The sequence below is a fragment of the Triticum aestivum genome, chromosome 7A (assembly GCF_018294505.1).
Source record: "Triticum aestivum cultivar Chinese Spring chromosome 7A, IWGSC CS RefSeq v2.1, whole genome shotgun sequence".
NCBI classification, from domain to species: Eukaryota; Viridiplantae; Streptophyta; class Magnoliopsida; order Poales; family Poaceae; genus Triticum; species Triticum aestivum.
Window position 1 is genome coordinate 60,871,954 of NC_057812.1, and position 72,089 is coordinate 60,944,042.

The 72,089-nt window shown below is 42.5% G+C and overlaps 2 protein-coding genes and 1 long non-coding RNA gene across 14 annotated transcripts; all 3 read left to right on the forward strand.

Moving 5' to 3' along the window:
• Positions 1-12,433: 12,433 nt before the first annotated feature.
• On the forward strand, positions 12,434-19,295 carry LOC123150827 (uncharacterized). Of its 3 annotated transcripts, XR_006475368.1 has the most exons (8): positions 12,434-13,119; positions 13,192-13,371; positions 13,815-14,715; positions 14,984-15,061; positions 16,267-16,402; positions 16,800-17,104; positions 18,614-18,682; positions 18,888-19,295. It is a non-coding gene; the product is annotated as an uncharacterized lncRNA (long non-coding RNA). The 3 variants fall into 3 exon arrangements; XR_006475367.1 differs by having other exon boundaries at positions 12,434-13,371; XR_006475369.1 differs by having other exon boundaries at positions 12,434-13,371; positions 16,953-17,104.
• A 12,430-nt stretch (positions 19,296-31,725) lies between these two features.
• Positions 31,726-37,816, forward strand: LOC123149383 (uncharacterized RNA-binding protein C17H9.04c). 10 transcript variants are annotated; one of them, XM_044569037.1, is made up of 8 exons: positions 31,726-32,102; positions 32,183-32,215; positions 34,405-34,518; positions 34,793-34,890; positions 35,630-35,818; positions 36,575-36,918; positions 37,132-37,202; positions 37,485-37,816. In XM_044569037.1, exons 6-8 carry the CDS (start codon positions 36,587-36,589, stop codon positions 37,496-37,498), a joined length of 417 nt encoding a protein of 138 aa, XP_044424972.1. In that variant the 5' UTR covers positions 31,726-32,102; positions 32,183-32,215; positions 34,405-34,518; positions 34,793-34,890; positions 35,630-35,818; positions 36,575-36,586; the 3' UTR covers positions 37,499-37,816. The 10 variants fall into 10 exon arrangements, with proteins under 10 accessions (XP_044424972.1, XP_044424967.1, XP_044424968.1 ...); XM_044569032.1 differs by having other exon boundaries at positions 34,793-35,818; XM_044569033.1 differs by lacking the exon at positions 32,183-32,215 and having other exon boundaries at positions 35,625-35,818.
• A 2,750-nt stretch (positions 37,817-40,566) lies between these two features.
• Positions 40,567-43,978, forward strand: LOC123151405 (nudix hydrolase 19, chloroplastic). The gene is made up of 6 exons (XM_044571128.1): positions 40,567-41,360; positions 41,497-41,637; positions 41,748-41,852; positions 42,704-42,803; positions 43,010-43,102; positions 43,401-43,978. The coding sequence occupies exons 1-6, from the start codon at positions 40,677-40,679 to the stop codon at positions 43,664-43,666; spliced, it is 1,389 nt and encodes a 462-aa protein (XP_044427063.1). The 5' UTR covers positions 40,567-40,676; the 3' UTR covers positions 43,667-43,978.
• Positions 43,979-72,089: the final 28,111 nt, after the last annotated feature.

The window sequence follows — 72,089 nt, forward strand, 5'->3', positions numbered from 1 at the left end:
CTAGATTTTACTTGTGGCATATAAGTAGACAAGAGTAAATGCTTGGCAATGTATGAAGAACTTTTCTTACAAAGATCATCATTGATTGCTTTTAAGAACCCATGCTCTTGCTCTAGATTGAGCTTTTCAAAGCATAGCCTCTCATGAGTCTTTAAAAGCTCTCGATGATCTCCAAGGTAGTTTCATGAGCTAACTTAAGAGTGTTTAGTTCTTTAGTTAGACGCTCAATCTCCTTCTTATCATTGTCATTCACTTTATCTTGATTAGCATGATTAATAGCAAGTTCATTATAGTTTTCATCGATAGAGTTGTCAACAAGTAAATCATCATCACCTAGCAAATCATCTTCATCACTATTGAAGTCAACATACTTGGGGTGTGATACCTTTGGTCCGTTTGCCATGAAGCATCTTCCAATTCCTTCATTTGGTGAGTCAAATATGTCATAGGAGTTGGTTGACACAAGTGCTAGACCGGCAACACCTTCATCTTGAGTATATTCTGAGTCAGAGTGATAACTTCTCTCGAAGTGATGGTTGGAGTCGGAGCCGGATACCCATTCACCAATGTGAGCTTGATGTCTTATTTTTGTGTAGCCCCTTTATGACTTGTCCTTCCTTTCCGAATCCTTGCTTCTGCGAGAGGTTCTTCGTTCATAACGATCATCTCTACTCCTTCTCTCTCTTGGAGGTGATTCTTCTCTTCTACTTCTCCTTTTAGGTGAATCTTCTCTTCTTTTGTAGTTAGCTGTACACTCACTGGAGTAGTGTCCGGTTCTTCCACAATTGTAGCAATTACGCTCACGACTAGAAGATCTTTTATCATTGTAGGACCTTGACTTGGAACTTCTTTCCTTGCTTCTACTCTTGTAGAACTTGTTGAAGTTATTCACCATTAGGCTCAATTCTTCATTGAAGGCTTGTTCTCACTTTATGATGTAGGAGCATCACATGAGGCTTTGTAAGCACCACTAGACTTGTTGTGAAGCTCTTATTTATCCTTGAGTGACATCTCATGAGCAAAAATTCTACCAATGACTTCCGTTGGCTTGAGATCTTTGTAGTTGGGCATCATTCGGATCAATGTGCACACGGTATCATATTTTCCATCCAAGGCTTTTAGGGTCTTCTTGATGATGAATCTGTCGGTCATCTCTTCACTTGCTAAGCCGGCAATCTCATTTGTGATGAGAGAAAGCCTAGAGTACATTTCAGCTACACCTTCACCATCCTTCATTTTGAACTTGTCAAGCTGACTTTGCAGCACATCCAATTTTGATTCCTTGATGGAGTCGGTACCTTTGTGCATATCAATCAAAGTATCCCAAATTTCCTTTGCATTCTCAAGACGGCTGATTTTGTTGAATTCTTCTGGGCACAATCCGTTGAAGAGGATATCGCAAGCTTGAGCATTTATTGCAGCATCTTCAATTCTTCCGCGGTAGCTTCACGATTCGGTTCTCTACCATCAAAGAATTCATCTTGCAAGCCAATACACACAATAGCCCAAATGGCGGGGTTATGTCCAAGAATATGCATTTTCATCTTATGCTTCCAACTAGCAAAATTAGTACCATCAAAGTAAGGACCTCTACGGTGGTAATTTCCCTCGCTAGATGCCATACTCTCCTAGGTTGTGAAACCAAGGCTATGATCATGAAAGCTATGGAAATCAAGGCAAATGGAGACCAAAGCTCTGATACCACTTGTAGGATCGAAAGCATGTCTAGAGGGGGTGATTAGAATACTTGACCAAATAAAAATCTAGCCTTTTCCCAATTTTAAGTTTTGGCAGATTTTAGCAACTTAGCACAAGTAAAGCAATCAACCTACACATGCAAATATAAGAGTATAGCAGCGGAATGTAAATCATTGCATATGAAGGTAAAGGGGAGGAGTTTGGAGGGAGCAAACGCAATGTAGACACGGAGATTTTTGGCGTGGTTCTGATAGGTGGTGCTATCGTACATCCACGTTGATGGAGACTTAAACCCATGAAGGGTAACGGTTGCTCGAGTCCACGGAGGGCTCCACCCATGAAGGATCCACGAAGAAGCAACCTTGTCTATCCCACCATGGCCAATGCCCACGAAGGACTTGCCTCACTTGGGTAGATCTTCACGAAGTAGGCGATCTCCTTGCCCTTACAAACTCCTTGGTTCAACTCCACAATCTTGACGTAGGCTCCCAAGTGACACCTAACCAATCTAGGAGACACCACTCTCCAAAAGGTAATAGATGGTGTGTTGATGATGAACTCCTTGCTCTTGTGCTTCAAATGATAGTCCCCCCAACACTCAACTCTCTCTCACAGATTTGGATTTGGTGGAAAGATGATTTGAGTGGAAAGAAACTTGGGGAAGGCTAGAGATCAAGATTCTTGTGGTTGGATTGGAATATCTTGGTCTCAACACATGAGTAGGTGGTTTTCCCTCAGAAAATGAATGTTGGAAGTGTAGGCACGTTCTGATGGCTCTCTCCATAAATGGAGGAAAGGTGGAGGGGTATATATAGCCTCCACACAAAATCTAACTGTTACACACAATTTACCAAACTCGATGGGACCGAATACTCAAACTCGGTCAGACCAATTTAGTTCAAAATATGAACGTTAGGATTTCCGGTTGGACCGACATGTCAACTTGGTGGGACTGATTTCATTATGGTTCGGGCATAACGTAATCTCGGTGAGACCGATTTCTGTAATAGGCAAACACAGAGTTGGTCAGGCTAACTCGGTGGGACCGATCACTCATTTCGGTGAGACCAAAACATTACGAAAAGGAAACAGAGAGTTTGCATTGCGAACTCGGTGGGACCGATCGCTCATCTCAGTTAGACCGGAATGTTACGAAGGGAAACAGAGAGTTTGCAATCCCATCTCGGTGAGACCGAGATCCCTATTGGTGAGACCGAACTGATTAGGGTTTCTGGCTATGGCTATGTCAAAAGAACTCGATGGTGCCGGATAGATCAAATTGGTGGGGCCGAGTTTGACTTTTGGTTTGGGACATATGTGGATATGAGAAAGTGATTGAGGGCTTTTGGAGCATATCACTAAGCATTTTGAGCAAGCAAGCCATTAAGCAACACCTCATCCCCTGTTAATAGTATTAGCTTTTCCTATGGACTCAATGTGATCTTGGATCACTAAAATGAAAATGTAGAGTCTTGGGCTTGAGCCAATATGTGTGTCCTTACCATTTTGAGGGGTCCACATCTCTAGTCCATGCCATGCCAATCATTGAACTTTCTGAAATGATCATCTTGAAAGTGTATTAGTTCAATGAGCTATATGTTGTTAAGAATTACCAAAACCACCCAGGGATTAGTTGCACTTTCAGAACAACGTATAAAAATCCTATGAGTATGTCTCCTTATAAAATGGTTTATGGAAAAGCTTGTCACTTGCCTCTTGATTTAGAACATAAATCTTATTAGGCAATTAAAGCACTCAACTATGATTTCAAACTTGCTGGTGAGAAGAGGTTATTTGATATTAGCTCACTAGATGAATGGAGAACCCAAGCTTATGAAAATGTCAAGTTATTTAAAGAAAAATTTAAAAGATGGCATGATAAAAGAATCCAAAAGCATGAGTTCGAGGTTGGAGAATATGTTCTTTTGTACAACTCTCGTTTCAGATTCATTGCAGGAAAACTCCTCTCCAAATGGGAAGGACCCTATGTTATCGAGGAGGTTTATCGATCTGGAGCCATCAAAATAAATAATGCTGAAGGTACTAACCCGAAGGTTGTTAATGGGCAACGAATAAAACATTATATCTCAGGTACGCCCATTAATGTTGAAAGCAATATTATCCAAAATATGACACCGGAAGAACACATAAAATAAACCTTCTGGAACACTCCAGAATCGTAAAAAATAGGAGGTACATGATACGTAAGTAAACGGACTCCCCAAAATCTGCAAAAATATTTTCTGTCCGTTTTGGAATATAACAAAAATTAAGAAAATAAGAAACAACCAGGAAGGCACCCTTGGTGGGCACAAGACACCAGGGCGCGCTTGGCAGGCGCGCCTAGGTGGGTTCTGCCCACCTCGGGCACCTTCCGGACTCTGTTTTTCTTCCGTTTGCTTGTTTCCCAAGATAAAAAAATCTTATATACCCCCCGAACCTATTGACCTCCGTATCATGGAGAAATCTCAAGTTTTCTTTTTCTTGCTATTTTCGGTCAGATTTTTTAAGCTAGGCATCATGTATTCTCCCTCCTCCAACAACGTAGAAGAGGATGCTTGGTTGATGAAGATCGAGCTGAAGAGAGAGGAGCGCGAAGAACCTCTCAAAGGGGGTAAGAGCAAGGAGGCCATCAGAGATCAAACGCCGGTGGTAGAGAAAGCCCTGCCTGCCGAGGAGGAAGAAGAAGATATCCTTAAACCTTACTATGATCATCTTATCCACACTGAGATTGAAGCCTTTCGGATCTTTGAAACAGTTTGTGTGCAAAATAAATATCTCACTCGTGAAAATATTTTGTTGCAAGAGCACATCACCTTCCTCTGGATCGTCATCCATAGACTGGAAAATCTTTTGATCATGAAGGACAAACCCTCTACATCATCACCACCACCTCCTTCTTCATCACCAAAAGAAAATTGAGTATCAGGTATGGGCACTCCCCTTGGCTTGCGCCAAGCTTGGGGGAGGTGCCCCGGTATTGTATCACCTCCACTATCTTTTGCCTTTATTTACCTTAGTTCGATCCATAGTTATCTTTTGCTTTAGATGAATAAAAGTTTAGTTCGATCCTTTCTTTTCGAGAGTTTTCTTAGTGATCTATCTTTGTAATTGTATGTGAGATATATAATAAAGTTTAGTTGGAGTTTTTTTTCTTTACTTTCATGTTCAAAAAAAAGAAAGGAAATAAATGAAAAAGATCATATGCTAATCTTATGGTAAGTAATGACATCACATAAGGAAAGGTATAAGTAGAAAATTTTATTGGAGATTGACAAACATAGCATTGGTCAATGATGCAATTCATGAAAGAGTTAATAAGGGAAGAGAAGATATACATGCAAATACACTATCTTGGAAATCTTTTGTGATTGTGAGCCACCATCAAAATATTATATGCCAAAATTGTTGACATTGGACAAGGAAGACAACGTAATAATTTATGTTTGTTCATATTCACATAGAAGTTATATTGTCATAGATCCTTCAACATGTGGTGCTTGCCCCTCATCTTTGCTAGCCAAAAATTCCGCACCAAGTAGAGATACTACTTGTGCATCCAAAAACCCTTAAACCCAAATCTTATTTTCAAGAGTCCACCATACCTACCTAAGGATTGAGTAAGATCCTTCAAGTAAGTTGTCATCGGTGCAATAAGGCAATAAAAATTGCTTCTAAAGGTGTTAGATCATTTAGTGTAGGAGAAAATTGAGCGTTGTACGAACTTGTGATGGCAAAGAATAAAAGCGATAGACTACATTATAAAGGTTGCTATTATAAGGGGCAATATAACGTGATGTTCTCTTGCACTAAGGGATTGAGCATAAAAACAAAAAGCGCATGGCGACCTCTGCTTCCCTCTGTGAAGGGCCTATCTTATACTTTTATGTATTTACTTTCATGCAAGAGTCAAAGTTTTTTTCTCTATTCCTTTTTATTTTTCTCTTGTCGCAAGCATCATGCGGTGAGGAAAGATCTAGGCACATATATCCAGTTGGATATGGGTAGCATGACTTATTATTGTTGACATCACCCTTGAGGTGAGTATTTGGGAGGCGAAATCTATAAGCCCCTATCTTTCTATGTGTCCGGTTGAAACGTTTTGCTCATGTGTATGCGGTGAGTGTTAGCAATCATACAAGACTATATGATATGGTTGAGTATGTGGACTTTCCTAAAGGCTCCGATACGTGACCCTTCCTGAAAACATGATGAATTGTAGTTGCAAAGTTGAGTTAGAACATAGTTTGTTGTTTTCCAATAGAGTTTATGCTTTATACTTCGATGTTGTGATGAATTGTTACTTATGCATGAGAAGTCTATGTTAAAAGTTCTATGATAAAAGTTTTGTGTTTAAGTTTTTTGTTGTTATAATAATCTACATGATGCTTCTATGTCTGTATTTTGTTTTTATCAACACCTCTCTCTTTCTAAGCATGTGGACATGTTTTTCGATTTCGGTTTTCGCTTGAGGACAAGCAAGGTCTAAGCTTGGGGGAGTTGATACATCAATTTTGCATCATGCTTACCTAATATTATTTATAATATTTTTATGCATAATAATGCTTTTTGGAGTAATTCTAATGCATTTTCTCTCATAATATGCAAGGTTCACACAAGGAGGGAGAATTCCGGCAGCTGGAAATCTGGACCTGAAAAAGCAACGCCGGGCTACCTATTCTGCACAACTCCAAATGAGCTGAACTTCACGAGGAGTTTTTATGGGATATATAAGAAATACTGGAGAAAATAACTATTGTAAGGGGCCACGTGGTGAGCACAAGACACCAGGGCGCGCCCTGGTGGGTTGTGCTCAGCCCAGCCCACCTCCGGTGCCCATCTTCTGGTATATAAGTCATTTTGACCTATAAAAACTAAGGAGAGGACTTTCGAGACGAAGCGTCGCCGTCTCGAGGTGGGACTTGTGTAACACCCTTGATGCGGCTATATCTCCCATGTGTCGGAGCACGACTTAGAGGCATAACCGCATTGAAGGCAATGTCGCAAGAGGGGTAATCTTTACACATTCCATGTACTGAATAAGAAAAGAGGTACAGAGTTGACTTACAATCGCCACTTCACACAATACATAAAAATAGCATTACATCAACCAGATACAATCGAGGTCCGACTTCAGAACCAAAATAAAGAAGACTACCCCTAATGCTACAGATCCCCGATCGCCCAACTGGGCTCCACTACTGATCAACTAAAATGAAACAACACAATGAACGAGATCTTCATCGAGCTCCTCCTTGAGCTCGGTTGCGTCACCTGCATGGTCTCATCGGCACCTGCAAGCTGGTTTTGGAGGTAATCTGTGAGTCACGGGGACTCAGCAATCTCACACCCTCGCGATCAAAACTATTTAAGCTTATGGGTAGGGAAAAAGGTATGAGGTGGAGTTGCAGCAAGCACTAGCGTATATGGTGGCTAACATACGCAAATGAGAGCGAGAAGAGAAGGCAAGGCACGGTCATGAACTAGAAGTGATCAAGAAGTGATCCTGAAACTACTTACATTCAAGCATAACTCCAACACTATATTCACTTCCCGGACTCCGCCGGAAAGAGACCATCACGGCTACACACGCGGTTGATGCATTTTAATTAAGTTAAGTGTCAAGTTCTCTACAACCGGACATTAACAAATTGAAGGAAATATGCCCTAGAGGCAATAATAAAGTTATTATTTATTTCCTTATATCATGATAAATGTTTATTATTCATGCTAGAATTGTATTAACCGGAAACATAATACATGTGTGAATACATAGACAAACAGAGTGTCACTAGTATGCCTCTACTTGGCTATCTCGTTGATCAAAGATGGTTATGTTTCCTAACCATAGACATGAGTTGTCATTTGATTAACGGGATCACATCATTAGGAGAATGATGTGATTGACTTGACCCATTCCGTTAGCTTAGCACTTGATCGTTTAGTTTGTTGCTATTGCTTTCTTCATGACTTATACATGTTCCTATCACTATGAGATTATGCAACTCCCGTTTACCGGAGGAACACTTTGTGTGCCACCAAATGTCACAACGTAACTGGGTGATTATAAAGGTGCTCTACAGGTGTCTCCAAAGGTACTTGTTGGGTTGGCATATTTCGAGATTAGGATTTGTCACTCCGATTGTCGGAGAGGTATCTCTGGGCCCACTCGGTAATACACATCACTTAAGCCTTGCAAGCATTGCAACTAATGAGTTATTTGCGGGATGATGTGTTACGGAACGAGTAAAGAGACTTGCCGGTAACGAGATTGAACTAGGTATTGAGATACCGACGATCGAATCTCAGGCAAGTAACATACCGATGACAAAGGGAACAACGTATGTTGTTATGCGGTCTGACCGATAAAGATCTTCGTAGAATATGTAGGAGCCAAAATGAGCATCCAGGTTCCGCTATTGGTTATTGACCGGAGACGTGTCTCGGTCATGTCTACATAGTTCTCGAACCCGTAGGGTCCGCACGCTTAAAGTTCGGTGATGATCATAATTAGGGTTTTTGTGTTTTGATGTACCGAAGGTTGTTCGGAGTCCCGGATGTGATCACGGACATGACGAGGACTCTCGAAATGGTCGATACATAAAGATTGACATATTGGAAGCCTATATTTGGATATCAGAAATGTTCCGGGTGAAATCGGGATTTTACCGGAGTACCGGGGGGTTACCGGAACCCCCCGGGGGGTTATTGGGCCTACATGGGCCATAAGGGAGAAGAGGAGGGCCGGCTAGGGCAGGCCGCGCGCCCCCTCCCCCCCTAGTCCGAATAGGACAAGGAAGGGGGGCGGCGCCCCCCTTTCCTCTTTCTCCCTTCCCCTTCCTTTTCCAACAAGGCAAGAGGGGGAGTCCTACTCCCGGTGGGAGTAGGACTCCTCCAGGCGCACCCCTAGGGCCGGCCGCACCTCCCCCTCTTCCTCCTTTATATACGGGGGCAAGGAGGCACCCCATGACACACAAGTTGATCTTCGTGATCGTTCCTTAGCCGTGTGCGGTGCCCCCTTCCACCATATTCCACCTCGGTCATATTGTAGCGGTGCTTAGGAGAAGCCCTGCGTCAGTAGAACATCATCACCGTCATCACGCCGTCGTGCTGACGAAATTCTCCCTCAACGTTTTGCTGGATCGGAGCTCGAGGGGCGTCACCGAGTTGAACGTGTGCAGAACTCGGAGGTGTCGTACGTTCTGTACTTGGATCGGTCGAATCGGGAAGACGTACGACTACTTCCTCTACGTTGTGTCAACGCTTCCGTTGCCGGTCTACGAGGGTACCTAGACAACACTCTCCCCTCTCGTTGCTATGCATCACCATGATCTTGCGTGTGCGTAGGAAATTTTTTGAAATTACTGCGTTCTCCAACACAAATTCCCATCTGCCCATAACCGCGGGCACGGCTTTCAAAAGTTCAAATCCCTGCAGGGGTGTCCCAACTTAGCCCATCACAAGCTCTCACGGTCAACGAAGGATATTCCTTCTCCCAGGACGGCCCAATCAGACTCGGAATCCCGGTTACAAGACATTTCGACAATGGTAAAACAAGGCCAGCAAAGCCACCCAGATGTGCCGACAAATCCCAATAGGAGTTGCACATATCTCGTTCTCAGGGCACACCGGATGAGCAATCCGTACAACTAAAACCAACCCTCAAGTTTCCCCGAGGTGGCGCTGCAAGGGGCTCTAGTTTGGACCAACACTCAGAGGAGCACTGGCCCGGGGGGGTTAAAATAAAGATGACCCTTGGGTTGGCCGACCCAAGGGAAAAATGGCTAGGTGGCAAATGGTAAAACCAAGGTTGGGCCTTGTTGGAGGAGTTTTATTCAAGGCAAACTGTCAATGGGTTCCCATTATAACCCAACCGCGTAAGAAACGCAAAATCAAGGAACATAACACCGGTATGACGGAAACTAGGGCGACAAGAGTGGAACAAAACACCAGGCATAAGGCCGAGCCTTCCACCCTTTACCAAGAATATAGATGCATTAATTAAATAAGAGATATTGTGATATCCCAACAAATATCCATGTTCCAACAAGGAACAAACTCCAATCTTCACCTGGAACTAACAACGCTATAAGAGGGGCTGAGCAAAGCGGTAACATAGCCAAACAACGGTTTGCTAGGACAAGGTGGTTAGAGGCTTGGCTTAGCAATATGGGAGGCATGATATAGCAAGTGGTAGGTATCGCAGCATAAGCATAGCAATAGAGCGAGCAACTAGCAAGCAAAGATAGAAGTGATTTCGAGGGTATGGTCATCTTGCCTGAGATCCCGCAAAGAAGAAGAACGAGTCCAAGAAGAAGACAAACGGACGAAGACGAACGGATCCTCACAAATGCGACGTTATCGGAACTAACCCGAAGAAGCAACACCGGAAAGGAACAAACAACATAGTAAACAACCACCACATAAGCATGGCATGATGCACAACCAAGTATGATGCATGTCCGGTTTAATGATACATGGCATGGCAAAGTGCACAAACAATCCTACAAATTAAGTGGAGCTCAATATGCAACTAGTTGCATATTGACGGAACACCACATTCAAGTTGTTTAGTTCGATCTCGTTTATGTACCCAACAATATTAAATGTTGATTAACATGGCAAGAGGTGAAGAAAATGAAAACTACACATTTAGGCAAGTTTAAATGAGGCCGGAACAACAAAACAGCAAGTCCGGAAACTCCTCATGTGCATATTTTAGGTTTGGTACTGTTCTGCCCTAAACACAATTTTAGAGTTTTTAAACATGCAAAGTAGAGCCACCATGTTAAACTAGGCATATTTATACCCCAAATACATATAAAGTTTGTTAAGTTTGGAGCTACGGTTAATTTGTTATGAATTAAAGCATTTTGGCATGTCCATAGAGCAAATTTAATGCAAACAGCAAAGTTAAACATCCCAAACATGCATGAAAGTTGGATGTTATGAAATTAGATGAAATTCTAGTCAAGTTACATATATAAATCATTTTAAACCGATGCACGGTTATTGAGTTATGATATGCATGAACAACAAGGGGTTTTCTATAAAACTGTTTTACACTGGATAATAGACAAATTTGTTCGGGGAAAAAACAACATGGGCTGAAACTGACTGGGCCCATAGTGCACAAGAGAGGGCTGGGGCTGCTCACCCATCGGCACCTGCAAGCTGGTTTTGGAGGTAATCTGTGAGTCACGGGGACTCAGCAATCTCACACCCTCGCGATCAAGACTATTTAAGCTTATGGGTAGGGAAAAAGGTATGAGGTGAAGTTGCAGCAAGCACTAGCATATATGGTGCCTAACATACGCAAATGAGAGCGAGAAGAGAAGGCAAGGCACGGTCGTGAACTAGAAGTGATCAAGAAGTGATCCTGAAACTACTTACGTTCAAGCATAACTCCAACACCATGTTCACTTTCCGGACTCTGCCGGAAAGAGACCATCACGGCTACACACGCGGTTGATGCATCTATCTATTATATATATAAGATAGAAGTCAAATAAGCCATGACCTTCATCCACATAGATTAAATTATCTTGACCGTAAAATAGAAGTCAAATAAGCCATGACCACATAGATTAAATTATCTTGGCCGTAAAATATAAATATTAACGGCCAAGATTAAAAGATATTGCGTTACATATAAATATTATCGCATAGATACGGTTTGACATGTCACGTTCGTTCAACTCATATAAGCCCTTCTATTAAAAAATTCAGTCTAATACAATAGCTTACGTTGGTGTTACAATCGGCAAGCAAAAAAAAGGCCGGCAGCCAAGTAAGAAAGGTCTAATTCAGGAAAACAAAACAGTCCAGGGAAGGTCAACCTTTTCTAAAAAGGTCACGGACACACCAATTGGGCACAAACAGAGACAATATAGCTCATCGGATACATGTACGTAATTGTATTGGAAACCTCTCTCTCCATTAGGACACACACCTCCATTAGGACACACACGTGAACTACAAGAAATTCCCAAAAGAAAGAAAGGACTACATAAACCGTGTACAACAAGGACACATACAATTATTTTCTTGATTGGTTCACCTTTTGAGGCACCTTAGGAGCTCTAACGTTAATTCTAGGAATAGGATAAACCAATCTAGCGTCAGTCAGATAAAGATCAAGAGAACAATTTGAAAAGTAAAATATCTACAGAAGCTAAAGGCTTTTAGATTCCTGAATTCATACTGTCCTTATCAATCACGTAACAAGGCATCTCCGACCGGCCCATGCATAACTCAAACTTCCACCCTATGATACATTTTCTCCTAGGAAAGCACAACAACTTCTTTTCACCTCAGCGCCGTCAATCGAGACCTCAACCTACACCATGGTCGACCACGACTGTCACCAGCGACGCCATGGAATTCTCCTTCGCATGTTAATAGGCACATCCTGGCTCGAGCACGAGTGTTAATTACCAGCGCCGCTGTGGTCGGGGCGGAGCTAGGCTAATTCAAGGGTATGCAATGCATACCCAATGATTTTTGCAGAAACATTTCAGTATATAACCTTCTATATGCATGTATATACCGGATGGCTGTCTAGTTACGAGTACACAGGCCTGCGAGTACAGGATAGAGAAATGAAGAAGAGAACGATTCAGCGTCCTTTGGGCCTTTATTGGGCTCCTACGTTGCTAGTAGTGCTACCAGGCCTTGTCCTTTAGGCTTGACGCTGGGTTTTGATCGAAGTCCAGGAACCAGCCCTCCCAGTCAACGTGTGACTACGATTCCGTGGATTGAACTGCCGCATCGTAAAACTAGGGCATCACGCATGACCGCATCTGCCATCGGAAGCAACCGCCGCGTCTGTCCACCGTGGATGATCTCTGCCTGCGGCCTGCCGCCGATCGACTGCCTACACACGTTCTCTGCGGTACGCGATCGGCAACGATACATTGCGCACAGCCCATCTAGCAGGCAAGTCACCAACGGCTGCGTTGTGCGTGCGCAATACCCATCATCTCATCTCATTGTGATTTGTCATATATTTTTTTAATCTTTTCTCCAAATTGTTTAACCATAAATAGATGATTGTTTTTATTTCTTAATTTTGTTTTAATTAAATTATTGGAAACCAATACTAATATGATTGCCTGGTCAGTTTCTTTTCACGTAAATTCTTGATGCAAATAAAGAAATATGTCATCATTTCTCGCTTCCAAAAAGGCGATCGTAGGGACATATCCTAATTCTTCTTATACTTGAAATATAGGTAAATATGTCACTACAAAGAATAATTTACAGTTTTGTGATGAACTTTTATGTCTTATTATATCGTTGTGTAGAAAAAAAACTTCGCATACCCATGTCGAAAATCCTGGCTCCGCCACTGTCATCTGTCCAAAAGATGATGCAGCTCAGCAGCGTTTTTACACTGAATGAGACGTGCAGGCATCTCAGGTAATTCCCTTGGTATTGTTTCAATTAGCTTTCGTAATTAGATTTGGTTCTTAGATTATCCAATGACCATAGACTATACATCAAATTTGTACCAATGACGAGAAGGATAAGAATTTCTGCAAAATCCTATATTCCTTGACATTACCTGCTGGCTCGAGCGCGAGCATCACCTGCGCCGCCGTGGTCATCAATCCAAAAGCTGATGCAGCTCAGATGCGTTTTTACACCGAAGGAGACGTGCAGGCTGCTCAGGTACCGTTGGTATTGTTCCAATTAGCTTTTCTAATTAGATTCGGTTCTTAGATTATCCAATGATCATAGCGTGTACATTAGATTTGTGGCAGGGACGCAGCATTCTATCTACTGGATTTTTAATTACATGCTTGCATACCCTATGCTATATTTTGTACGAACAACGAGAAGGATGAGAATTTCTACACAAGCCTCTATTCCTTGAAATTGCCTTCATAGAATGAGTGCTGTGAAAGATACTAAGTATTTCCTCCAAAAAGGAAAATACAGCAAGTGTTCTGCACGACCCTCAATTCTTGACATTGCTTTCATAGAATAAGCACATGTACCATTACTTGCGCCCATAAATATATTGATTATTCATGTTGCTTCGATTGGTTTGTTATGAGAACACGAAAAACACTTGAGGATGATTCTAATTTGTATGTGCATGTTGATTTCAGAGGCTGTTGTTGTCATCGACATTGAAATTGTTCTTCTGCTACTGGAGTTATTGGAGGTTATGTTTTTTCATCTCAGTTTTCAATAGGGCCTTTATATATGTAACCCTGTGTTTTCTGTAGTATGTCAACACGTTCAAAGCAGTGTTCAAACTATCGATAAGCTCAAGAGAAAGGTACGACTGACCAATGTAACAGACCTATGGAGTTTTATGATTGCAGTATCAATCCATAATAAAATGAAGAGGAAAAAGACTAAAGGAGTTTCTGTTCAGACATATAAAGTAGTATCAATCCATAATAAAAGGAAGTTTTAACATAGTGGAACTTTGATCTGATCTTGAGTCATTGTTATGATCAACATTACATGCTAGAGGACCAAACTAACCAGTACGCTCTTAAATTAATGATATTTCAAATCTCTTCTTCGTTGGACTATAGACCACAGCCCTTTCGAACAATCATATAACTACAAAAAAAGTTGATGCTTTCATATTTGTGTTATTATAATTTCATTATTTATAAGTTTTCAACCGAGTACAATGCTTTCAGGACCTCCGACTATTACCTTATCCTGTAGTCATTTAGTTCACCCATTAGTCCATCCATGCTTTAGCTATATTAACGATTTTTTAATGGTCTAGAAACAATTGTTGCAAGTTTTAGGGTATCTATAACCCACGTGTTATATCGATAAATTTTGCAACTACTAATTGTGGGTTTCTACTAATTATCTTTACTACTTTCAGTGATATATCTACATGGAGTTTATGATTTCCTTTGGAGTTGTTACTCTTTTTTGAATCAATATATTTGTTAGATTAGTAACATTTATGCAAGTTTACAAATTACAACCACAAGAGAGCAGAGCAGACATCTCGATCGCAAGAGGATTCATGTCATAGTAAGTGTTACAATACAACACCAACACATTTATTTGCCAATTATTTGCATATTACCAATTTATATATTTTTACCATGATACATCCTCTTAGTTCCTATTATTACTTGAAATGCTATTTAAAACATTTTACATTCTGCAACAAATTTCATTTGAAAAAGATGTACTTTACAACTACCTTCTGTATGTTAGATACGCATGCCTAGAAGATATTTATATGGTCTGAGTTTATATCTTATTCCGTAAGTGCATATCTGACAGATGTTTATAGCTTCAGGTTATTTAGTATGCCCTTTGAACTAGGCAGTACGGTGAACAAGGAAAATCATGGTTTTCCCACCCACAGAAGGTGAACAATTATTATTTCTATTTATATCAAATCATTAGGATGTTTCAAATTCATTCATGTCAATTTCATAATAGGTCTTATTAGGGCAGAGCGTGTTGGAATAAGGCTTTTCTTATAATTATCTTAACCTCCCATCCGAACCCTTGGGTACATTTACTCCCCATGTGATTCCTTCAAAGCTGAAAATTGTAATATTTGCATATTGCAACCGAATATAAAAATCATGTTGTGCCCGTTGTTGTTTTTAGAACAAAATCTAAATCTAGATATTACTTTCCATTCTAAATGTAAATGGTCTTTGAAACATTTTGTATCACATTGCGACCTTTACCAATGTAAGGATGGCTTCTTTTTGTCTATGGTTTAGAGACCCAAGAAAAATGCTTGGAGGGCTGTAAGGACAAAAGATTTTTTTGGGGGCAGATAAAACAGTATATATCTATGGAGATATAAGTTTTCTTATACATATAAAATGGGTTGGTTCAGTCATGGACCACTAAAATGGGATTCGTTTTAAAAAAATTGCGAGAAAATATAATGTATAATTACAATTTTAGTTGCAATCAACAATGCTTGATGTGTTCTTTTAATTTTTTTTGTGATGGATGTGTTCTATTAAATTTTGTCAGGTAGTGGAATAAAGATATGTCATACACTTAGATAGGCAAATGTCTAACACATAATAATTAAATATGTACAATAAATAATTTTCAGAAAGTAATCTAGCCATTGAAAAATGTTGAGAGCACTAGAATATGGTACTCATAAGTCCCAAAAACGTAATTTTTTGAGAAGCATTATGATGAAAAATTGAATAACTAACGAAAAAGTCAAATTAGATTCTGGTTGTCAATTAAATAAATGTGCTACACCATATAGATAAACAAATGACCATCAAGTAATGATTTAATATGAATAGTACAGAGAAATTTATCAAAAATAGTCTAGCAACCAAATATGCATGATAGCTACCGATATAGTAGTTATAAGTCGAAAAACCTTTTGTTTTGAGAAAAAGAGTATTATATACTTTAGATTAAAGAATGAAGGAAATTGGTGGTTTAAATCTTATGTTAAATATGTAGAGGCATATTACTGTATCAATTATAATATTATATATATATATATAATATAACGTGAATCAAGAAAAAAACATAACACATCTAGCCGCGCAAATGCGCGGGTCACCCTGCTACATTATACAGATTCATCATGGCATAGCACAATGCTGCAAGGGGAAACATCAGTATGACCTGCAACGACAAGATGGCCAGCATGCATTTGTCGGCAGCAACCTGACTTTGTTGTCAACAAGTTGACAAAGACCAAATCAACTTTCAGGTGCATTCTTTAATCCTTCTAGCTCAACAGAATAAGTATTTGCAACATGGCCCTTTCCTCTACCCAATCATGCCTCCTCCATCTAACTGCTAGAACTTGGACATTGTCGCCATGGTTTGAGATAATATTTTGAAAAATACTTATGCAATGGCTATATCTTTTCATATCATCGTGGGATTTATAGCTGAAAACCAATTAATTTATATATAGAGGATATCAGCTTATTGTTCCGAGCAATGCGGAAGGTGGTGAATTTAGTAAACAATATATTACATGTTATACACTCTCAGTACCATTAGCTGCTGTTTTGTGCAGTTTTTTTCCCTATAGAATAAGATGTTATATGCAAGTAATTCCTATAGATTAAGTAACTGTAGCGTTGTTGTGTTGTATGCAGATTATTTCTAGAAGATGCTATATACAAATCCTTTATGTGCAATTTTCGGCCTCGCACATCTTTCACCGTTTTCAAGCCAACGTCGTAGTCCAGTACAACCACTTCCTCCTTCATTTATCTCTCTCTTGCTGACTCCCTTCCTGCTTCCTTCAGGCAGTTTCGTACTGCAAACATGAGCAAAGTCCAATTTATCCGCACCCAGAAGATGGCGGAAAGCACATTTTGCTGCCGGGACAAGAAATAGTTTTTCTGTCACCTGCAATGGCATTATCCACGTCTGTTGATGTGATTGATACTTACAGCAGGTACTCGCTCATCCTCTCACTGAATGTGTAGTTTTTATCTTTGTAGCAGTTTACGGCTGAAACTGGGGATTACGTATTACAAGCGTGCCTCACAGTTATGTACTGCTGGAGAAGGAATAATTAGCCAGTGGCTGCTGTTGGCGCTCATGCCCTTTTGCCGGAAACAGTAACAACATCAGCAGTCACCTTGGTTAATTCCTCTTACCCAATATATTTATAGCTGTCTCTCTGAAGCTATTTATGGGTCAAATTCAGGACGAGGTGAGGCAGACCTTAGAACTATGTATGATTTTTCTGTACTAATGGTGTGTTGGAATCTTATTTATGAATGAACTAGATTTGTATGCAGCAATAACTATAATATACAGAATCCACCCACGAGAATAACTGCAGCGCGTGTGACTGGACTTCCCCTATAAGGAAATCTGTTTGCATTATAATTTATAGACTGGACTTGCTGTTGTGAGTAGTTGACACGTCCATTGGAATAGTTTTTTCGCTAGAGGAGTCGGTGCCAATTCTACATCCGAAGATTGGATGTGTGTGTTTTCTGCCATGCCTATTTTCTTTATAGTTGATGTCCATATATTAGAAAAAACAGTTTTAATTTAATCATAGATTCATATATCTTATTGATTAGCACCAAATAATTACACTACCAAGTAACTTTTGAAATAGATTTATGAAAAATTGTACTGCAAGAATTTCGTTTTGCAAGATATATGTACACATTTGAATTTCAGATGGCTATTAAGATTGACATTTGAGCCATAAAGTGCAGAAGGAAGTTTCCAGATACTCGCAAATCAAGAATATTGAGAGCATCTTATTCCTAATACATATGAAGTTATTTTAAGATCGACAGTTCATGTTGTCTCTTAAAAAAGAAAGGATTTATAGTTGATGCCAGTGAGCTGAATTATCTAGCACACTATGTAGTGATATTTTCTTCAATACCGAATCATATATTTTTGTAATTGTTAACCACACGCCACTGCACGGAGTGCCTGCGTATACATGCTGCAGCAAAATTGTTCTGCTACAGTTGTGTATACTTTCGGTGAAACGCGGTCCGTCCCATTGGAAGACTCCGGATTACATAAAGATGTTATTTTGCCTAATAATTGGAATTTCTAGATTTATTTGACAATGTATTGCTTAATCAACTTATATCACATTTTTTAAATGAACTAAAATTTTAGCTATATTAATAAATTTAGTTATCTCCTAGAAATTTTTAATAGCAAGGGGCATCTTAATATTTTCACGTACGGCTACTCTACTGGGTTCCTTTTTCACGTGAGTTAGAAATGTTAGACCCATTCATATTTTCGTACCACTAATTTTTGGTGACTACCCCATAATCCGTACAATATCCAGTTATATATATATACATGGCATGATGGGATTATATGTTCCCTATTTGAGAAGTAACTATGATGATAATAAATAGTCAGATTAGTAAAATTTATGCAATAACATAGCTGATGGAAGATGTTTCACTTCCAGAGTGGAGACCTAACTGGAAATAGCAGGCAGGTTTGACAGTAACAGAACTACTCCATGACACATCCAATGGTAAGATACGAAGCTCAATCACAATATCAAAATAGTTAACTAGAATCATATTGTCATTTTATTCTTTATGCAAACAACTTATTGTTTTTATTGTTACTCGGAATGTCCGACCGTTCTGAAGTCATGTGGTTAGGTTCGTATGAAAAGATGTACCTTGGCTCGCTATATTTAGCAATTGTAACCTTATTCCCATCAATTTTTCCAGGTAGAAAAAGGATATCCAAGTGCAAATTAGAATTACCAGATCATGAATTATACCTTCAGTGCATATTTTTTGCCCAATGGCCGGGATGGGTGGTATAGTCGATGGGAAATTTAATGGGCCCTTTCTTCCACACATAATGAAAATTACTATCTATACACACACAATGAGATTGTGAATATATCTTGAACCAGTGCCTTCATCATACAAGAGTTACTTTCAGTTCTTTTCTAATTTCCTTCTATTGTCTTCATCACAGCCATATGATTTCAAGCCTGGGTATGTGCTTCGCATATGTAGTTCCTTTCAAGTGGTGTAAAATGATTCTAAATTATTATTTTTAGCAATGTTGTCTCTATTAGCTTCACTTCATTTGCAAACAAAATCTGAAGCGATTTTGTTAGGGGTGGAAACGGATCGGATGCGGATCGGATAGTGCTCTTGCCACTTCCATTTTCATATTTTCAAAACGAATATGAATCCGAATACGGATGTTATCGGATACGGATGCGGCTCGGATATTATTCGAATATGGATACGTATCGGATATTTTCTTGATTCGGAACGGATACGAATAATATCAATATATTGCTTAAGTAAATCAGTCGATAGCTATGTGACCTGAAATAATCAACTTGTGACATACAATAAATCAATGATAAATAGGTTTATGAATAAATACTATTGTAATGCATAATAATTTATAAGTTTAATAATATAAAGAGTAAAATTTGACCACTTATTTGGCTTTTATGTTGGATAATTGGAATATTGAGTCTAGAAATTTGAAAATTACCTCCCATAATCTTATTCGGATACGGATATATCCACTTCCATATCCATATTTGTCTCAAAATCTCCTACCATATTTTATTTTTTATTTGTTTAATAAATTCGGATACGGATAATTTTCATTTCCATTTTGGTTCGGATGCGGATGTTTCGGATACGAATAGGCATTTTCTCGAATATGAATATCGGATATTTCGGATTATCCGCTACTAATTTCCACCCCTAGATTTTGCATCCATACGTAACAAAATGTGCATAACCAACTTTAGCATGCTCTATATCCTTGCTATACATCTTTCCTACAAAATGTATTTTGTATTGTTGATTATGACATTGTACTAATAAACAAACACAAGCACAATATGGCTGGTAGTGAGGCAATGAGGTGGATAATGGAAAAGATAACACCGTATCACTGCAAGTCATCAATTTTTAAATTTTCTTGACAAAAAATCCTAAAGGCATATTGGTGTGAAGATTGATGAAATGAAGAAAGGTGACATAGTGAAAGCTAGAGATTTGTACCAAACCCTATGGTTAGGCATGGCGAGACACACGGCATGGTTATTTTTATCTTCCATTGTCACACAACCAAATCTTTGCGAACAATTGTATAAAACTACAGAACTGTAACGAGGCTTAATTATGTTTTCTGCAGACATGCGTTGTAGACATGCTTTTATATAAATTTTGATTAGTAATAGATCAAGTAAACAGAGATAGGTAGAGATAACTATCCCAAAAATATAGGAAGTCTAGCCGCACAAATGTGCGGGTCACCCCGCTAGTTCTCTCTTATTTTACAAGGTTTACATGAAGAGGGAAAATGTCGGCAACTGGGATTTTGGGCTGGAAAAGGAGAAAATATTAGAGACCTATTCTGCACAGCTCCAAAAGTCCTGAAACTTCACGAAAGTTATTTCCAGAATATATAAAAAATATTGAGCGCAAGAAGTACCAGAGGAGGGCCACCCACCAGCCACAAGGGTGGGGGGCGCGCCCTACCCCCCTGGACGCGCCCCCTACCTTGTGGGCCCCCTGGTGGCCCTCCGATGCCCGTCTTCTGCTATATGAGGTATTTCGTCCGAGAAAAATCATAAGGAAGCTTTCGGGACGAGACTCCGCCGCCACGAGGCGAAACGTTGGCGGAACCAATCTAGGGCTCCGGCAGAGCTGTTCTGCCGGGGACACTTCCCTCCGGGAGGGGGAAATCATCACCAACGATCCTCTCATCAGGAGGGGGTCAATATCCATCAACATCTTCACCAGCACCATCTCATCTCAAACCCTAGTTTTAATTAAGTTAAGTGTCAAGTTCTCTACAACCGGACATTAACAAATTCTCATCTGCCCATAACCGCGGGCACGGCTTTCGAAAGTTCAAATCCCTGCAGGGGTGTCCCAACTTAGCCCATCACAAGCTCTCACGGTCAACGAAGGATATTCCTTCTCCGAGGACGGCCCAATCAGACTCGGAATCCCGGTTACAAGACATTTCGACAATGGTAAAACAAGGTCAGCAAAGCCACACAGATGTGCCGACAAAATCCCGATAGGAGTTGCACATATCTCGTTCTCAGGGCACACCGGATGAGCAATCCGTACAACTAAAACTAACCCTCAAGTTTCCCCGAGGTGGCGCTGCAAGGGGCTCTAGTTTGGACCAACACTCAGAGGAGCACTGGCCCGGGGGGGTTAAAATAAAGATGACCCTTGGGTTGGCCGACCCAAGAGAAAAAGGGCTAGGTGGCAAATGGTAAAACCAAGGTTGGGCCTTGCTGGAGGAGTTTTATTCAAGGCGAACTGTCAAGGGGTTCCCATTATAACCCAGCCGCGTAAAGAACGCAAAATCAAGGAACATAACACCGGTATGACGGAAACTAGGGCGGCAAGAGTGGAACAAAACACCAGGTATAAGGCCGAGCCTTCCACCCTTTACCAAGAATATAGATGCATTAATTAAATAAGAGATATTGTGATATCCCAACAAATATCCATGTTCCAACAAGGAACAAACTCCAATCTTCACCTGCAACTAACAACGCTATAAGAGGGGCTGAGCAAAGCGGTAACATAGCCAAACAACGGTTTGCTAGGACAAGGTGGTTAGAGGCTTGGCTTAGCAATATGGGAGGCATGATATAGCAAGTGGTAGGTATCATAGCATAGGTATCATAGCAATAAGCATGGCATGATGCACAACCAAGTATGATGCATGTCCGGTTTAATGATACATGGCATGGCAAAGTGCACAAACAATCCTACAAATTAAGTGGAGCTCAATATGCAACGAGTTGCATATTGACGGAACACCACATTCAAGTTGTTTAGTTCGATCTCGTTTATGTATCCAACAATATGAAATGTTGATTAACATGGCAAGAGGTGAAGCAAATGAAAACTACATATTTAGGCAAGTTTAAATGAGGTCGGAACAACAAAACAACAAGTCCGGAAACTCCTCATGTGCATATTTTAGGTTTGGTACTGTCCTGCCCTAAACACAATTTTAGAGTTTTTAAACATGCAAAGTAAAGCCACCATGTTAAACTAGGCATTTTTCTACCCCAAATACATATAAAGTTTGTTAAGTTTGGAGCTACGGTTAATTTGTTATGAATTAAAGCGTTTTGGCATGTCCATAGAGCAAATTTAATGCAAACAGCAAGTTAAACATCTCAAACATGCATGAAAGTTGGATATTATGAAACTAGATGAAATTCTAGTCAAGTTACATATATAAATCATTTTAAACCGATGCACGGTTATTGAGTTATGATATGCATGAACAACAAGGGGTTTTCTGTAAAACTGTTTTACACTGGATAATAGACAAATTTGTTCAGGGAAAAAACAACATGGGCTGAAACTGACTGGGCCCATAGTGCACAGGAGAGGGCTGGGGCTGCTCACCCATGGGCTTGGCCCGTTCGGTGCTGCGGTTAGGATCTAGCAGTGGCTGGGCTAGGCCTTGCTCACGCGGCCCACGATGACGCTGAAGGCGGGCCTTGAGCGCGGGGTCAACGCGCGCGGTCTCCTCGCTCGCTCGATCTGGAGTAGGGAACTGAAGCTGACGACGCCGGCGAACTCCGGCGACGTGGGAGGGCGCTGGGAGGGCTGGGGCTGCTCACCCACTTGAGATACCCATTCAAAAAGATGGGAAAGTCGTGAGCGATGAACGTGCTTTGTCCGAGGATGATCGATCCCCTAGAAGTGCAAGCCAGTGAACCACAAAACCTTCACCATAATGGCATGAAAAGGTTCCAACTCCACACACAAAATCAAGCCAACAAAAGCAATATGACCAATAACATGAACTCATCGGATCTGAATAATCGGTTTGCGGAACATAGAACTCTCTGTCCCTATGCCACCATGACAAATAAACTAGAGTAATTTATTCACGAAAAGACGACGATGATTATTCAATGTTAACGAAGATCTAAAATTCTTGAAGATCTGAGGTCCCCTCACCTTATCTCTAACACCAAGATGCATCTGGAGGTGAGGGGGATAAAAAAATTCTTTGGCGCGTGGCTGCTAGGGTTCCTTCCCATATAGTGCCGACATTGATGGTGGTGGGTGGTTACTTACAGTTTATGGCCAGTCAGTAATTTAATCAAAGTATGAATGGATCCGGCTGGCCCATATCTTAACCCGATACGTTGCCCTAACTCTACTTTTGGGAGCAAGTAATTAGCAGCTACCCCTTTGGGAAGAAACCCAGTGGGCGCTCACGGTAGCCACTCTATAGACATTGTGTGGGGCTCCTAGCGGCCGCCATGTGTCGCGCGTTGGGTGCACTCACAGGGAAAATTTTAAAAATTGCACGCTTTTGGGGTTTTTTGGACTTTTTATTTTATTTTATTTGGGTTTTGGGATTTTACTTTTTTTTAGGTTTTCTGGTATTTGTTTTTATTTTTTTCGCATGAACCAAACCTTGTGAGAAGCACAAAGTTGTGCTTCGCGATGAAGCACAATGGCGTTCACCATGAAGCGCGACGGTGTTTCCTCAAAGTGAAAAGCATGATGCGCCTCACGGTGAAGCATAGATGTGCTTCTGCGTGAAGTGCAAATGTGCTTCCCATGAAACCCACTATTGTGCTTCACAAAAAATGAAAAGGCATAGCCATGCTACTAAAAGAGTGAAAAGCACAGTTGTGCTTTTGGTTCCCTATATTTTTTTTCATTTATTTCCTTTTTTGGATTTTGTTTTCTTTGTTTTTATTTTTCATTTTCAATTTTTCTTTGCTTTTTTGGAACAAATCGCCCAAACCAATTATCATGGGATCTAGTTTCGAATATCTCAACGTGACAAATCTAATGGTGAAACTGGTTCATAATTTGGACATGCGATCCAAGAGAAAAAATATTTTAAAAAATGAATCTACGAAAAAAACACAAAACTCTTAGGTTGTGACAAGTGTCGCAAATGCAGTGGGCCTCTTGTCACCACCAAAGAAATGAAACTCATTTTTGCAAGGGATGCCTTCTAACTAGTGATTTCGTACTTTTCAGCGGGACCTCCATGATGCACAGGACACATGCAATTTATTAAATTATGAAAACCTTTTTTAAGAATTTGATTTTGAAACTCCGATCATTTTTTTAAATGTGAACAAATTTTGGTATTCCAATAGTTTTTTTTCAAAACGGAGGCAAAAGTTTTGCCTTATTGATTAACTAAGAATAAGGGAATTGCCCAGTTAATATTCCAAATAGTTTTTGAAAAACACGAAGAAAATTTAAAAATATGAACAATTTTTGAAGTCCCAAAAAAGTTTTTCAAGTGCGAATTTTTTTGAAAAACATGAACAATTTATTGTAAACATGATTTTTTTTAACATGAACATTTTCTGAAATTGGGAACTGAATTTGAAGATGTAAGCATTTTTTGAAATTATGATCATTTTAAAAAAATCGGAAATTTTGATAAAATTTAAATTTCTGAAAAACTTTTTGGTGGTGATGTGAAAATTTTCAAACATTGAAAGAAATTTTGAAAACTGAAGCAATTTTAAAATTCCACACAATGTTTGGAATTTCAATCAAAATTTGAAATTCTGAACTTTTTTATGTTTTAGAGATTTATAAAAAAACAGAAAAGGAAATAGAAAAAACAAACAAAAAAAGAGAAGAAAACAAAAAAAGAAACAGCAAAGGTTAGGGAAAATAACAAAAGGAAAACAAACATAATCTCTTGAATAGTTCGTCCAAATCTTGAACGTTTTCATCGTTGAATTTATCGCATCGAGATGTTCATGACGATGTTTTTCATGAAAAAATAGGAAGAAAAAACCTAGCCGGAAGCACAATTTTTTATTTTTCACCTTTTTTCCTTCTCGTGAAAGCAAATCAGTGCCTCCGTGAGAAGCAAATCTATGCTTTTCACGGAAGCAAAAAAATATTTTTTTTTCTTTTCGAGAAGCACAGCTCATGGAAGTAACAAAACAATTTTTTTTTCTGAAAAGCACAACTGTACTACTCCGGAAGCAAATATGTGCCTCGACGAGAAGCAATTTACTCATCGTGAAAGAAAAAAGTCATATTTTTTTTATTTCCAATAAGCACAGTTGTGCTTATTGCAGAAGCAAATCTATGCCTTCGCGAAAAGTGAAATGTGCTTTTTGTGGAAGCACAAAAAAATGCAAAAACAATGTCATAAAAACCTAGGAAAAACCTGACGAAAAGCAGATAAAAACCCCCAAAAACCATCTAAAACCAAAAACGCCTACATAAAATAAAAATAAATCCTAACAGACCGCCTAGGCCGGGAAACATGGCGGCGGCTGCACACCACTTGGCGCGCTCTCAGCCCACCAAAAGTGACCCCAGCTGGAGCCCGTGCAAAGGGTACCCTTCACTAGTTGCTCTCGTATTAGTAGCATATAATGACTTTTTTTACAAAAGGGTATGTAGATTTTATTTGTAAGTCAAGGTACTTAGAGTTCTGGCCCAAACTATATTGGATCTGGCCCAAATAGATTTACTCTGATGTTGCCCATTAAAGGACCAAAGTGTCGTCCTACTGTGGGTGCCCCTATATCTCGCATTCAGCGAGTCTAGCTTCTGACTTGTTGAAGGGACGAGCGAGATAGGCCGGCCCATGCGCGCGGGAGGCCACATTATATAGTGTTATTATTCATCACCCAGGATGCAGAATAAGTTATTCTTCACCCGATGTAATCTTACGATCGCTTCCTAAATAAATTACGTTTAGAATATAAATAGTTACATGCATATTGATTCAATATGTAAAATTTGGTATAAAAAAGCAAAAATATATGTTATAAGACCAAAAAAATCATATTTTATGTATGTTTTACACTACATTTTTACATTCATAATTTTATGTAACATAAAATATTTTTTACGGCAAGTACATACTTTCTTACTTTCTCTTTTTATGTATGAAATAAGACAAAATTTATGAAACGTAAAAATACTATGCATTGATGTCAAAATAGAGAGGGGGTGAAGAATAACTATTCCTCACTCAGCGTGACGAATATATATAGTGTTACTATTCATCATCCAGGGTGCAGAATAAGTTGTTCTTCACTCGAGATAATCTTATGATCATTTTATAATTAAATTACGTTTGGAATTCAAATAGTTACATTCCTATTGATTCACTGCGTAAAATTTGACATAAGAAAATAAAAATATAGGTCATAAGACAAATTTTTTTTACAGTTTATGTGTATTTTAAACTATGTTTTTACGTTTGTAATTTTACATAACATAAAATATTTTTACGGCGATTATATATTTTCTTACAGTCTCTTTTTTGCGTCAGAAATAAGACAAAACTTACAGAACGTAAAATTACGGTGCATTGATGGTAAAATAGAGGAGGGTGAAGAATAACTATTCCTCACCCAGGGTGACGAATATCGCGACCATATATATATATACTGCTTTTTAAGTACTATGTACTCCCTCCGTAAACTAATATAAGAGTGTTTAGATCACTATTTTAGTAATCTAAACGCTCTTATATTACTTTACAGAGGGAGTACCATATTTTTAGTATACTTTTTTTACGTATAAATATGTACGTAATTCATAAATATAACAAAAACTATGAGCTTATATGTAATTTTTCCAGGTAATTTGCTTTGAAATATTTTAAATATAGTATATAAACATATTTAGAATGATAAAGTATTATATCTAATAAAACATGGTAGTATATTAGACATGTGAGGTAACTACCCCTAGTGGTACGATGTATTTTCCTACCACCGACGGTTGTATGCTGTATGTAGTATCTGCCAAAATCGAAAGTATGTATGTGTATTATGTAATATGTAACGATGTTTAGGTAGTATATATACTAACTAGTAATAGATGCGCCCAAGTTAGTACCCACAGCTTGTAATGCGTGTCACATATTTTGAAAAAAAAAATGCATGTCACATATTACGTGATGAAATTCTGTTAGATCTAGGCCATAGTAATTAGAACCCAAAGATTCTGTTTGTCTCTCGCTGCTAGGCAGGTTAGGTACGTATGGGGAATACATGGCCGTATTTTTTTTAATAGGTACCCCTGGCCGTAGAGTAATATTGCCACGCTGGTTAATTAGGAGCGTATGGGGCGATAGCTGGTTAATTAGGAATGTCTGGTGCGATACAAAGCTGTCTTTTCTTTTTGAACAGGTACATACCTTATAGGAACTGGACTCCAACTCATCCCTTTGCTTGGCAAGCTGGAAACGTATAAGATATGGAGACATGAATACGTGAGTACTTCTTCCTAGCAAATCATATCCGTTCTTTTCAACTCTTTTTCTATTGTTAAATCTAAGCCATTCGTTTTCTATCGTTTTAATAATATAATATAATAGATAGATAGATTTTTAGGTAGTATGTATCATATTTTGAGCATGCTCTTTTTTATGTATAAATATGTACGTATTTCACAAATATAACAAAAACTATAAGCTCATATGCCATTTTTTCATATAACTTGATTTGAAATATCTTAAATATAGTATATAAACATATTTAGAATGATAAAGTAGTATTTTTATAGTACCACATGATAGTATATATTATAAAGACACTCTACAAAAAACATCTGGAAAATGGTGAACAAGTATTTTTAAAAAGTTAATAAAGCATTCAGAAAATATTGAATGTGTATAGAAAAATTGTTGATCAGGTATTAAAAAATGATGATTTTTTTTGTCACTAGTAAATGCACACGTGCGTTCACATGTGCAATTTAATCCGGCTTCAAGATATACCTGAATTTTCTATTAAAAAGTAGCACCAAACGGATTTGTCTTGCTAACACCACCTACGGGAGGTCCATCTCTTCTACAAATTGGTTAAATATTGTACAAAATCCCTAGTTTATGGTACAAGCAAGTAACCAGGGTAGTGAGCACATACCCAGCTCAACCGATCCACTACCCAGCTGCTACCAAAAGTTCCAAATCACTGTGTAATATAGTAGTTTCATAGGGCATCGTCCACGAGATGCCACTAATTCCACAATCATCCCCTCGTACGGCCAACTAATTAGGTTAATGCTACATAAGATGCGATTCACATCAAATCTAAACATGCTAAAATAAAAACTGAGCACAGCTCCAGATCACATCTAGTCAATCAAATAAATATACTACCCAAATAAGCTTGTAGAGTAATAAAGCAAAATATTCAGCCGCAAGAGATGAAGGGTGTAAAAGGATGGACCTTGATGTAGCCAAGCTGGTCGAGGTCGAGCTCCTCCAGGATCAATGCCATGTACTGCTCGACACGCTGAAGGATCTTTGTGAGCTTGTTTGCAGAGGCCGTCATACTGAGGACCTGACAAAGCAAGAGAGGTTTAGAAGCATTCAAATGTCTAGTTCTGAACAAACAAGGCACTGCGTAGCTTCAACTCTCACGACTTGTGACAACATTCTTCGAACTCATTTGAATACTTGTGGACTTGTTTGTAAGTTCCCTAAATCGGGAACGATTCCCTGGTCACTATTTTCCATCCCCCTGGTGTGTGTACACAATCACTGAGAAAAAATGAAGAAAAATTGAAGCAAATGCTGATTACGTTGGTACTAAAGGTGAAATCAGTATAATGCGATCGTTGGTAATGAAGCGATCGAAGTGCATACGACTGCTCAACTCTGTTGGTGATGAAGTTTGATTTGGGTTCAGTTTTATCAAGTGCATACAGGACTTGAGTTAATAAGCCTGATTTGAAACGTGAATCAATCTCCGGAAGAAAGAAAAAAATCAGAGTTGAAAGACGCCTGGCCCGGCGGCTGCATGTTTGACGATGGCGCTTCCCTTGACGATGGCGTTTCCCTTGACGATGGCGCTGATGACCAAGGCCAAGCGGAGTCCCTGACGGTCCGACGGCGATGGACGGCCAGGTGGTCCCGATGGTCCAATCACGACGGACGGCAAGGCGGTCTAGGCATCCCGATGGCTCGACCGCGATGGACGGTCAGGCGGTCCAGGCGGCGTCCCTGACGGCCGAGGCCACATGAGGCGATGGGCGGCGGCGGCACGGAGATGTGAAGGGCGGCGTCCTTAAGCTTCGCCGGGCCGAGGGTGATGGTGGCGACGTCGCTGAATCTATGGCGGGTCGAGGTGATGGGGGTGGCAGAAAAAAAATTATATGAGACCAGGTCTCACGGTTAGGAGGTGAGATCTGTCCTGATGGATGACACGTGGCATTCACAAATCACAAAGCATCTAATCTCTCTACCCCCTTGATTTTAAGTGGGGGATGGAGGATGCTTTGTGATTTGTGAATGACACATATCATCCATCAGAATGGGTCTCACGTGAGACCTGATCTCATAAAATTCTTTTCTGGGGATGACATGCTCGATGCGACTGGGGCGGCGGTTCCCTTGTGTCAGTTTCCTTTCATGCGAAAGGGTACGTAAGGAAGAGGATCACTGATTAGCGCTAATATGTATTTAGTGGATCATCATTAAGACAATAAGGATTGTCGGATTAAGGCAAACAAATGGCCGAGATCTGTTGGATCTACCCCTCAGGGTCTTTATATTGTTATAGATATTTGTAAGTTCCCTAAACTGGGAACGATTCCCTGGTCGCGACGGAGAAGCACCCGAATGACTATTTTCCATCTGCCTGATGTGTGTACACAATCAGTGAGAAAAATTGAAGCAAAATTCAATCAATGCTAATTACGTTGGTATGAAGGTCAAATCAGTATAATATGATCATTGGTAATGAAGCGATCGAAGTGCATACAGGACTGCTCAACTCTGTTGGTGACGAAGTCTGATATGGGTTCAGTTTTATCAAGTGCATACAGTACTTGTGTTAGCAAGCCTGATTTGAAACCCGAATCAATCTCCGGAAGAAAGAAAGTAGAGTTGAAAGACGCCTGGCCCGGTGGCTGCATGTTTGGCGATGGCGCGTCCCTTGACGGCGCGCTGACGACCGAGGCCAAGCGGCATCCCTGACGGCCCGACGGCGATGGACGACCAGGTGGTCCAGGCGGTCCGATGGCCCGACCACGACGGACGGCAAGGTGGTCTAGGCGGCGTCCCCGACGGTCGAGGCCACACGAGGCGATGGGTGGTGACGGCACGGAGATGTGAAGGGCGACGTCCTTAAGCTCCGCCGGGTCTAGGATGATGGTGGTGACATCGCTGAATCTGCAGCGGATCGAGGTGATGGGGGTGGCATGCTCAATGCGACTGGGGCGGTTGTTCCAGTTTCCTTTCGTGTGAAAGGGTACCTAAGGAAGGGGATCACTGATTAGCAATAATATGTGTTTAGCATTAAACGTGTTTAGTGGCTCACCATTAGGAAAATAAGGGCTGTTGAATTAACAGAAACGAATGGCCGAGATTTGTTTGATCTGCCCTTCTTGGTCTTTTTATATTGGTATAGATGTATATAAAAATGTTAATAAGTGTTTAAAAAAATTGTTGAACAAATATTTGAAAAATGTTAATCAAGCATTTGAAAATGCTAAATGTGTATAGAAAAAGAGATGAACATGTATTAAGAAAATGATGGAAATATTTAATCTTGTATATAAAAATGTAATCAAGCATTTGAAAAAAATGATGAACAAGTGTTTCAAAAATGTTAATCAAGCGTTTGGAAATGTTAAATGTGTATAGAAAAAAGTTGTACATGTATTTAAAAATGATGGAAATATTTGATCTTGTATATAAAAATGTAATCAACCATTTGAAAAAAAATGTTGACCAAGTGTTTAAAAAATGTTAATCAAGCGTTTGGAAATGTTAAATGTGTATAGGAAAAATGTTGACCATGTTTAAAAAAATATTGAAAAATAATTATCATGTATGTAAAAATGTTAATCAAGAATTTATAAAAATCTTAATAAACTATTTGAAAAATGTTGATCAAGCTTTTAAATTTTTTTAACTATGTATAGAAAAAATGTTGGCCATGTATGTAAAAATGTTAATCAAGCATTTACAAAAATGTTAAGAAAGTATTTAAAATATGTTGATCAAGAATTTAAAAAATGATAAATGTGTATAGAAAAAAAATTGACCACATATTGGAAAAAATGTTTAACACGTTTTTGAAAAATGTTCAACAAAGTGTTCAAAAACATGTGCTTAAAAAATTAGATCGTGTATTTGAGAAATGTTCAATGTGTATCAATTTTTTTTCATGTGTACATTAAGAATGTATATACTTTTTTCTTCTGATAAAACCTACACGAAATAAAATAAAAATGAAGAAAACTAAAAAACAAAAGAAAACAAAAAAGAGAAACAATGAAATCCAAGTAAAATAAAAAAACAAAGAAAACCTTCATGAAAATAAAACCGAAGTACAAAGAAAACCAATGAAAAAAATATCATAGTATATAGAAGAATAAAAATCGAAGAAAACCGATGAAGAAATAAAGAAAATCAAAGAAAAAACCAATGAAAACGAAAAAAAGAAGAAGCAAAAACCGAAGCGAAGAACCGGCCGAGAAAAACCACGAGCGATCGAACTCATGGGCCTACCCATTACTATACCGAGCGGGGGACCTTCAGCACTGTCCAGCCCAACTAAGCCATCTCAGTGTTCCTCATCGAAAGAAAAAATAAAACTAAGCCATCTCAGTGGTCAGTGCCGTGCGACAACGACGCGTGGCGGTCGGCGGCGGCTCCGGCCGTCGGCAGCAGGGTGCGGAAGCGATGAGGACGACGCAGGAGAAGCAGCGCCGACGTGGTCGCGGGTGGGGTTGGCTTGAGCCGCTCGGATGCCGGCTCCGTGGGCCCAATCGACGGCGACCGGATCTAAGAGGCGCCCGCCGTCAGCGGCCGGCGCGCACGCCGCCGAGGCGGGAGAAGAAGGCGAAGCGAGGAGCCGAGCCTGCCTGAGCCCGAGCCTCCCCCTGGCGCCCGGGTAGCGCGCCCAAAAAGAAAAGCTTCGGGCAGATCTGCTCCAGGTACCGCCCGCCCGACCAAAGCCTCTTTTTACCACAGCCATCGTCAGTATAAAAATGTGAGATGCCGTTATCCTTTTTAGACTTCAGCAGGAAGATCAAGATGGGGATCAAAGGTGAATGCTACGCTTTAAAAAAATTTAGAGCAAGTGATAAGGGGCGATGGAATGTTTTGGGTGGAATAAAACGAATTCAGATTGAGAAGAGGGAATAAAGGGGCACCAATAGTGCTCTGCATGTCTAGAACCTGGAGCTTGATAAAATGTCCTTGTCGTCTCAAATAAAACCATTTTTTTCCTAAGCAAACCCCCAATAGTCCCAGGTATATTGTCTTGTGCAGTACCGGATTTTTCTTTTATCACCGGATAGTATCCGCAGCTGTCAAAGCACTGCTTGCTACGCGGAGTTTCCGCTGCATGGGATGAAAATCTGTATATGCCGTAGCGCGTGCTTTGCACATGAGCTTCCTCTGAGGGAACAAAGAATAATATTCTTTGGGGACACCGGGAACAATCTTTTCAAATCATAATTGAATTGGAATTGTAAGCTTAGAATCCTTTGCCTTTTTGAGAAAGCAGAGTACCATTGTAGTTGCAGTATGGACTGAACTTCACCTTCACCAGATCAGTACCCATTCACAGGAAAGATTTATTAGATTAGATTTTCACCAGTTGGTCTTTGATTTGCTTTGCCCGTCGACATCCCATGGTTGAATCGACAACGAACATGGTTTAGTGCAAACAGTATTTGCAACCGGTAACGTCTTTACCTTTGCACTTCAGTGTGGAATTGATTCCTCTGCAAACCAGCAGCGGGAGAAGCATCGACTCAACCTTGCTCTTGCCCTGCCGTTTATAGACACTAAAGCATCCGGGTCAGAAAACCAAAGCTGTATGGTAGATGGTAACTGACCATTCTCTTGGTTGAAAAGGGAACACCTTGCTGATGTGTCTACACTTGATTAATGTTTTGATATTTTTTGATGGTGGTCAATCTGGCTAGTGTGAATGCTTGTTCCAATGATCTGCAACAGATCGGTTTCCACAATATGCCACACAGAGGAGCAATTGCCGCATAAATAAATATGTTAAATTGCATGAAAGTATGTTTATTCTAGATTAGATTGTGAAAAAACCAAATGAACTTGTAAGTTAGTAGTAGAGCTGCCCAGTTGTTGCAAATCTGTAAATACAGTGTGCCTTGGTGAAAAACATACTTCTTTTTTAGATACGGAAATCCTTATCACCAAACTTCTATCATTTATATTCATATATTACGCTGCAGGTCTTACTTGGTTTCTGAGCAACAGGGTTATTCATGTTCCTTCTACTCACGTTTGAGTTCCTGATGACAACAGAGGGAAAGGAACAGACATACTTAGGGTAGTCCTGACAGATCCTTTTCATGCAAATAAAACAGTACGGACAGCTGACTAGAAGTGAACATGGAACCTCTTGAATTATTGCGTAAAGGTGTGATTTGGGAGAATATATGTTGATCAGAATAGGTTTTGTGAACGTCTGTAGGTCATGCACGTATGCAGAGAATTGATTCTGAAGTGGCTATATATATTTAACCCCAATAATACAATCTGCCCCTGGCATATAATGCCACTTCCAACTTTAGTACTATCTTTGGGAGGTTGCACAACATCTAGAATGGACAAGACATGCAAACTCTTTATTAAATTAAATTAGTAAAAGGTAAAATGTTAACTGAAGAGAATTAGCTTTACCTATTTTCTTTTCCAGTCTGGAGTTTCAGCTCCATGCAGCCATGGCTCCACCCTCTAGCGTTGTTTGATGCAGATTGGTCCACATAGGAATGTCTGCTACTTTCTTAATTTTTATTTGTGTAATAAGGTTTTCAATCATGCTTTCCTTTGTTTATCGTGCCTTTCCAACAATATTTTTGTGTGTTGATGCTGTAGAGAGATATTAAAGGGAGTTTGTAGGAAGAGTGTTGTGATTAGTACTCCATCTTCGCCAAGCAATTTTGTAATGGGCAGTGATACAAACCCTGGAGAAGCATCCAAGGGTGATTGAGTTTTGAGTTATGGCTCCATAGAGCCAAGAAACTTTTTCCTTTTCTTGTTCACTGTTTTTGCTTGAAATAATAAGCCTACCAAGTCCTGAGCCACTAGTATCTTCATTGAACTGTTAATTTTGTCACCATGAATCTTGTAGACCATTTTCTTAAAAGTTACATGCATCTATTTTGGCCTTTCCAGTTATTTTTCTGCCTACCATTGTGCACTATAGAACAGAGGATGACAAATATCCAGTGTATTGTACTTTTCTCGCAGGCAAATATATTATTATACACAGCTGCATGCTTAATCAGGGATGCCCATACAGGAAGCCGGTAAAGAAGCTAGAAGCACATTTACTCTGTAATGGATCTAGAGCACATTTACTCGGTAATGGATTTAAACACATGTAATAGTATGATTCCATGGATACAACACTTACAAGCTTTGCATTGAGCCCGTATGTATAATAAGGGGAATACATATGAGAAAGGCTAATTTAAACAATTCATTTAAGCTTAGATGTTATCCAGCATTTCTACTATCAGAACTATATTTACATTTTCTATACAGTTGAATTTATTCAAATTCGTTTATGAACTTATATTTTCCACACTTTAGTTGTAATAGCTGGCCTATCTGCCTTTCTTTTTCGTTCTTACAGTTACTCAAGTAATGTGGCACTTTGGTCTAAGGTGGGGGCACTAGGATTTCTATTAGCCACACGAAGTGTGCATAACTGCTAGATCTGCACCTCCCCAGGTACATATTGTGGAAGAATCAAAATCTAAAGAATATATCCTTTGATCCTAATTCCTCACACCTTTGTCCATGGATAAATTAAAAGACCTTAAACTAACAATTTCTCTGAAAAAAGAGAGAAAAGGTGGCCAGTAATATATAGCAGAAAACAAGTTATTGATCAGGCTATCTTATTGTGCTGAATTTGTTGCTCTTGAAACCTGTAATATCCATGGTGTTGATTCAGTCTCGAGCTATTTTTATGGTCTAACTAATCAACTGTGTTTGTAGTATTTAAGTAACTCTTTAAGCAACATGCATGAAAGACTGGTTTATACTTGGCATGCCCGGTAGACACCATTCTTACTTGACATTTGCCTGCCTGCACATTTACAACTGAACAGCTGTAGCCCTAGCTTGAAATTTAGATCATAATTATAAAACCAGTGAGGTATCCATGCCAATGAAAAGTTGATTTGGCGTATATACACGAAACATTTGCCTGAATTACCTTAATCAAATTATGTTACTGAGACAGCTATTTGATTTTTGGAGTAGTTAATTATAGCAGCAGTTACATTTATGTTTGGAAGAATCAGTTACCACATATTCAGAAGTAATATACCATGGTGTAGACTCAGGATGTAAAACTGAAATTCTCCTATCTTTGGCACCACTTTCCTGTTGCATTGTGGTCTTTCTTGGTTCTGCCCCGTCCTTTTTTCTCCATTCACCCCCTTCTTCAATCTGGATAGCTCAGTTAGAAAGGCTAGGTCAGAGCATCTCCGTGCCTCCACAGCCCCACTGGATTCGCAATTATTGAGGCGCCTCCACTATAAAAAGGCAACCATCCACAAGAAGTAAGAACACAGCGAGCAAGGAAGCAAGCACACAACAAGGACAAGACAGCAACTGAGAACCCTAGTACTGAACCAAAAGCTTTCACAGGGTATGTGACCCCTCCTGTTCCTCTCTTGTTCTTTTGGACGATTTGTTTAAGACCAAGTTCCTCTATTGTTCTTCTGGCTCTTCTATCAAACGGGACCATCTGCCTATGTAATCTTCTTGAAAAAGGCCATATACTCTTATTCTTGTTCTTAATCTACTAATAGTTGCTCAAAAAGTATTTGTGCAAGCGTAAGTGTGATGCATGTGATGTGCATAAGATTTTAAATCCTATCTAAATAGATTCAGTTGGTTCTTTATAGATTAAATTGACTAGTTTTGTTTTCGTTATTTTTATTGGCTAATTAGCATGTTCTCTCTTTGCATATCATTTTGCTTGCCTTGTATCCACCTTTTGGGATACCATCTAAAAATTTATCTTATGTATCTACATGTGCAAATGATAGAGATGGAGCACCGACTTAGCCTAATTTAGTTAAGGTGACCCTGATTTTGTTTCTCTCCTGCCTTGTCTAGCCTGTACAATATTCCTCCTTTTAGTTTGTGTTCACATGGGCTATGTGCAGTACGAGCATCTTAAGTACATGTGTTCTCATTCTTGGTTTTCTAGCTCATAATCACATTGGCCCAGGACATATTCCCATACATATAATTACGACAGTACTATGGTTCTGTAATATCTCTATGCTCATACTACACATATGTGGAGCAATGAGCTAACAATAATTAGTAGTACTTCAGGTATAACTTCCCTTTATGTCACTAACTTCTTGACACATCCATGCATGCATTTATACAGGGCTTACTGCGAATGAACACCCAGAGGAAGCCTGGAGACTGGAACTGCAACTCGTGCCAGCACCTCAACTTCAGCCGCCGTGACTTCTGTCAGCGCTGCCGTGCCACACGCTCGGATCTGCAGCTCGGAGACGGCCGCTGTATAGGTGGTGTGCTGACCTCCCTGGACGTTCGCCCAGGTGACTGGTACTGCAATTGCGGCTACCACAACTTCGCCAGCCGCTCCAGCTGCCTCAAGTGTGGCACAATTGTGAGGGACTTCCCAGCAGGCCAGGGTGGCACTGGCGCTGCTGAGAGCGGTGGAGTTCGTGCTGGGTGGAAAACTGGTGACTGGATATGCACAAGGTGAGCTATAGCTTCACTTCAAACATAGATGTCATCCTTACAACCTGTATGTATCCTTTATCCTGACATCTTTGCATGGCAAGAAACAGTAGCATGCAGGCCTACATGTTTTGAGAGGAAAGTTAACTAAATAACAACACTTATATAACATTCTCTTGTGAAATAGTTTGAATCATGTTTTGACACAAAACTATTTGTGTGTATTTCATCCAGGCCTGGCTGTAATGTGCACAACTTTGCAAGCAGAATTGAGTGCTATCATTGCAATGCACCTAGGGAAGCAGGTATATTGTCTTCAATTTGCAACTTATGTTCTTTTGGTGCCTTAATGTACAACTACTTTTTGATCAAATACATGCATGTTCGATTTAAATCTGCATGCAAAGCTCAATACAAAAGAGCTCAAAAAACTGTTTGACAACAGTTAGTTGTAGTAAAAATTACTTGTAGCTGTCTCATCAAGCAACCCCGAGACCATTTGTTTGCACTGCAATTTGCAAACGTTCATCCAACATATATTCTCTGTGCCCTAAACTGGAATCGTTCTGTTGTACCAAAATAAGCAGGCACCGGGAAGTGAGGACCAATCATGCCGACCGAGATCGATAGGCGTGACGAGATGGCTTAGGACGAGACCAACCATTGTCACACTCGCAAGCTCCGATCCAGGAAAAATAAAACTACACAGTAGTATATATGCTTATGTATTGCCACCTGTTATACTACTACAACCGTCGCATGGTTGCGAGGGCAGGAGAAGTTCCTTTAGCTTCCAGAATGTAACGCGTGCATGGTCTCGTCACGCCTCGTTTACGTTGGTTGAGGCGTCGCTCATATTGTATGGTTTGGATTACTTGAATAAATATTCTTAACCATCCTTAAATGTATTGTGTAACTATTGATGCGCGTGTGTTTCTGTTTCCTTTCCTCTGTTGCTTGCCTGAAGTATCGTTGCCATCATGTTGTTTCCAAAACCAAAAGAAAAATTTCGAAGCCCGGCACAGATGATCTCAGTCTCTCTCTTTTTTTTTTTTTGCTAAATCACATCTTTATGTTTTGGAAATTCATGGGGAAAAAAAATCCATGCATGCAGAGAATGGATACAAGCATGTCCATTGTAAATACTGGCAGGAAGATATGTCCATTGGTGATCAGTGCAAAATTCACAAATTGCTCCAGCTTTCTAGAGTTTGGAAGGAAGATCATATGCCCAGCTCCAGATTATTATATGACTCCTAAAACCTGGACGTGACAACTTTTAGGTGTTTCTAGACTATATATAAACATATGGGCAGCCATGTATACAGCTTTTTTTCCCAGTACAAAGCTGGATTGACATAAAAAAGCTGCATATTAGTTTTCCTTTCCTCTACATCAAGCCTCATGTTTTCTAGAATTCAAGAGGGGCATTTTTTTTACCATGTGCAAGCATAACAGCCGCCTCCTCCTCTAAGAAAGAAAGTTAGGGTTCGTGCCTCTCACCGGCGCCGGCGCAGGTCCGCCTCGTCTCCGGTGGCCCTAGGATCATGGAGACGCAGTGGATCCTGGCAAGGGCCGGCGGGAGGGCTCTGTTTTTAATCATTTTTTCAATCTAATCTTGTTAGGGTTTGTGTCCTGTTCAGGAAGACGAGACGACGACGGCTCCCTGAAGATGGAATAAAGGTCTCCCCACCTAGCCCCCGTTCTGGCTGTGCATCTAGTATCGTTGGTGAGCGTGTGGAGGTGTGTCTCCAGCGGATTGGCCTTAGCACGACGACTTCTTGACTGTCTACTCCAAGAAGTTGTGCCCGACTCCGGCGATGGAGGGGCGATGACGGCGGCGCCTTCGGCTCGCTAGTGCTTGTAGTCGTCGCTAGGTGGTCAATGAATCTGAATGTAATTTGTATTTCTGGTGTTCGTTGTATTACCATGATTGAAGATGAATGGATCAAAAGTTTTTCCCGCAAAAAAAAACAAGAGGGACATTTATTTTATTTCTTTGTTCCTCGATCTACTTCGAGATTAAATCTCACCTCATCCTATGTAACTCTTGTGACTATGTGGACAAAAATTGATATCCGAAAAAATTGCCTTTATCAAGGGAAAACTTTGTTTTTGCCACTCTAGTTTTTGCCAACTTTGCTTATGCCACTCTAGAATTTGACATCTCACTTTTGTCACTCTTAGCTTTTGACAATACATCACAAATGTCATTCTGTGGCAAAAATGATAATTTTTCATTTCACTTTTGCCACTCTTAGCTTTTGACATGTATCACAATTGCCACTCTAAATTTTTTGCTTTTGCCACAGAATGGCAAAAGTGATATATTGTCAAAAGCTAAGAGTGGCAAAAGTGAAATGTCAAATTCTAGAGTGGCATAAGCAAAGTTGGCAAAAACTAGAGTGGCAAAGAACAAAGTTTTCCCCTTTATCAAACCAATCCATGTTCAAAAAGTCTTTCATAAAAAGTCAATGGTTTAGGTTGCTTTGTCCAAGATTTTCAAGTTCTGAATGTGTACATTTACTCTTTGTTTTCTGTCGTGATCAGTTGCCCTTTAGCCTTAGGAGTCTCCGGTCCGCCCCTCCTACCTCTCACATCTCTCTCACCCCCTTTTCTTCTGTGATCCGTCATTGCCACCTCGCTCCCCTCCTCTCCACGAGCATCAAGGCTTCCATGAGTGCTTAATTATCATAGTCAGTATGCTCACTGGTCGATTACTCTCTTTCCTTCCTCGTCTCGCTATTTCTCCTCATAGAACATCGTTCGGATGATCAGACGGTTTGTTGACACCATATTTTGTCATAAAAAAAGGTAATTAATATGGCTTCAGATGGAAAAGTATTCCACATGAAGATTCTTCGTCTACGAAGATTTTTGCTTTTTGAATCATCTCAATCCAAGGTCGTGTGGAGAAGTTACAACCAAAACGATATGCTGTAGAGAAAGTAGTTCGGACCCTCCGGGCTTGGCTAGACATTCCGGACCCTCGGGGGACCTTTTGGGAGCCTCCGGGCCTTGACAAAAGGTTTGTAACTTTCAGGCACAAAACGGGATTTTCAATATCTTTTATAGATTTGGCCGCTCGATTGCGCATTGAATATGACCTCGGATGAAGAAGTTTTGAACATGACAATTACTCAGATCATCGAAAAGAAATGTGTTGTCGGAGTTATCTCAGTCCGAAGTCATGCATGATCTCCACGATCGGCGCAAAAGGCTAGTATATACTTTTTATAGCCCAGAGCCCGACTCCGGATCCTCCAGACGACCAGTGTCCGAATTGGTTAGAACTTAATATTTTAGATGAGCTTTGAGTCATTTTCTTGTACAGAAAATCCAACCGTCTTACATATAGATGAGAGACGCGGGTCGATTGCACAACAACACATAAATGACAGCGAATCTACTACTTTTTACTCTTAGTTTACATCTCTCTTTAATTTTTGCTTTCTCCTTCTTCGTGTTGAAGAGCAAAAATCCTCAAAGCTCTAGGGACGGTTGAACCGACCCATAACAGCCCCATAACCGCCGCACTCCCTGGCAAGTCCCTCACCGAACGTGTGAGGTTTTGGGTCTACAAAAAAGCTTGTCGGCATGTCTTGCATATCACGCTCCTAACGAGGCTACTCCGGCGACGTGTCCTGCGCATCGTGGGAGGTACACGATGACGGGTTGGTACGAGAACACGCTTTGACTAAGGGCCATCGTTTCAAACTTAGATTTTCGTTCATAGTAAATATGAAATGAAAATTTGAAGGGCAGGGCCACGTGTGAAAATGCTCCGGGTGGATGTATCGGTCGGTAGGTGGCCCCACATGGCATGGAGACATGTCTCTCCTCTTTCCCAGCTACCTCCAATCCAACCCAACAACCTTCGCCGGCGAGCCAAACAAGCGAGGCAGAGCGCCACCAACCAGCCCGGGTTGCCGCCGACCCGCCGTGCCTCCCTCGCCATGTCCATCCACCTCCGCGCCCACGCCTTCGCGGCCAACCCGCTCCGCGGCCTCGCCGGCACGCGCTCCTCCGGCGCCGTCTCCCCCTCCGCGGCCGCCGAGGCCCTCCGCGCCCTCCTCGACGGCGCCGACGCAGCCGCCGGACACCACCTCTCCAGGGTCCTCCCGTTCCGCCGCGGCCGCCCCCTCGCGCGCTCCCCGGACCCTCCTGCTCCCTCGTCCTCGTCCCCCTCCCCCGCACCCCCGCCGGCCTGGCGCCTCGCGTGGCTCCCGCCCTCGCGCGTCCCCGGCGTCCCCTCGGACGTCTTCGTGTTCCTGGGATCCCACGGCGGCGAGGGGGGCGGCGAGGAGGCCGCCGCCTACTGGGCCGTCGACGTCAGCGAGGTGGAGGGCGCCAGGTTCGGCGGCGCGGGGGAGGAGTCGGCGTTCGTCGACTTGCGGACGCTCATGGTGGCCGCCGACTGGAGGGACAAGGACGCCATGGGGGAGCTCGCCATCGCCGGCCACGTGCGTGCCATTTTCTACTTTTGGTTATTTCCAACTAGTAGCATTTTCTCAAGTAAATTCCCCACTGATACTGAAAACATCTCTGTGATTCGGGAATGCCAAATGATTTGCTTGATTTGATTCCTGATGCGGGCAGGCTCGAGCGCTGCTAGAATGGCACAACACGGCGAAATTCTGCGGAGCGTGCGGGGCAAAGGCAGTTCCTACCGAAGCTGGGACGCGGAAGCAGTGCAGCAACGAGTCCTGCAAGAAGAGGATATACCCTCGAGTTGACCCCGTATGATCTGTGCTCTGTTACTGACTGGCCTCTCCTAGTGTTTCCAGCTGCCAGTGGCTTGTGCTGGTTTGTATCCACTGTCTCCTTAAGCCTTTTTTGGTGGATTGCAGGTTGTGATTATGCTGGTCATTGATAAAGAAAATGACCGCGCTCTCTTAAGCCGGCAGTCAAGATTTGTGCCCCGGATGTGGAGTTGTCTTGCTGGTTTTATAGAGGTGCGAGTTACTTCTTCTCTTATGCATATCGTTATGTGTGCTTAGTTGCACTTGCATCCTTTGTTCTCTTAAATTTTCATGAGCTGCTTTTGGGTTGAATGTGGAGGGGCAGGCTAAGAATACCTTGGTGTACTAATAGGGGTACAAAAAGTTGCTGTCAGCCTGTCACCCCCTGTTAGTACTAATAGGAGTACATAAGAAGTTCAGTGAACTAATAGCTTTCTTATACAACATGTTCCTGTATCCTGCTTAGATGTTGTAAAAAGTTAGCATTGTCACGTTAGTCATGCTTACAGAGGGGTTAACTGAAGCACTTACTAAGCAGAAGAACTTGAATTTGATTTAAAATACCCGACGTAAATCTCAGTTACAGGGATAAGAGTAATACCCCATCAACACACTATATTCTGACTTTGTGACTTGGAAATTGACACTCGGAATCGTGCCAAGCATGATTATTTTGGAAAATTTTCTCTGGCCTGTTTTGACATCCAGTAGTCGTTATTAGTAGACAATGAAGAACTTAGGGATCCAGTTTCTTTTAATACACAGTAATGCTTTCAGTTGATCATCTGAACATGGGCCACATAAGCTATCTTTGAATTCAGTAAGGTTGTAATAGCCTCATTGTTGTAAGCTTGTAACCACTAAAGTTCGGTGTAGCTTGCATAAGTAGAATGGATGAATGAATAAATTGAGGACTTTTGAAAGAAATTCTTGTTCTTGGTTTACTGTATCCTAAGGTTATCAAGCACAGTATAATTTTCAGTGTGTAGGGTTAGCTAACAAGTTCACGGTCCTAGCCATGCATTGGAAGAAGCTTATCCTCACTGCAGCTGTTCTGTTTGTAGCCAGGGGAAAGCTTGGAAGAGGCGGTGAGAAGGGAAACATGGGAAGAAACTGGGATTGAAGTTGGGCAAGTCATTTACCACAGTTCTCAACCATGGCCTGGTAAGCTAGTCTTCTGATTGCCTGTTTATTTTCCAATGGAAACCTGTGACAATACATTAATACTGGGATATTTCAAGTGTGTAGACATGTAGTTACCGTGTCAAGACTTACATAAGTACTTGTATATTTGAAGAACTATTTTAAGTCATCAGTTGAAACTAGTATGTTTTCACTCAATGTTCTCATGTTGCATATGTTTTTTTCAGTTGGGCCAAATACCATGCCATGCCAGCTGATGGTGGGTTTCTTTGCTTATGCTAAATCATTGGACATACATGTTGATAAAAAAGAGCTTGAAGGTAATTTTTAACATGAATGACATGCTGATTCTATTAGCCTTTCCTGCTGCAACTGATTTATCTCATCATTTCCCATGTCACAGTTTCTCTTCCGTTATTTTCCTCTTGTGTAATATATCATACAAGAATATATAGAGATGAAATTTCTATTATAGATCAATGCTGCAAAACCCAAACTTATATTTCAGTTTCAGGAGAAGTGTTTTAGAAATCAACTGCATGATACTCCTGGGCGCGTAGCTCTCACCTCAAGAGCCAGATTGGTGCTCATTCTTTTCTTCTTTTGTCGTACGCGCAGATGCCCAGTGGCACAGCCGTGAAGACGTCAAGAAAGCGCTAACGTTTGCTGAGTATGAGAAAGCCCAGAGATCAAGCGCGCTCAAGGTCAACCAGATATGCAAGGGCACGGAGAGAGGGCAGAGCACCTCCTCCGACCTCAGGGTGGAGAGCGAGGAACCGGCTCCGATGTTCGTCCCTGAGCCCTACGCCATCGCTCACCACCTCATATCGTCGTGGGCCTTCGAAGGGGCGCCAAAGGTGCCCAGCTCCTTCTCCAACCTATGATGAGCCTGGACCATACTACTTCGTCTTCGGATTTACGGCAGGGGATGTTTGTATAGCACACTGAAACATTGTAGGAGCCATGTATTTCTTACGCTGTCGATAGCTACTGTAGATATGTTGTTACTCATTGCTGGTGGTTGTAACAGAAGGGCAAAAGAGGACCGAAGAGGATTTTGCAAGATCGGCGTCGTGATATATTGACAGTTATTGGTGATTTGATTTCGAGTGTATGATGTATAAGAACTTGCACGGATGTGCTTGCATAGAGACATATACAGACTGAAGATGAAGTTGCTATGTTTTTTTCCTTGAGAACTGGGTGAAGTAGCTATACTTTTTTTTAGGGGTCCCACGACGGGCATGCCGTTGGGATCATCATCGTGGGGGGAAGGAATGTGAACGGTGCGATAGGATGTCTGGCCCAACTCCAAACACGGCGCTAATACTAACCCAATCTCACTGGCCCTCCGAATCCCACTAGGAAACGGACCCGTACCCTTCAAAAGAAAAACAAAACAAAACAAAACAGCGTCCATCCTTGACCCGCCGGCATCGATCACGTACTTCTACACGATATTACCTGAAGCTGTGGTACTTTTGCGCCCTTGTATGGATTAGAACGACCTAGCTATAGTAGCATGCCGTCGATTTGCGCTTTTGCATGTAACACGATCGATTTGATACGTGCTATCGTGTTTTTTCATATCTCTGTTAGTGTGCTGTTCGTTGCCTATTCCTAACCACACACCCACATTCTCTCGTGCAGTCCCTTTATGGCGCGGTTGTCGTGGAAATCAGTGATGATGACGACGATGACTACGTGCAGTTGCCGCACATGCTAACTCACGGTGAAGAGCGAGGGGTAGGGGTAGTAGGAGGAGGTGGAGGTGGTGGTGGTGGAGGAGGAGGGGGTGGCGGAGGAGGAGCGGGAGGAGCTGGTGGAGATGGAGGATGGGGTGCTGTAGGTGGAGCAGGAGGTGCAGGCGGGGCCGGGGGATGTGTAACTGTAGGAGGAATAAGGGGTGTCGGCGGGGCTGGAGGATGTGTGATTGTAGGAGGAATAAGGGGTGTCGGCGGGGCTGGAGGATGTGTGATTGTAGGAGCAGCAGGAGGTGCTGGCGGGGCAGGAGGATCGGGAGGTGCCGGGGGTGCTGGTGGGGCCGGAGGATGTGTAATTGTAGGAGGACCAGGATCAGTGGCGGAGCTAGGTAACAACAGCTGGGGGGGGGGGCAAGGCTAAAACATGGGTGTTTGAGGGTATAAAATGCTAGAAAAAAATGTCATCTAAGCCCTCCTACAAAAAATTGTTCGCAGTTTGGTCCAAAGTTGGGGGGGGGGCAGGCTTCTACATAGCTCCGCCACTGACCAGGATGTACGGGCAAAACCGGAGGATGTTTGATTGTAGGAGCAGAAGGAGGCGCTGGTGGGGCGGGAGGACGGGGAGGTGCAGGAGGTGCGGGCGGGGCCGGAGGATGTGTAATCGTAGGAGGAGCAGGAGGTATGAGTGGGCCCAATGGATGTTTGATTGTAGGAGCGGCAGGAGGCACTGGTGGGGCGGGAGGATGGGGAGGTGCAGGAGGTGCGGGTGGGGCCGGAGGATGTGTAATCGTAGGAGGAGCAGGAGGTATAAGTGGGCCTAATGGATGTTCTATTGTAGGAGCGGCAGGAGGTGTTGGTGGGGTGGGAGGATGGGGAGGTGCAGGAGGTGCGGGCGGGGCCGGAGGATGTGTAATCGTAGGACGAATGGGTTGGGCAGGAAAATGGGAAGGTATAGGTGGAACGGGAGGAGCAGGACCGGGTGGAGGTGGAGGCGTTGCAGGAGCTGGTGCTGGTGGTCGAGGAGGAAGGGGAAGAGCATCTCGTGGTGATGGAAAAATAAGACGTTCTCGCCGCACCGCGCGAAGTTCTCCGCTACAGCTTCACAATTCCCATGGCCCTGGCAACAACTAAGATGTCATCCAACAATCATAATTGTACAATCCGACATGACAATGATGTGGCAATAGATCATGTGGAAGGAGACACACCATGTGGAATTGGACATAGGTTCCACATGCGGTACATCGATAAGTAGTTGTAGACAGTGGTGTCTCCACATGTGTCACGCCAGGTGGTGGTCATATGTTGTCCGTCGCCGGTGCTAGTGTCGCTGCATAATGAGATTCCATGTTTATAGTTAGGGTCATCTAAGGGCTTGAGGTCAATGTGTGCCACTTTATTTGTTGTTGCGGTTTTAACTCGATGCAAATGGGTGAAAATGAGAAAACTAATCCTACAAGACTCGGTTCTCTTATTTCTATGCCTCATTAGACCGATCTAACTATTTGACACATCTCTTGTATGAATAAACAAGTTTTTCTTCCCCAAATGCTATTCTTCTCCATGCACCATTTTTTAATCTCCCAACATGAGGTTGGTGCGTGAAGAAACAGAAGATCATGTCGTGGAACTGCAGATTCAAGATTTAGATTGAATCGTAGGCAAATTAAATTATCAAGGCATTTTCCCGTACTTGTATCCTTTAGGTTAAAAAGTGTATGCCAAAGCTGTTCGTGACATCAATCTCAAGCGGCCAATATTCAACCGACTTACACCAAAAACCGAAACAAAAAAAGGTTAACATTAATGTAATCAGACCGGAGAGTACCAAGAAGCTTAGTTGGTTGCTTATTTTTGGATAATAGCTTGGGATGCCGGAGCATCCTCAAGCTTAGGCTCTTCAACTCCTTATTCCTTCATCCATCGTAAGATAACCCAAAACTTAAAAATTTCAATCACACAAAACTCAACAAAATCTTCACGAGATCCGCTAGTAAAAGAAAGCAAATCACTACAAGTACTATACCAAAACAATTCATATTTTGTTTCTACATTATATCTACTGTATTTCAACTTTTTATGGCAAAATCTCATCAAAGAAAACCATAGAGCCATCAAAATAAGCACACAACGCAAAGAAAAACAGAATCTGTCAAAACAGAATAGTCTGTAGTAATCTGACTATTTCAAAAACTTCTGGAACTCCAAAAATACTGAAAAAATAGGAATACCTGAGTAATTTGTATATTAATCTTCTGCAAAAATAATTGGTATTTTATCACGCTTTGGTAAAAAACAATAATTGTTTTTGTGAGCGCAAAAGTTTCTGTTTTTTAGCAAGATCAAACAACTAACACCCAAGAAGATCCTATCGGTTCTACTTGGCACAAACACTAATTAAAACACAAAAAACACAATCATAACAGTAGCATAATTATGCTAACACTCAAGAATAGAAGGCAAAAATCCAAAATAAATTTTATTCATTGGGTTGCCTCCCAACAAGCGCTATAGTTTTACGCCCTTAGCTAGGCATAAAGCAAGGATCTAAGTTTTGTCATCTTTGGTTCAAAATCCATAAGATGCCCTCATGATTGATTCATATGGTGGCCTAATTCTTGTTCTAGGGAAGTGTTCCATACCCTTCCTCAAAGGAAATTGTAACTTAATATTGCCTTCTTTCATATCAATCACGACACCGATAGTGCGTAGAAACGGTCTACCAAGAATAATTGGACAAGATGGATTGCAATCAATATCAAGAACAATAAAATATATGGGCACATAATTCCTACTTGCAAGAATAAGAATATCATTAATTCTTCCCATAGGCTTTTTAATAGTAGAATCCGCCAAGTGCAAATTTAAAGAACATTCTTCAAGATCGGTAAGACCAAGCACATCACATAAATATTCCGGAATTGTAGAAATACTAGCACCCAAGTCACACAAAGCAAACCATTCATAATTTTTTATCTTGACTTTGATAGTAGGTTCCCACTCATCATGCAATTTTCTAGGAATTGAAACTTATAATTCCAATTTTTTCTTCAAAAGCTTTCATCATAGCATCAACAATATGTTTAGTAAAAGCTTTATTTTGTTCATAAGCATGGGGTGAATTTATCATGGATTGCAACAAAGAAATACAATCAATCAAAGAGCAACTATCATAATTAAAGTCTTTGTAAACCAAAAGAGTGGGCACATCACTAGCTAAACTTTTGACCTCTTCAAACCCACTTTCATCAATTTTCTCAACAAGATTTTCACCCTCCGAAATATTGGGACGCCTTGTACCTAAAGTTGACTCTTCTCCAGTCCCTTTTTCATCAATCTTAACTTTATTAAATAAGGAATCAATAGAAGAAACACCAATCATTTTAAGATCTTCATTACTTTTGCGAAAGAAATCACTAGAAATCGCTTTTTCTAAAGTTTCTCTTTTAGCTCTAAGCATAGCGGTTCTTTTCTTACTTTCATCCATAGAAACATAGAGAGATTTAATTTATTCATCAACTTTAGGCACACAAATTTTCATCTTGAGATTTTCCACATCATGAGCAATTCTATCAACACTTCTAGACAAACCATCAATCTTACTCAACTTTTCTTCTATGGAAGTGTTGAAAACTTTTTGCATAGTGATAAATTCTTTAATATTGTTCTCAAGATCAGAGGTGTTCCTATTATTATTATAAGATTGATTTCCATAGGAATTACCATAATTATTAGAGGAATTATTAGGAAAATTCCTAGGATTAAAATTACCTCTATAAGCATTGTTATTGAAATTATTTCGAGAGATAAAATTCACATCTATGGCATCACTATTTTGCTCAATCAAAGTATAAAAAGGTATATCATTAAAAATAATAGGAGCACTTTTACTAGTAACCAATTTCATAAGAGCATCAACTTTTTCACTCAAAGAAGAAATGTCTTCAATCGAATTAACTTTTTTACTTGTAGGAGCTCTTTCGTATGCCATTGCGAATAATTTGCCATAATATTATCAAGAAATTTGGTGGCTTCACCAAAAGTAATTTCCATAAAAGTACCACCCGCGGCGAATCTAAAAGATTACAAGAAACAAAATTCAATCCCGCATAAATTTTTTGTATGATCATCCAAAGATTTAACCCATGAGTTGGGAAATTCCTTAGCATCATTTTCATCCTTTCCCAAGATTGTGCAACAAGCTCATGTTCAAGTTGCTTGAAATTCATGATCTGGGTTCTAAGGGAAATAATTTTTGCGGGAGTAAAATACTTAGTGATAAAAGCGTCTTTGCATTTATTCCAAGAATCGATATTATTGCGAGGCAAAGAAGAGAACCAAAATTTTGTAGAATCACGCAAAGAAAACGGAAATAATTTCGTCTTCACCACATCATTGTCCACATCTTTTTTCTTTTTCATATCGCATAATTCCACGAAGGTATTAAGATGGGACGCGACATCCTCATTAGGAATACCGGAATTGATCTTTCATAACAAGATTCAGCAAAGCGGTATTAATATCACAAGACTCCGCACTAGTGGCTGGAGGAGCAATTGGAGTGCCGATAAAATCATTGTTGTTGGTATTTGAGAAATCACATAACTTGGTGTTATCTTGAGTCATTGATGACTACTACACAACCTTCTTCTTGTAGACGTTGTTGGGCCTCCAAGTGCAGAGGTTTGTAGGACAGTAGCAAATTTCCCTCAAGTGGATGATCTAAGGTTTATCAATCCATAGGAGGCGTAGGATGAAGATGGTCTCTCTCAAGCAACCCTACAACCAAATAACAAAGAGTCTCTTGTGTCCCCAACACACACAATACAATGGTAAATTGTATAGGTGCACTAGTTGATACAAGTGGTATATGGATGGTAGATAAAGGTTTTTGTAATCTGAAAAGATAAAAATAGCAAGGTAACTAATGATAAAAGTGAGCACAAACGGTATTGCAATGCGTTGAAACAAGGCCTAGGGTTCATACTTTCACTAGTGCAAGTTCTCTCAACAATAATAACATAATTGGATCATATAACTATCCCTCGACATGCAACAAAGAGTCACTCCAAAGTCACTAATAGCGGAGAACAAACTAAGAGATTATTGTAGGGTACGAAACCACCTCAAAGTTATTCTTTCTGGTCGATCTATTCAAGAGTTCGTACTAGAATAACACCTTAAGACACAAATCAATCAAAACCCTAATGTAACCTAGATACTCCGATGTCACCTCAAGTATCCGTGGGTATGATTATATAATATGCATCACACAATCTCAGATTCATCTATTCAACCAACACAAAAATCTTCAAAGAGTGCCCCAAAGTTTCTACCGGAGAGTCAAGACGAAAATGTGTGCCAACCCCTATGCATACGTTCACAAGGTCACGGAACTCGCAAGTTGATCACCAAAACATACATCAAGTGGATCACGTGATATCCCATTGTCACCACAGATAAGCACATGCAAGACATACATCAAGTGTTCTCAAATCCTTAAAGACTCAATCCGGTAAGGCGATAAGATAACTTCAAAGGGAAAACTCAATTCATCACAAAAGTGTAGAGGGGGAGAAACATCATAAGATCCAACTAAAATAGCAAAGCTCGCAATACATCAAGATCATTCTGAATAAAGAACACGAGAGAGAGAGAGGGAGAGAGGGAGAGAGAGAGATCAAACACATAGATACTGGTACATACCCTCAACCCCGAGGGTGAACTACTCCCTCCTCGTCATGGAGAGCGCCGGGATGATGAAGATGGCCACCGGAGAGGGATTCCCCCCTCCGGCAGGGTGCCAGAACGGGTCTAGATTGGTTTTCGGTGGCTACAGAGGCTTCTGGCGGCGGAACTCCCGATCTATTGTGCTCCTCGAAGTTTTTAGGGTGTATGGGTATATATAGGAGGAAGAAGTACGACGGTAGATCTCCGGCCTGTCCACGAGGCAGGGGGGCGCGCCCAGGGGGGGTGGGCGCGCCCCCCACCCTCGTGGGCAGCCCGGAACTCTCCTGGTCCATCTCCGATACTCCGTGGGCTTCTTCTGGTCCAAAAATAAGTTAAGTGAAGTTTCAGGTCAATTGGACTCCGTTTGATTTTCCTTTTCCGCGATACTCTAAAACAAGGAAAAAACAGAAAACTGGCACTGGGCTCTAGGTTAATAGGTTAGTCCCAAAAATCATATAAAATAGCATATAAATGCATATAAAACATCCAAGTTTGATAACATAATAGCATGGAACAATAAAAAATTATAGATACGTTGGAGACGTATCAGTCATGATGACCACACAACAAGATTGCACTCAAAAACAGATCCGGCAAGAAAACGACGAACGGAAAAAGAGGGGCGAATAAAACGACAAATTTTTGTGAAGTGGGGGAGAGGAAAACGAGAGGCAAATGGCAAATAATGTAAATTGTGAGGAGATGAGATTTGTGATTAGGAACCTGGTATATGTTGAAGATGCTCCCCGGCAACAGCGCAAGAAATTTTTTTGATGTCGCTTGAAGCTATGTCGGTATTTCCCCAAAGAGGAAGGGATTATGGAGCACAACGGTGGTAGGTATTTCCCTTAGATATGAAACCAAGGTTATCGAACCAATAGGATAACCAAGCAACAAAACGTAAACAGCCCCTACACACAGATAACAAATCCTCGCAACCCGACGTGTTAAAGGGGTTGGCAATCCCTTCCGGGCACGGCGCCTCAAGATAGGCAAACGAACATGAGATAAAATTGTAGTAGACTGATAGATCGAATGCGAAATAAAATAGATAAGAATAAATTGAAGCAAGGTATTTTTGTATTTTTGGTTTAATAGATCTGAAAATGCATGCAAGGAAAAAGTAGATCGCAAAGGCAAATATATGAGAAAGAGACCCGGCGGCCGTAGGTTTCACTAGTGGCTTCTCTCGAGAAAAATAGCAAACGGTGGGTGAACAAATTACGGTTGGGCAATTGATAGAACTTCAAATACTCATGACGATATCCAGGCAATGATCATTATATATGCATCACATCCAAGATTAGTAGACCGGCTCCAGCCTGCATCTACTACTATTACTCCACACATTGACCACTATCCAGCATGCATCTAGTGTATTAAGTTCATGGAAGAACGGAGTAATGCAATAAGAACGATGACATGACGTAAACAAGATCTATCTATGTAGAGATAGACCCCGCCATTTTATCTTTAGTAGCAACGATACATACGTGCCGGTTCCCTTTCTGTCACTGGGATCAAGCACCGTAAGATCGAACCCACTACAAAGCACCTCTCCCCATTGCAAGATAAATAGATCAAGTTTGCCAAACAAAACCCAAATATCAGAGAAGAAACGCGAGGTTATAAGCAATCATGCATAAAAGAGATCAAAGAAACTCAAATACTTTCATGGATATAAAAAGATAGATCTGATCATAAATTCAAAGTTCATCGATCCCAACAAACACACCGCAAAAGAGTTACATCATATGTATCTCCAAGAGACCATTGTATTGAGATTTCAGAGAGAGAGAGAGGGGAAGCCATCTAGCTACTAACTACGGACCCGAAGGTCTACAAAGAACTACTCACGCATCATCGGAGAGGCACCAATGGAGGTGGTGAACCCCATCCGAGATGGTGTCTAGATTGGATCTGGTGGTTCTGGACTCTACGGCGACTAGATGAATATTTCGTTGACTCCCCTAGGGTTTTGAGAATATTGGGGTATTTATAGAGCAAAGAGGCGGTCCGGGGGGCACCCGAGGTGGGCACAACCCACCAGGGTGCGCCTGGGCCTCCTGGCGCGCCCTGGTGGGTTGTTCTCTCCTCGGAGCACCCCCAGGCGCAGCCAGGGCCCATTACATTCCTTCTGGTCCAAAAAAATCTCTGTAAAGTTTCATTGCGTTTGGACTCCGTCTGATATTGATTTCCTGCGATGTAAAAAACATGCAGAAAACAACAACTGGCACTTGGCACTATGTCAATAGGTTAGTACCAAAAAATGATATAAAATGACTATAAAATGATTATAAAACATCCAATATTGATAATATAACATCATGGAACAATAAAAAATTATAGATCTATGTGTGTGTGTGTTTCTCTTCTATTTTGCATTCCTGTTTTCATGCCTTTCATCATTTCTTAAAGATCCGGAGATCTGTAACTCTGATTGGGCTGAAATTTCGAGGAGATTTTAATTCGGATATTAGCTTCCTTGTGGCCGAAGGACACCCCCAACCGACTTACGAGGTGGCCATAAGCCCTAGGGGCGCGCCCTATGAGCTTGTGGGGCTTGTGGACCACCTCTCCCGTTGATTCTTGTTCCCAAAAATCACACATATTCCAATCAAAAAAAGAAAATTGTGAAAGAAAGCCTAAGGACATTAACCTTGCACAAGTCCTAACAATCCCACTAAACAAGAGGTCTACTTTTAGATCACTAGCTTGGCAATTGGGATGTAGCCCTACCACACTTGAAAGGATCGATATGGTTGACTAGAGGGGGGGGTGAATAGGCAACTAACAATTTTTAGCTTTTCTTTAACAATTTAAACTTTGCATCAAAGTAGGTTGTCTAGATATGCAACTAGGTGAGCAACCTATATGATGCAACAAGGATAGGAACACAAGCAAGCAAGAGATATAACACAAATAAGCTTGCACAAGTAAAGGCACGAGATAACCAAGAGTGGAGATGGTGGAGACAAGGATGTGTTACCGAAGTTCCTTCCCTTTGAGGGGAAGTACGTCTCCGTTGGAGCGGTGTGGAGGCACAATGCTCCCCAAGAAGCCACTAGGGCCAACGTATTCTCCCCATGCCCTCACACAATGCGAGATGCCGTGATTCCACTATTGGTGCCCTTGGAGGCGGTGATCGAACCTTTACAAACAAGGTTGGGGCAATCTCCACAACTCAATTGGAGGCTCCCAACGACACCAGAAGCTTCACCACAATGGACTATGGCTCCACGGTGACCTCAACCGTCTAGGATGCTCAAACACCCAAGAGTAACAAGATCCGCAAGGGATTAGTGGGGGGAATCAAATTTCTCTTGGTGGAAGTGTGGATCGAGGCCTTCTCAACCACTCCCGAGCAAATCAACAAGTTTGATTGGCTAGGGAGTGAGATCAGGCGAAAATGGAGCTTAGAGCAACAATGGAGCTTAGGGTTGGAAGAGGTGAGTCAACGGGGAAGAAGGGGACCCCTTTTATAGTGAGGGACAAAGATCCAACCGTTATCCACCTACCAGCTCGCGGCCAGCGATACTACCGTGGGGCCACGCGGTACTTCCGCTTGCTGCCAAGCGTTACTACCGCAAGGTCACGTGGTACAACCGTGTAGGCCTGCGGTACTACCGCTGCACCAGCAACAGCTAGGGAGGATCTATAGCACAAGTGCTGAGGGCGGTACTTCCACGGGCGCGGTACTACCGCTCCCCCTTGTGGTACTACCGCAAGGCAGGAACCCCCTAGCCTGGGAAGAGTGTGGATAAGGAAACATCCGTGCCTACTTCCGCTGAAAAATGGAAGAAGCAAAAACCCGACATAGTACTACCGTAGAGGGGCGGTACTACCGCCTGACAGCTGAGCACGGTATTACCGCGGAAGGAAAGCGGTACTACCGTGGTGGGCGCGGATGTAAAAAATTACATCTGCCCCTACTACCGCGGGGGAGCGGTACTAGCCTGGTGGGCCATGGTAGTGCAGCTCCAGGGGAGCGGTACTACCGTGGGCACCTGCGGTACTACCGCGCCGCAGCATGGTACTACCGCTGGTGCCTACGGTACTACCGCTCACTTGGGAGCAGTACTACCACGAGCCACCACAGCAGCCAAAAACAAGGACGGAGGAAGCTCCAAAGCGCAAGGGAAAGGAGGGGACAAGGAAGAAACGTGTACGTGATGATTCCACCCAAACCTTTCCGACGCGGACCCCCTCTTAATAGTGCGGCTTTCCTACGACTCAAATCCACCAAAAAGAAACGTAGAAAAGACGCCGTCTTCAACAGTCTTCGAGGGGCACCCAACCGTCTTGTGCCTAGTGATGAAACGTCTGGGATACTCAAGGCACACGATTAGTCCGCAAACGCATTGTCATCAATCACCAAAACACCTTAGGGATAAATATGCCCTTATAATGTCCCCATTTTTGGTGGATTGATGACAACACATGATTTGCACAAGGGAAATAATATTAAGCAAATGCAAACCCCTCCTCTCTAGAATATAGACGGGCTCCCCCTAGATGTGTGCCAACTAGATGGGTGCTTTGGACTGCACGACACACATACTAGGATCAAAGCTCCCCCTATATTATAGAGACAAGGCATATCTTGCAATAGAAAGGCTAACACTAGACAAGATAGCACAAACATAAGTTAACTAAAATAGACTAGAGTGCATATGTCTTACACCATATGTAGGATAAGACTCGAAGGCACAAACCACACAAAGGCAAACGAGGTTCAAACGACAAAGCAAACACACCAAGCACGACACAGCGCAAATCCCTACACTCTCTCCCCCTTTGGCATCGAGACACCAAAAAGGCAGAGAGGACACCTACACACACGGGGTGGCTCAGGCAGAGAAGTCATTCCACTGCTCCTCGTGCTCCACGTCAGACTCAGCGGCGGGGACGGACTCCTCGATGTCCTCCTCTGAACTGGTCCACTTGTACCCCTGCTTCACCATCCAGGCAGCCTCTGGTGTGATGACATCCTCAGAACCGCCAGAGACATCCTCTCCAAAGAGCCTCATAACCTTCTTGTCACGGCGGTGACTCTCCTTGTCTTCCACGTGAGTCCTGTACAGTCCCTTTGCCTGCATGCAGAAGAGAGTCTTCATCTTGTTAACTTCTTGGCCCACGACGGCTCATAGGAAGGTGTGGTAGACCTAGCAGCATGGTCCTCAGCAACATTCTCTGCACCAGCCTCCTCCCCACCACCAGCCCTCCTAGTAGAAGAAGCCTCAGCACGGGTAGTAGTGTTGGCCCAGTTGGGCTTGACGCGGAGACTGGTGGACTCATGCCGAATCCAGTCTGGAGCAAGAAACTCATCACCAAGGTACATCTTCTCCCAAGTTGTGGAGAGCAGCAGAAATAGGTACAGTCCATAGATAGGTACCTTGCGGGTGAACACCGCAAACCGAAGCTCACACCACATGATGTGTGAGACATCAAGTGGCTGAGTCTGAGACGAACGTGCCTCCGCACACAGGAGCAACATGTCCACTAGATAGGAATGAACCTTGTCCTTGTCGCCAATGCGTGGGAACAGAGTGTTGCAGAAGATGCGATGCATGATGTCCAGAAAAGAGTTCAGTACCTAAGTCGACTTGCCATTGGGGAGCACCTTCTCAACAAGGAATGGCTGAAGCAAGTTCTTGTTAGCAGACTCAGAGTTGGCGTGGGGGCGAACACCAACGGGTGTGTGAAGCCCGTCATCAGGAATGTGAAGCATATCCATGAACTCCTTCCATGTAGCAGACAGCTGACTACCGTTGGTCATCCAGGTCATCCTCCGCTCATCCCCGAGGTGAAAGTAGACTGATGCAAAGAACTGATAAACAAGCTCAGGGTCATAGTCAAGGTGAAAGGAGATCACAGGCTCAATAGCAAACTGCTCCACCAAGTCCAGAGCCTCTCCAAAATAGTCACGAAACTTGTCCTTCCTCATGTGATTCATGTCTATCCACTTGACATCCACGAAGGTATTCTGCTTGTTCTTGATCACATCCAGATAGATAAGAGCCTGCTGCTTGGTCCAAAACAACTCAGTGCCTCTGAGGACAGCACGAGGATTCACATAGGGGTTGATCTTCCGGTGTTCGACATACTCATTGAGGGAAATCTCGTCCATGCCCTTAGCAGGTTCCTTTTGCTTGCTGGCAGTGGTCTTGACATTGCGCTTGGGGGCATTGGAGCCCTCTGGTGCTTCATCTTGGGGATTGCGCAGACGCTTGGAGCCAGTATCACGACTGGGATTGGAGCGGCGAGAGCCACCACCTGAGACACAAAACGCAAAACACACATGACAAGCAAGAAGGATCAATGCAAAGACCACAACACAACAAAAGAAACATGTAGGAAGCACACAAGATAATTGCCATGAGGGAGATTTGACCCCTACGGTAGAACAGCCAAGTGCTGCGGTACTAAGATTATAGTATCGCTCCTAGTCGCGGTAGTACCGTGTAAGGTCACGGTAGTACCGGGTCTGGGAGCGGTAGTAGGATCTTAGTGCCACAGCCAGCGCGGTAGTACCACACCTGATGGGCGGTAGTACCACATGAGCTAGCACGGTAGTACCGCACCTGAAGGGCGGTAGTACCGCACCGCGTCAGATCCGAACAGGTTCAAATCTGAGAAAGCCTGCGAAACCACGGCGGTACTACGGTTGGACAAATCTATCACAGGACAATATATCAAGTATAATTCCTACGCAACATGACTCTCCTACATCCTACTCTTGCATAGATTTGACCTAAAATCTCAAGAACAACATGCATCTCCCCAAAAACCTAGAAGAGAGAGAACAACCAAGAAAGAGAGGGATTTGGGGAAAAAACCTTGTTCCATGGCAAGAGGAAGTGGTGGGGAACGATCCCACCGGTCGGAATCCGAGGAGAGTGGCTGGAGAAGGAGATCCGGCGAGGACCTCCGGCGCCGTTCTTGAGCAAGAGAGAGAGAGAGAGAGACATGGGGAGAGAGACAAATGAATGGGTATGGGGAGTTGGAACTCCCCTGCCCGAGTCATAACCCCCAGGCCCACTCGACAGCGCGGTAGTACCGCTCGGCGGAAGTACCGCACCTGAGCGGTAGTACCGTGCCCTCTCAACGCGGTAGTACCGCGGCAAGCCGCGGTAGTACCGTGGGCTCAGAAAGTTGCAAGTTTCAAGCAGGTCTTTGCATGAAAACTTCGAGGCAACACGACACCACAAGACCACGCGACACACGAAGGCAGAAAGGCAAACGACAACACGAAACAACCACGAGACACCACCTCTCCAAAGAGAGGGCGGTGGCCGGAGCCACCTATGTTTGAGTCAATTGGTATGTCACCGCAAAGAATTATCCTTGGGCCCATGACCAAAACTCGTCTTTAAGGCACAAGTACCATCAAACATGGCTAATGTGAAAGACTTGATCAATTTATGCATAATGGGGGGAAGGAGAGTTCATTGAGAGAACAACACTCCCCCTATGTCCATGCCTACATCTAAACAAGACAACAAGTTGATTATGGTGGGGTGTGCAAGGGTTCAAGCAACATTGCTCGAATCAATGATATTTAGCTCATGCCTTAACTCGTGAAATCTTGCTTCATCCAAGGGCTTCGTGAAAATATCTGCAAGGTTATCATGAGTGTTGACATAGTTGAGCTCGATCTCTCCTCGCCTAATGTGATCCCGGATGAAGTGCTACCGAATCTCAATATGCTTCGTCTTAAAGTGTTGCACCAGGTTGAGAGAGATCTTGATGGCACTTTCATTGTCACACCAAAGAGGCACTTTGTCACAAATGACACCGTAATCCTTTAAAGTTTGCCTCATCCATAAGAGTTGTGCACAACAACTACCAGCCGCCACATACTCCGCTTCGGTGGACGAGAGAGACACACAACTTTGCTTTTTGGAAGACCAACTTACCAAAGAGCAACCAAGGAATTGGCACCCTCCGGAAGTGGACTTCCTATCCACTTTGTCTCCCGCCCAATCGGAATCCGAATACCCTACAAGCTTGAAGTTTGCTCCTCTTGGGTACCATAAGCCAAAGTTTGGGGTATGAGCCAAATATCGAAAGATTCGTTTGACCGCCACATAGTGACTTTCCTTAGGTGCGGCTTGAAACCATGCACAAATTCCCACACTCAACATGATATCCGGTCTAGATGCACAAAGGTAAAGCAAGGAGCCTATCATGGAACGATATACCTTTTGATCCACCGCTTTACCATTGGGATCTATGTCAAGTTGGCACTTGGTGGGCATTGGAGTGGAAGCCGGCTTGACATCACTTAGCTTGAATCTCTTGAGCATGTCTTGAGTGTATTTGGCTTGGTTGATGAAGGTTCCTTCTCTTCTTTGCTTCACTTTGAACCCTAGAAAGAACTTCAACTCTCCCATGGAAGACATCTCGAACTTTGAGGTCATGAGAGCGGCAAATTCCTCATTGAAAGCTTTGTTAGGGGAACCAAAGATAATATCATCAACATATAATTGGCACACAAACAACTCCCCTTTGACCTTCTTAGTAAAAAGAGTGGGGTCGATTAGCCCAACTTCAAAACCACGGTCTTGTAACAACTCGGTAAGGTGGTCATACCACGCACGTGGGGCTTATTTAAGGCCATAGAGTGCCTTATCGAGTTGATACACATGATCGGGAAAGTAGGGATCCTCGAACCCAGGGGGTTGCTTGACATAAACCAATTCATTAATAGGACCATTAAGAAAAGCACTCTTCACATCCATTTGTTGTAACTTAAAGTTATGATGAGAAGCATATGCAATCAACATGCAAATGGATTCAAGACGAGCAACGGGAGCAAAGGTTTCACCATAGTCGATACCCTCGACTTGGGAGTAGCCTTGTGCTACCAAACGAGCCTTGTTGCGAATGATAATCACATGGGCATCTTGCTTGTTCTTAAATATCCACTTGGTTCCAATGACATTGTGGTTCCCCATCGGTCTTGGCACCAATCTCCACACTTTGTTGCGCTCGAAGTTGTTGAGTTCTTCATGCATGGCATTGAGCCAATCCGGATCTTCGAGCGCCTCATAGACCTTATGGGGTTCGACACAAGAGACAAACGCGTGATGCTCACAATAGTTTGCTAATTGTCTACGAGTGCTTACCCCCTTTCTTAAGCTTCCAAGCACATTCGTCATGAGATGATCCTTGGTGGAGAGCTTGGAAGCAACCTTGGCGGCACGATGCTCCAATTTCTCCTCGAGGGTGAGACGAGGAGTGGTCACTTGATCATCTTGAGCGTCGTCTTCAGCTTGTTCTTGTTCTTGAACTTGCTCGGAGGAGAGAACTTGACCTTGGGCATCACTTGATGTGTGAACACCATCTTGAGCATGATTTGCCCTTGGTCTTGTTCTTGAGGATGAGGGTCTTCATGTTGTTCTTCGGAAGCGTGTGGGCATTGGGTTGGTGATGGCTCCACTTGAGTGGAGCATTGTCCTTCTCCTTCGGCCACAAGGGGTTCCTCAATGGGTAGGATAAAGCCAACACCCATTCTTCTTATGGCTTGAGGAGGAATTTCATTACCTACATCACAAGTGCCACTTTGCTCCACTTGGGAGCCATTATTCTCATCAAACTCCACGTTACACGTCTCCTCAATAAGTCCTGTGGATTTATTGAGGACACGGTAAGCATGAGAGTTTGTAGCATAACCAACAAATATGCCCTCATAAGATCTAGCCTCAAATTTAGACAACCGAACACCTTTCTTGAGAATGAAACACTTACACCCGAACACCCGAAAGTACTTGAGGTTGGGCTTGTTACCAGTGAGTATCTCATATGGATTCTTGTTCAAGCCCTTGCGGAGGTAGAGCCAATTGGATGCATGACACACGGTTTTGATGGCTTCGGCCCAAAATTTGTATGGAGACTTGAACTCCGCCATCATGGTCCTTGCCGCATCCATCAACGTCCGGTTCTTCCTCTCTGCAACATCATTTTGTTGAGGGGTGTAAGGTGCAGAATATTGATGCTTGATCCCCTCATCACTAAGAAACTCATCCAAGGTGTAGTTCTTGAACTCAGTGCCGTTGTCACTTCTTATTGTCAAGATCTTTGCATTGTGTTGATGTTGTGCTTCATTTGCAAAGTCAATGACGGTTTGTTGGGTCTCCCTCTTCCTCCTGAAGAAATACACCCAAGTGTATCTTGAGTAGTCATCCACAATCACCAAGCAATACTTCCTACCCCCAAGACTATCAAAGGATGGAGGCCCAAAGAGATCCAAGTGAAGGAGCTCCAAAGGCCTCTTTGAGTAAATGATAGTCGTGGGTGAAGGAAATATGCCCTAGAGGCAATAATAAAGTTATTATTTATTTCCTTATATCATGATAAAAGTTTATTATTCATGCTAGAATTGTATTAACCGGAAACATAATACATGTGTGAATACATAGACAAACAGAGTGTCACTAGTATGCCTCTACTTGACTAGCTCGTTAATCAAAGATGGTTATGTTTCCTAACCATGGATAAAGAGTTGTCATTTGATTAACGGGATCACATCATTAGTTGAATGATTTGATTGACATGACCCATTCCATTAGCTTAGAACACGATCATTTAGTATGTTGCTATTGCTTTCTTCATGACTTATACATGTTCCTATGACTATGAGATTATGCAACTCCCGTTTGCCAGAGGAACACTTTGTGTGCTACCAAACGTCACAACGTAACTGGGTGATTATAAAGGAGCTCTACAGGTGTCTCCAAAGGTACATGTTGGGTTGGCGTATTTCGAGATTAGGATTTGTCACTTCGATTGTCGGAGAGGTATCTCTAGGCCCTCTCGGTACTGCACATCACTGAAGCCTTGCAAGCATTGCAACTAATGAGTTAGTTGCGGGATGATGTATTATGGAATGAGTAAAGAGACTTACCTGTAACGAGATTGAACTAGGTATGGGATACCGACGATCGAATCTCGGGCAAGTAACATACCGATGACAAAGGGAACAACGTATGTTGTTATGCGGTCTGACCAATAAAAGATCTTCGTAGAATATGTAGGAGCCAATATGAGCATCCAGGTTCTGCTATTGGTTATTGACCGGAGACGTGTCTCGGTCATGTCTACATTGTTCTTGAACCCGTAGGGTCCGCACGCTTAAGGTTACGATGACAGTTATATTATGAGTTTATGCATTTTGATGTACCGAAGTTTGTTCGGAGTCCCGGATGTGATCACGGACATGACGAGGAGTCTCGAAATGGTCGAGACATAAAGATTGATATATTGGAAGCCTATGTTTGGATGTCGGAAGTGTTCCGGGTGAAATCGGGATTTTACCGGAGTACCGGGAGGTTACCGGAACCCCCCGGGAGGTATATGGGCCTTAGTGGGCCTTAGTGGAAGAGAGGAGAGGTGGCCAGAGATGGGCCGCGCGCCCCTCCCCCCCTTGATCCGAATAGGACAAGGAGAGGGGGCCGGCCCCCCTTCCTTCTCTCTCTCTCCTCTTTTCCCCCTCCGCGAATCCTATTCCAACTAGGAAAGGGGGGGGGGAGTCCTACTCCCAGAGGGAGTAGGACTCCTCCTGGCGCGCCTCCTCTTGGCCGGCCGCCCCCCCCCTTTGAGCCTTTATATACGGAGGCAAGGGGCACCCCTAGAGACACAAGTTGATCCACGTGATCATATTCTTAGCCGTGTGCGGTGACTCCTTCCACCATAGTCCTCGATAATATTGTAGCGGTGCTTAGGCGAAGCCCTGCGACAGTAGTACATCAAGATCGTCACCACACCGTCGTGCTGATGGAACTCTTCCCCGACACTTTGCTGGATCGGAGTCTGGGGATCGTCATCGAGCTGAACGTGTGCTGGAACTCGGAGGTGCCGTAGTTCCGGTGCTTGATCGGTCGGGCCGTGGAGACGTATGACTACATCAACCAAGTTAATGCTTCTGTTGTCGATCTACAAGGGTACATAGATCACACTCTCCCCCTCTCGTTGCTATGCATCACCATGATCTTGCGTGTGCGTAGGAATTTTTTTGAAATTACTACGAAACCCAACAGTGGCATCTGAGCCTAGGTTTTATGTGTTGATGTTATATGCACGAGTAGAACACAAGTGAGTTGTGGGCGATATAAGTCATACTGCTTACCAGCATGTCATACTTTTGGTTCGGCGGTATTGTTGGACGAAGCGGCCCGGACCGACATTACGCGTACGCTTACGCGAGACCGGTTCTCCCGACGTGCTTTGCACAAAGGTGGCTAGCGGGTGACAGTTTCTCCAACTTTAGTTGAACCGAGTGTGGCTACGCCCGGTCCTTGCGAAGGTTAAAACAACACCAACTTGACAAACTATCGTTGAGGTTTTGATGCGTAGGTAAGATTGGTTCTTGCTTAAGCCCGTAGCAGCCACGTAAAACTTGCAACAACAAAGTAGAGGACGCCTAACTTGTTTTTGCAGGGCATGTTGTGATGTGATATGGTCAAGACATGATGCTAAATTTTATTGTATGAGATGATCATGTTTTGTAACCGAGTTATCGGCAACTGGCAGGAGCCATATGGTTGTCGCTTTATTGTATGCAATGCAATCGCGCTGTAATGCTTTACTTTATCACTAAGCGGTAGCGATAGTCGTGGAAGCATAAGATTGGCGAGACAACAACGATGCTACGATGGAGATCAAGGTGTCGCGCCGGTGACGATGGTGATCACGACGGTGCTTCGGAGATGGAGATCACAAGCACAAGATGATGATGGCCATATCATATCACTTATATTGATTGCATGTGATGTTTATCTTTTATGCATCTTATCTTGCTTTGATTGACGGTAGCATTATAAGATGATCTCTCACTAATTATCAAGAAGTGTTCTCCCTGAGTATGCACCGTTGCGAAAGTTCTTCGTGCTGAGACACCACGTGATGATCGGGTGTGATAGGCTCTACGTTCAAATACAACGGGTGCAAAACAGTTGCACACGCGGAATACTCAGGTTATACTTGACGAGCCAAGCATATACAGATATGGCCTCGGAACACGGAGACCGAAAGGTCGAGCGTGAATCATATAGTAGATATGATCAACATAGTGATGTTCACCAATGAAACTACTCCATCTCACGTGATGATCGGACATGGTTTAGTTGATTTGGATCACGTAATCACTTAGAGGATTACAGGGATGTCTATCTAAGTGGGAGTTCTTTAAGTAAATTAATTGAACCTAAATTTATCATGAACTTAGTACCTGATAGTATCTTGCTTATGTATGTTTGATTGTAGATAGATGGCCCGTGCTGTTGTTCCGTTGAATTTTAATGCGTTCCTTGAGAAAGCAAAATTGAAAGATGATGACAGCAATTACACAGACCGGGTCCGTAACTTGAGGATTATCCTCATTGCTGCACAGAAAAATTACGTCCTGGAAGCACCGCTGGGTGCCAGGCCTGCTGCTGGAGCAACACCAGATGTTATGAACGTCTGGCAGAGCAAAGCTGATGACTACTCGATAGTTCAATGTGCCATGCTTTACGGCTTAGAACTGGGACTCCAACGATGTTTTGAAAGTCATGGGGCATATGAGATGTTCCAGGAGTTGAAGTTAATATTTCAAGCAAATGCCCGGATTGAGAGATATGAAGTCTCCAATAAGTTCTATAGCTGCAAGATGGAGGAGAACAGTTCTGTCAGTGAGCATATACTCAAGATGTCTGGGTATATAATCACTTGATTCAACTGGGAGTTAATCTTCCAGATGATAGCGTCATTGACAGAATTCTCCAATCACTTCCACCAAGCTACAAGAGCTTCGTGATGAACTATAATATGCAAGGGATGAATAAGACTATTCCCGAGCTCTTCGCAATGCTGAAAGCTGCGGAGGTAGAAATCAAGAAGGAGCATCAAGTGTTGATGGTCAACAAGACCACTAGTTTCAAGAAAAGGGCAAAGGGAAGAAGAAGGGGAACTTCAAGAAGAACAGCAAGCAAGTTGCTGCTCAAGAGAAGAAACCCAAGTCTGGACCTAAGCCTGAAACTGAGTGCTTCTACTGCAAGCAGACTGGTCACTGGAAGCGGAACTGCCCCAAGTATTTGGCGGATAAGAAGGATGGCAAGGTGAACAAAGGTATATGTGATATACATGTTATTGATGTGTACCTTACTAATGCTCGCAGTAGCACCTGGGTATTTGATACTGGTTCTGTTGCTAATATTTGCAACTCGAAACAGGGACTACGGATTAAGCGAAGATTGGCTAAGGACGAGGTGACGATGCGTGTGGGAAACGGTTCCAAAGTCGATGTGATCGCGGTCGGCACGCTACCTCTACATCTACCTTCGGATAATTAGACCTAAATAATTGTTATTTGGTGCCAAGCGTTAAGCATGAACATTATATCTGGATCTTGTTTGATGCGAGACGGTTATTCATTTAAATCAGAGAATAATGGTTGTTCTATTTATATGAGTAATATCTTTTATGGTCATGCACCCTTGAAGAGTGGTCTATTCTTATTGAATCTCGATAGTAGTAACACACATATTCATAATGTTGAAGCCAAAAGATGCAGAGTTGATTATGATAGTGCAACTTATTTGTGGCACTGCCGTTTAGGTCATATCGGTGTAAAGCGCATGAAGAAACTCCATACTGATGGACTTTTGGAACCACTTGATTATGAATCACTTGGTACTTGCGAACCGTGCCTCATGGGCAAGATGACTAAAACGCCGTTCTTCGGTACTATGGAGAGAGCAACAGATTTGTTGGAAATCATACATACAGATGTATGTGGTCCGATGAGTATTGAGGCTCGTGGCGGATATCGTTATTTTCTCACCTTCACAGATGACTTAAGCAGATATGGGTATATCTACTTAATGAAACATAAGTCTGAAACGTTTGAAAAGTTCAAAGAATTTCAGAGTGAAGTTGAAAATCATCGTAACAAGAAAATAAAGTTTCTACGATCTGATCGTGGAGGAGAATATTTGAGTTACGAGTTTGGTGTACATTTGAAACAATGCGGAATAGTTTCGCAACTCACGCCACCCGGAACACCACAGCGTAATGGTGTGTCCGAACGTCGTAATCGTACTTTACTAGATATGGTGCGATCTATGATGTCTCTTACTGATTTACCGCTATCGTTTTGGGGTTATGCTTTGGAGACGGCCACATTCACGTTAAATAGGGCACCATCAAAATCCGTTGAGACGACGCCTTATGAACTATGGTTTGGCAAGAAACCAAAGTTGTCGTTTCTGAAAGTTTGGGGCTGCGATGCTTATGTGAAAAAGCTTCAACCTGATAAGCTCGAACCCAAATCGGAGAAATGTGTCTTCATAGGATATCCAAAGGAGACTATTGGATGCACCTTCTATCACAGATCCGAAGGCAAGACTTTTTTCAGAAACTTTCTGGAGAAGGAGTTTCTCTCGAAAGAAGTGAGTGGGAGGAAAGTAGAACTTGACGAGGTAATTGTACCTGCTCCCTTGTTGGAAAGTAGTGCATCACAGAAAACTGTTTCTGTGACACCTACACCAATTAGTGAGGGAGCTAATGATAATGATCATGAAACTTTAGGACAAGATACTACTGAACCTCGTAGATCAACCAGAGTGAGATCCGCGCCAGAGTGGTACGGTAATCCTGTTCTGGAAGTCATGCTACTAGATCATGATGAACCTACGAACTATGAAGAAGCGATGGTGAGCCCAGATTCTGCAAAATGGCTTGAAGCCATGAAATCTGAGATGGGATCCATGTATGAGAACAAAGTGTGGACTTTGGTTGACTTGCCCAATGATCGGCAAGCAATTGAGAATAAATGGATCTTCAAGAAGAAGACTGACGGCAACGGTAATATTACTGTCTACAAAGCTCGACTTGTCGCAAAAGGGTTTCGGCAAGTTCAAGGGATTGACTACGATGAGACCTTCTCACCCGTAGCGATGCTTAAGTCTGTCCGAATCATGTTAGCAATTGCCGCATTTTATGATTATGAAATTTGGCAGATGGATGTCAAAACTGCATTCCTGAATGGATTTCTGGAAGAAGAGTTGTATATGATGCAACCAGAGGGTTTTGTCGATCCAAAGGGAGCTAACAAAGTATGCAAGCTCCAGCAATCCATTTATGGACTGGTGCAAGCCTCTCGGAGTTGGAATAAACTCTTTGATAGTGTGATCAAAGCATTTGGTTTTATACAGACTTTCGGAGAAGCCTGTATTTACAAGAAAGTGAGTGGGAGCTCTGTAGCATTTCTGATATTATATGTGGATGACATATTACTGATTGGAAATGATATAGAATTTCTGGATAGCATAAAGGGATACTTGAATAAGAGTTTTTCAATGAAAGACCTCGGTGAAGCTGCTTACATATTAGGCATAAGATCTATAGAGATAGATCAAGACGCTTAATTGGACTTTCACAAAGCACATACCTTGACAAAGTTTTGAAGAAGTTCAAAATGGATCAAGCAAAGAAAGGGTTCTTGCCTGTGTTACAAGGTGTGAAGTTGAGTCAGACTCAATGCCCGACCACTGCAGAAGATAGAGAGAAAATGAAAGATGTTCCCTATGCTTCAGCCATAGGCTCTATCATGTATGCAATGCTGTGTACCAGACCTGATGTGTGCCTTGCTATAAGTCTAGCAGGGAGGTACCAAAGTAATCCAGGAGTGGATCACTGGACAGCGGTCAAGAACATCCTGAAGTACCTTAAAAGGACTAAGGATATGTTTCTCGTATATGGAGGTGACAAAGAGCTCATCGTAAACGGTTACGTTGATGCAAGCTTTGACACTGATCCGGACGATTCTAAATCGCAAACCGGATACGTGTTTACATTAAACGGTGGAGCTGTCAGTTGGTGCAGTTCTAAAGAAAGCGTCGTGGCGGGATCTACATGTGAAGTGGAGTACATAGCTGCTTCGGAAGCAGCAAATGAAGGAGTCTGGATGAAGGAGTTCATATCCGATCTAGGTGTCATACCTAGTGCATCGGGTCCAATGAAAATCTTTTGTGATAATACTGGTGCAATTGCCTTGCCGAAGGAATCCAGATTTCACAAAAGAACCAAGCACATCAAAAGACGCTTCAATTCCATCCGGGATCTAGTCCAGGTGGGAGACATAGAGATTTGCAAGATACATACGGATCTGAATGTAGCAGACCCATTGACTAAGCCTCTTCCACGAGCAAAACATGATCAGCACCAAGGCTCCATGGGTTTTAGAATAATTACAGTATAATCTAGATTATTGACTCTAGTGCAAACTGAAGGAAATATGCCCTAGAGGCAATAATAAAGTTATTATTTATTTCCTTATATCATGATAAAAGTTTATTATTCATGCTAGAATTGTATTAACCGGAAACATAATACATGTGTGAATACATAGACAAACAGAGTGTCACTAGTATGCCTCTACTTGACTAGCTCGTTAATCAAAGATGGTTATGTTTCCTAACCATGGATAAAGAGTTGTCATTTGATTAACGGGATCACATCATTAGTTCAATGATCTGATTGACATGACCCATTCCATTAGCTTAGCACACGATCGTTTAGTATGTTGCTATTGCTTTCTTCATGACTTATACATGTTCCTATGACTATGAGATTATGCAACTCCCGTTTGCCGGAGGAACACTTTGTGTGCTACCAAACGTCACAACGTAACTGGGTGATTATAAAGGAGCTCTACAGGTGTCTCCAAAGGTACATGTTGGGTTGGCATATTTCAAGATTAGGATTTGTCACTCCGATTGTCGGAGAGGTATCTCTGGGCCCTCTCGGTAATGCACATCACTGAAGCCTTTCAAGCATTGCAACTAATGAGTTAGTTGCGGGATGATGTATTACGGAACGAGTAAAGAGACTTACCGGTAACGAGATTGAACTAGGTATGGAATACCGACGATCGAATCTCGGGCAAGTAACATACCGATGACAAAGGGAACAACGTATGTTGTTATGTGGTCTGACCGATAAAAGATCTTCCTAGAATATGTAGGAGCCAATATGAGCATCCAGGTTCCGCTATTGGTTATTGACCGGAGACGTGTCTCGGTCATGTCTACATTGTTCTCGAACCCGTAGGGTCCGCACGCTTAAGGTTACGATGACAGTTCTATTATGAGTTTATGCATTTTGATGTACCGAAGTTTGTTCGGAGTCCCGGATGTGATCACGGACATGACGAGGAGTCTCGAAATGGTCGAGACATAAAGATTGATATATTGGAAGCCTATGTTTGGATATCGGAAGTGTTCCGGGTGAAATCGGGATTTTACCGGAGTACCGGGAGGTTACCGGAACCCCCCAGGAGGTATATGGGCCTTAGTGGGCCTTAGTTGAAGAGAGGAGAGGTGGCCAGAGATAGGCCGCGCACCCCTCCCCCCTTGATCCGAATAGGACAAGGAGAGGGGGCCGGCCCCCCCTCCTCCTCTCTCTCTCCTCTTTTCCCCCTCCGCTAATCCTATTCCAACTAGGAAAGGGGGGGAGTCCTACTCCCAGAGGGAGTAGGACTCCTCCTGGCGCACCTCCTCTTGGACGGCCGCCCCCCCCCCTTTGAGCCTTTATATACGGAGGCAAGGGGCACCCCTAGAGACACAAGTTGATCCACGTGATCATATTCTTAGCCGTGTGCGGTGCCCCCTTCCACCATAGTCCTCGATAATATTGTAGCGGTGCTTAGGCGAAGCCCTGCGACGGTAGTACATCAAGATCGTCACCACGCTGTCGTGCTGACGGAACTCTTCCCCGAAACTTTGCTGGATCGGAGTCCGGGGATCGTCATCGAGCTGAACGTGTGCTAGAACTAGGAGGTGCCGTAGTTTCGGTGCTTGATCGGTCGGGCCGTGGAGACGTACGACTACATCAACCAAGTTAATGCTTCCGTTGTCAATCTACAAGGGTACTTAGATCACACTCTCCCCCTCTCGTTGCTATGCATCACCATGATCTTGCGTGTGCGTAGGAATTTTTTTGAAATTACTACGAAACCCAACAGTGGGAGGGTGAGCCTTCTCATGTAGCTTTCCTTCGATACAAGCACTGCAAGCACGATCTTTAGCAAAACTAACATTCGTTAGTCCACGGACATGGTCCCCTTGAGAAGATTTTGCAAAGATCTCATATTGACATGGGCTAGACAGCGATGCCAAAGCCATCCCACATCAACTTTAGCCATTAGGCATGTCGCGGTCTTAGTGGGCCGCTCCGAAAAGTTAATCACATATAGACCATTCTCGACATGCCCAACAAAGGCTACTTTAAGAGTCTTGCTCCACAAGAGGGCCACGGTATTGATATCAAAGAAAGTGTCAAAGCCCATGATTGCAAGTTGACGAACGGAAAGTAAATTGTACGCAAGGGACTCAACAAGCATGACCTTCTCGATCGTGAGATCATGAGAGATGACCACCTTGCCAAGTCCCAATACCTTAGAAGATGAGGCGTCACCCCACTCGACATTGGTGGGCATAGATGGAATCTTGTGCACGTCCACCACCAAGTCCTTGCTTCCGGTCATATGATTTGTAGCTCCGCTATCGAGCAACAATGATCCCCCACCGGAAGCAAACACCTACAAGAGATCAATGCTTGGTTTTAGGTACCCATTTTGTAATGAGTCCTTTGATGTTAGTGAAGGAAATATGCCCTAGAGGCAATAATAAAATTATCATTTATTTCCTTATATCATGATAAATGTTTATTATTCATGCTAGAATTGTATTAACCGGAAACATAATACATGTGTGAATACATAGACAAACAAAGTGTCACTAGTATGCCTCTACTTGACTAGCTCGTTAATCACAGATGGTTATGTTTCCTAACCATGTACAAGGAGTTGTTATTTGATTAACGGGATCACATCATTAGGTGAATGATCTGATTGACATGACCCATTCCATTAGCTTAGCACCCGATCGTTTAGTATGTTGCTATTGCTTTCTTCATGACTTATACATGTTCCTATGACTATGAGATTATGCAACTCCCTTTTGCCGGAGGAACACTTTGTGTGCTACCAAACGTCACAACGTAAATGGGTGATTATAAAGGTGCTCTACAGGTGTCTCCAAAGGTACATGTTGGGTTGGCGTATTTCAAGATTAGGATTTGTCACTCCGATTGTCGGAGAGGTATCTCTAGGCCCTCTCGGTACTGCACATCACTGAAGCCTTGCAAGCATTGCAACTAATGAGTTAGTTGCGGGATGATGTATTACAGAACGAGTAAAGAGACTTACCAGTAACGAGATTGAACTAGGTATGGGATACCGACGATCGAATCTCGGGCAAGTAACATACCGATGACAAAGGGAACAACGTATGTTGTTATGCGGTCTGACCAATAAAAGATCTTCGTAGAATATGTAGGAGCCAATATGAGCATCCAGGTTCCGCTATTGTTATTGACCGGAGACGTGTCTCGGTCATGTCTACATTGTTCTCGAACCCATAGGGTCCGCACGCTTAAGGTTTCGACGACAGTTATATTATGAGTTTATGAGTTTTGATGTACCGAAGTTAGTTCGGAGTCCCTGATGTGATCACCGACATGACGAGGAGTCTCAAAATGGTCGAGACATAAAGATTGATATATTGGACGGCTATATTCAGACACCGGAAGTGTTCCGGGTGATTTCAGAGAAAACCGGGGAGCCGGAGGGTTACCGGAACCCCCCCCCCCCCGGGAGAAGTAATGGGCCATATGGGCCTTAGTGGAGAGAGAGAGGGGCAGCCAAAGGTGGGCCACGCGCCTCCTCCCCCTGGTCCGAATTGGACTAGGAGAGGGGGCGGCGCCCCCCCTTTCCCTCTCCCTCCCCACTTCTTTCCCCCTCCTAGTAGGAGTCCTACTCCTACTAGGAGGAGGACTCCTCCTTGGCGCGCCATAGTGGCCGGCCGGCCTCCTCCCCTTGATCCTTTATATACGGGGGCAGGGGGCACCCCTTGACACACAAGTTGATCCACGTGATCATATTCTTAGCCGTGTGCGGTGTCCCCTTCCACCATAGTCCTCGATAATATTGTAGCGGTGCTTAGGCGAAGCCCTGCGACGATAGTGCATCAAGATCGTCACCACGCCGTCGTGCTGACGGAACTCTTCCCCGACACTTTGCTGGATCGGAGTCCGGGGATCGTCATCGAGCTGAACGTGTGCTAGAACTCGGAGGTGCCGTAGTTTCGGTGCTTGATCGGTCGGGCCGTGGAGACGTACGACTACATCAACCATAACGCTTCCGTTGTCGATCTACAAGGGTACGTAGATCACACTCTCCCCTCTCGTTGCTATGCATCACCATGATCTTGCGTGTGCGTAGGAAATTTTTTGAAATTACTACGTTCCCCAACAGTGGCATCCGAGCCTAGGTTTTATATGTTGATGTTATATGCACGAGTAGAACACAAGTGAGTTGTGGGCGATATAAGTCATACTGCTTACCAGCATGTCATACTTTGGTTCGGCGGTATTGTTGGACGAAGCGGCCCGGACCGACATTACGCGTACGCTTACGCGAGACCGGTTCTCCCGACGTGCTTTGCACATAGGTGGCTTGCGGGTGACAGTTTCTCCAACTTCATTTGAACCGAGTGTGGCTACGCCCGGTCCTTGCGAAGGTTAAAACAGCACCAACTTGACAAACTATCGTTGTGGTTTTGATGCGTAGGTAAGATTGGTTCTTGCTTAAGCCCGTAGCAGCCACGTAAAACTTGCAACAACAAAGTAGAGGACGTCTAACTTGTTTTTGCAGGGCATGTTGTGATGTGATATGGTCAAGACATGATGCTAAATTTTATTGTATGAGATGATCATGTTTTGTAACCGAGTTATCGGCATCTGGCAGGAGCCATATGGTTGTCGCTTTATT

What these genes read in the sequence shown, in the direction of transcription:
- LOC123151405 (XM_044571128.1), top strand. Translation starts at nt 40,677, where the DNA reads ATGCTCCGGGTGGATGTATCGGTCGGTAGGTGGCCCCACATGGCATGG. An exon ending in AGCTCGCCATCGCCGGCCAC is followed by an intron (nt 41,361 to 41,496) that starts GTGCGTGCCATT and finishes TGATGCGGGCAG; the next exon opens with GCTCGAGCGCTGCTAGAATG. An exon ending in CAGTTCTCAACCATGGCCTG is followed by an intron (nt 42,804 to 43,009) that starts GTAAGCTAGTCT and finishes TGTTTTTTTCAG; the next exon opens with TTGGGCCAAATACCATGCCA.
- LOC123149383 (XM_044569032.1), top strand. Translation starts at nt 36,587, where the DNA reads ATGAACACCCAGAGGAAGCCTGGAGACTGGAACTGCAACTCGTGCCAG. An exon ending in GGTGACTGGATATGCACAAG is followed by an intron (nt 36,919 to 37,131) that starts GTGAGCTATAGC and finishes TATTTCATCCAG; the next exon opens with GCCTGGCTGTAATGTGCACA.